The sequence below is a fragment of the Andrographis paniculata genome, unplaced genomic scaffold (assembly GCF_009805555.1).
Source record: "Andrographis paniculata isolate CXL003 unplaced genomic scaffold, ASM980555v1 Contig75END, whole genome shotgun sequence".
Classification (NCBI taxonomy): domain Eukaryota; kingdom Viridiplantae; phylum Streptophyta; class Magnoliopsida; order Lamiales; family Acanthaceae; genus Andrographis; species Andrographis paniculata.
In genome coordinates, this window is record NW_026137612.1 from 1761316 (window position 1) to 1833404 (window position 72089).

Here is a 72089-nt window from a genome sequence, read left to right on the forward strand (position 1 = left end):
CCATGGAGGGTAATTTTCATCAATAAGATAATATCTCATATTATATTAATAGTTGTTGATAACAAAATTAACCTCTGGAGCTCTGTCATTCAAAACGTAGTTAAATATCGAAGATTGATCAAGTACATTAATGTCATTGGATATACCTGGTGGGCCAAAAACTGCATGTCAAATTCACAAATTGTGTGACGCTACAGTTTCTAATATAGTTATAGGTTTGTTATAATCTCCACATTCAAATTTCCAAACAGTCGAACAATTTTTTCATTCCCAATGCATACAATCAATATTTCCTAACATGCCTGAAAAACCACGTATCTATGCAACAAATAATAGTCATAGTACATCAACAGAATTTGGTCGTCGTAGATATTCCTCACCAAATAAAGAGCATATCTCTTCAACAAAATTAAATTAGACATGCTCTTGCGGTGCTCTCTCCAAGACGAAGATATTCATCAACAATATCAGTAGTCGTTCTGTATGACAATAGACGTATCGCAACTATGTACTTTTATAATGCTAACAATCCATCTCTTCCTGTAGCATCACGTCATTGTTGAAAGAACTCCATTTTATTTGAAAGGCGATCTACGATGCGCAAAAATATGCATTTTCTCATTTGAAACCTACGACGGAAATAAGCACTTGGTACATGGAGTTATCAGAAAAATAATCATTGAATAATCGAGTGTGGCCATCTTCAAAATTCTCTCTATGTACGTTCTTCATCGACGTTGTCGTGAGCTTCCCTCATCTATATTATTGATACACTCAATTTCTTGATACGATTGAGCATATGTTTCTCCCAATTGACACATGTTTTCAAACTCTTTGTCATATAAATTGGACAAATATAGGGATAGCGTTGACATTTTTTTAAGAGAAAGTACGTTTCAAAATATGAGAGGTTGTGCTATTGTGTATATGAATTGTGTGCATAGGAAATGGATACATATATATAGATGAAAAAAACTAGCCGTTAGGAAATATATCCGTTGAAGAATATAACCATAGGAGAATATAGTCATTGAGGAATATAGCCATTAGAGAATATAACCGTTAGAGAATATAGCCGTTGAGGAATATAATTGTTGAAATGTTTATTATAAATACACTGCATTCTCACTCTATTTCTCCTCCACCATCTCTACATATTTTTCTCTCTACAATTGCTTTTAAATTTCACAATTCTACACTTATCTATATGTATGGATTTCAACTCTTAAGATCCCCAAAATCCTTTTTGATTTCTTAGTTTTATGACATTTTAGGAAATCAACTTATGTTTCCGACATCTAATGCCTCTTTTCAACCATTCAATCATTCATCATATTATCGAATTCCTTGAAACTTCTATTCTCCAAACTTTCAAGGATTCGAAAGTTCACCATCTCCTCAATTCGTGATGCAATCCACACAAATAGTGAACGTCCCTCAACATTACACACCTATCAATTTAGCATATTATGATGAGAATGACAACACAAAAAGTAATGATACAAGAAAAATGTGGAGCTGGAATGAAGACAAACTTTTGAACCGTGCTTAGTTGAACACTAGTAAGGATGTCGTCATCAATACGAGTAGAATTTTAACTCAATGTAAAAGTCATTGAGGTAAAATATGTAGGTGCGCACAAAAGTTTTTTAGGTATTTTGAGTAGGCTACTAGAAATATACGCAGTAGACAATCAAGTATGCATGTCTTCAATGCAACAAATAAAATATATACAAATGACAAAAATGACAAAGACTTCATTGATGAAGGTGCTTGGGTATACTCAGAAATGAGCCAAAATGGATGACAAGTTACTGTGAATCATCTAATAACAATGGTGGAAGTTCAAAACGGAAAAAAATAACTAAAAATGTTGGTTACTCGGTTTTGTGTCCGGTGACACCATACTTTGACGGGGATGACCCAACTCTTCATACTCATCCACCTGATATAAAAATAAGCAAGAAGAGAGGGGGGGGGGGGGGGGCATCATAAAAAAAAAAAACAAAAAGGCAAGAAGAGGGAGAAACAAGTGCTAAACGAGGGTTTCAATCAAGCCCTACTGAAAACTATGGAAAGTTTTATGAGAAAATCACTAAGAGCATATGACAACAGTAAGAGAAAAAAATTTGAAGCAACAATTTAAAAAAATAGAAATACTTCTGAAAGCTAAAAGGTTAGACTAAGTGACCAGAAAGATTGAAAGGGAAACTAAACAATTAGAATTCAATTCGGAATATATGAAACTTACCCAGAAGAAGATGGATATGCTCCTGATATTAATTGCCAAATGTAATAATCTTACTAAATTTGAAAAAGGTGATTAATCAAAGGTTGCACACGAATGTTTCCAGTAAGTTTATATTTAAATTATTAATATTTTGTGTGTTTTCAACTATTATCTGCAATATGTGTAATTTTAATTAAGTCACGTAGATATTATTATGAATATTTTCATGTATTTTTAATTATTTTATATATTGTGTGTAGTTTAATTAAGACACAGATTTGCATCTAGAAATACAAATATTTTTAATGTATTTTAAATTATTATTTGTATTATGTGTAATTTTAATTAAATCCCATGAGTAATAAAATTGTGATTATTTTAAGCAAGAATTAATTGAATTAATAGATATCAAATTAAATATTTTATAAAATATTCATAAAAAAAATTAGTACAAAAATAATATACCCCCTCCATCCAGTAAAAAAATATACAGTTGTTTTTGTGTCATTGTACTTAACATTAAAAATATCCTTATAATTTGTATAATTTATTTACAATTGTCATTATATTTGTATTATAAGATAGTAACATAAGTATTTTTGTCATTTTATCGTTATTTGTACTATATTTTAATATATAATAATTAATATTTAAAGATCAATACTAAAACACAACTGTATAATTTCTTATTGGACGTAAGGAGTTTATAAAAATTATAAATATTAAATAAAAAATTTGGGTGCTAAAATATGAAAATAATATTTTATTAAAATAAATTCTTATTAATATTAATATATTATATATAAATATTAATATTATTAAATAAAATAAAATAAGTATAAAAAAATATTTTGGGCTCATGAAGATAGAATAGAAGCCTTTCTTTAGTGTCAAGTGTATTTTTTTAATTTTTATTTTTCAAATCTAGCGTGGGTACTTGCCTTAGGTCATTCGCAACGCAGAAATCCACTCATAGTTTCTTTTCATTTTTTTTTTTTTGCCATGTCAGCTTCTCTTTCCTCTACGTTACAAAAAACTTTAATTATATTTTATATCTATATTAAAGAACCCTCTAAAATCTCTATTTTTTCGCACACCATTAAATATTTCATATATTTAGAAAATAGAATTATACCTTTTCATCATATTTTATTCTTATAATATTTAATAAAAATAAAATAATTATTTATCATAAATAAAAAATAAATGAAAATAATAATTTCACACTCACATAATAATTAAAAATTTAAATTTAGATTTAATAAAAAATACATAATATTAATATATATATTTTTTAAATAAATTAATTAGCCGATTGATCAAACTCCTCTCAAATGTGTTCAACTACATCCTCTTTGAGTTGTTGGTGTATTTTTCTAGTTCGGAGTCGCATTCTATTACGTATGTATTGATCCATAGTTGCATGTCTCGTATTATTCTATGACCAATTCGAATTGTCATTCTTCTCCACTTGATCATATTGAGATATATCGTAATAATGCATGTAAATATCTCTTTCATCTTCTACAATCATATTATGTAATATGATATATGCTCTCATTATTTTACCTAGTAAATTGGTATTCCAAATAATTGATAGAACTTTAATTAAGGCAAAGTGAACTTGTAATACACCAAAGACACGTTCCATATCTTTTTGAACTGCTTCTTGTTGTTGTGTAAATAATTGTGTTTTATAACCTGGAAGCAGACGAATTAATTGAACAAAGGTTGCCCATGGAGGATAAATTACTTCAGAAAGATAATATCCCATATAATATTTATGGTTGTTGATAACAAAATTAACCTCTGTAGCTTTATCATTCAAAACATCGTTAAATACCGGTGATCGATCAAGTACATTGATGTCAATACATAAGCCTGGTGTGCAAAAAAATGCATATCAAATCCACATATCGTATGACGCTACAACTTCCAATATAACTGTAGATTTGCCATGATCTCCATGTTCGAATTGTCATTTCCAAGTAGCCGGACAATTTTTCTATTCCTAATGCATACAATGAATACTTCCTAGCATGCTTGGAAAACTAAGTGTCTCTGCAATAAATAATAGTTATTGTACATCAAATAAAGATACGAGAAAGTTGTTGAGTTGGAACGAAGACCAACTTCTAATCAGTGCATCACTAAACACAAGTAAGGATGTTGTAACCAACATTGATCAACCAAATAGTGTTTTTGAAAAGCTATTGCATCATATTACATGGAGAACAATCCCGAAAGTGCAATAAGTAGAGGTGTTACTCAATGTAAAAATATTTTGAGTAGGATATATAAGTCCGAACAAAAGTTTGATGGCTATTATGAGGAGGCTAATTGAAACATATGTAATAGACAATCAAACACGGATGGCTTCAATGCAGCAAAGAAGATATTTAAATAACGGCAAGGACAAATACTTCATCCATGAAAGTGCTTGGTGTATACTCAAGAATGAGCCCAAATGGAAGACCGGTTACTCTTAATCATCTTATAATAGTGCTGGAAGTTCAAAGCGAACAAAAATAAATGAAATCGGTGGTTACTCAGGTTCGTGTCCAGCGACACCATATTTTGACGGGGTTGACCCAACTCTTCCTACTCATCCCCTGATATAAAATCCAGTAAAAAGAGGGGGAAACATATGCAAAACGAGACATTCGATTCAACCCCTACTGAAAATTATAGAAAATTTTACGTAAAAAGCAGTGAATTTAGCTCAAGTATGAAACATATGACAACAGTCAAGGAGCAAAGTTTGAAGTAACAACCCAAAAAAATAGAAGAACTTTTGAAAGCTAAAAGGTTGGAGAAAACAAAGTGGAAGATTGATCGGAAAACTAAACAAATAGAACTTACTTCAAAGAAGATATATGTGCTCACGATGTTAATGGCAAAATGTGATAATCTGACTGAATTTGAAGAAGAATTGAAACAAAGGTTGACACGCAAATGTTTTTCGTAAGTTTGTATTTAAATTTATTAGTATTTGTTATGTATTTTTATTTATTATATGTATTGTTTGTAATTTTAATAAAGTCGTGTTGGTTTGCATTTAAATTTATGAATATTTTCATGTATTTTCAATTAATATTTATATTGTGTGTAATTTTAATTAAGTAATGTAAATTTGCTTTTAAATTTATGAATGTTTTTATGTCTTTTTAATTATTATTTGTATTGTGTGTAATTTAATTAAATAAATTTTATGATTGAATTTGTTGGTTTTTTTTTGTACCAATACCCTGAAACCCAAACCCAAATATGTGTAAGCCGACCCGCAATCCATTTATCCAAAATAGATCTAGTCCGTCAATTTAATTAAAGTTAATCTGGGTCATTGATTTCTTTGATATATATATGTGTGTTGTGGGTTGAGAAGATTATTATCATTCATTCACGCAATACAACAGCCCTAATCTTTCTTCTTTTTCATCGCGATTTCTCACGAGCTCACCTGTGAATCGATTCTTGAGGTTTTCTGGCATGCCTCCATCGACCGGTGCCTTCCTAGTCCGACGAGCTTTCTTCGAAGCAGTGTAAGTTGTTTGCGGTAAGATTTAGTCGCGAATAAGCATTCGCGTGTTCTTTCTTTTGCCCCGTCGGTGAATATTTTGGATTTGTGGTGAGTGTGAGTTGTTGGTTGCCTAGTTTGGGTTTGGTTCCTTATTTCTTGGCTTGGTCACCGTTTTTGGTTGGGTTTGTGAAGGGCCTGAGCTTTATTTGTAATAAACTGGTTTTATTTGAGGTATATGATGTGCAATTCATTGAATCGTGTTGTTTATTTTTGATTCGGGTTAGAATTGTTAATTTCTTGGGCGAATCTTTGATTTTGGTTCTAGATTGTTTTCTAACAGTGGTATCAGAGCCATTCTTTAATCTTTTCTTGAACCACGTATACTTCAATCGCATAAAACAGTTTGGTTTTTGTTTTCTTATTGTTTTTTGGGGACTTCTAATCTTTGTTTTTTGATTTCTTGAGCGTTAAAGTCAAGTTTGCTATTTCTAAACATAAACTCGACAAGCTGGTAAGGCAGGTTAAGTATTCTTTTACTGATTATCTCTATTTCCTTGTGAGATATATTCTGCCTTGTGTGTTGCCGTAGTTGCCTTATATCTCTGTTTTTTTTATTTTTTTTATGTGCTTCTACCTTTAATCCTTTGTTTTATTTTTTGGGAAAATCTGTTTGAATCTTTTCCTTGAAAATGGCCTCCAGTTACTATAATATCCAGTCTTTTGATGGTAAAACCGATTTTGTTGTATGGAAACAAAAAATGAGAAGTGTTTTAATAACACAATGATTAATAAGAGCAATTGAGGATGAACACCCTACACATGTTCCTCTAGAAAAAAGGGTTGAAACTGATGAATAGCTTCTTCGTGTATAATTTTGAATCTAGCCGACTCTATAGTAAGAAAAGTAGGAAACAAGTAAGTGCAAAGGCTTTATGGAAAAATCTTGATTAATTATACACTAATACCTCTCTTCCAAGTAGGATTCACTTATTTGAAAAAAAATTCAGTTTCAAATTGGATTTTTCAAAATCTGTTGATGAAAATATTGATATCTTTACAAAGTTAATCCAAGATATAAAATTAACGGGAGATAAGAACATAGATGACTATAGTCCAATTATTTTGTTAAATTCAATTCCAAATTCTTATGCTGATGTAAAAGCATCAATAAAATTCGGAAGAGACTTTATAAATCTTGATGTGGTTATTAATGGATTAAAGAGTAAAGGATTGGATTTAAATGCTGGAAAATTAAATAAAAATCTTTCCGGAGATGTATGTATACTAGAGGTAGGTCTCCATATAGGTCTAACAAAAGGAACTTTTCTGGAAATAAAAATAATGGTAATTTTCAGAATAACAACAATAAGAAAGGATTTAAAAGTAGATCTCTGTCTAGGCCTAAAACTTCTTCTAAGAATGTTAAAAGATGTTTCAATGTGGTGATCCTAATCACTTTATTTGAGATTGTCCCCAAAAGAATCAAACTAATCAAAAATAAAATTCAAATGAGAGTGCAAACTTTATATATGTTGATCAGTGCTTAGGTGATGTTTGTGCTGTGAAAGCTGAATGTTTTAAAACTTCTGTTATTTTAGAGAATGAATGGTTATTAGATTCAGCTTGCACTTTTCATATGACACCCTTAAAATCTGTTTTTTTAGCCTACAAATTTTTAAATAACTATTCAGTTTCTATGGCTGACAATATGGTATGTAATGTACTAGGTATTGGTACTGTTTACTTGAAATTGAATTCAGGATATATTTTGAAGCTTAATGATGTAAGACATGTACCGATTTGTCTAATAATCTTTTATCATGTGTTGGGCTATCCTTTATGGGTTTAGAGGGCAAATGAGGGCTGATTGTATGAAAATATCTAAAGGTTCATTGGTTTTGTTTAAGGCAGAAATGAAAAATAATTTGTATATTGTTTAAGCTATTCCTATGGGTCAAAATGATAATTTTGCTAATGTTGTTCCTAATGATAAGACAAAAACTTTGACATAAAAGGTTAGGACACATTAGTAACAAAGGAATTGAAATTTTGAATAAAGCTGATTGTTTTGGCAATGATAAAGTTACTGTTGTACATTTTTGTGATGATTGTATATTTGGTAAACATCATAAGGTTCAATTTATTTGTACTCCTGCTTCTAAAGTGTCTAATTTGAATAAGAAGTTAGACTATCTACATGTTGATGTTTAGGGGCCATCTAGTGAACCAACTCAAGGAGGTAACAGGTATTTCTTGACTATTATTGATGGTTTTTCTAGGACAACATGGGTTTTCTTAATGAAAAATAAGTCTGATGTTTTTGGAATGTTTCAGAACTGGAAAAATTCAGATTGAAAATCAAACAGGTTTGAAAATTAAATACTTAAGAACTGATAATGGCTTAGAGTTCTATAATATTTGGTTTGACTCATTTTGTGTTGAACAAGACATAACTAGAGATAAAATAGTCTCACACACTCCCTAACAAAATGGGGTAGCTGAGAGAATGAATAGAACCCTTAGAAGCCTCTTGGCATCTTCTAGACTGTCTAAAAATTTTTGGGGGGAAGCCTTACTAACAGCTGCTTATTTGATTAACAGGTGTCCTTCCATTCCTTTGGGTGGAGGTTGTCCGGAAGCTAAATGGTCAGGTAAACAATTAGATTTATTTAATCTTAAATTGTTTGGGTGTAGTGCTTTTGTTCATGTTAAAGGGGATAAATTAGAACCTAGGGATGAGGAGTGTGTGTTTTTAGGTTATCCCGAGGGAGTCAAAGGTTATAAATTATGGTTAAGAAGTAGAACTGGTTTTAAAACCAATATCAGCAAGGATGTGACTTTCAATGAATTTGAATGTTTAAATCAAGAAAAACTTGTTTCTTTAGATAAAAAGACTTATACCCCAAATGAGGTGGAGTAAGGATATAGTTTAAACCCAACTGTTGAAACTATTGAAATTAATCAGAATTTTCAAAATGTTGAAAATGAATCTGAAACTGATTTTTCAAAACTTCTTCTAGCCCTGAACAACCTGTTTTTTAAACCTGAAAATACTCTTGAAAATGTTGAAAATGAATCCCCAAATTTAGAAGGTTATAGATTAACTAGGGATAGAACTAGAAGAGAAACTATACCTCATCCTAAGCTGAATGAATATGATCTTTCTTGTTATGCTTTCAATGTGTTTGAAAAATTAGATGGCAATGAACCTAAGTCTTTTGTAGAGGCAATTAAATCTGAAAATAAAAAAGAATGGGTTGAAGCCATGAATGACGAAATAGAATCTTTGTATGTGAATAATACTTGGACTTTAGTACCTAAACCTATGAATTGTTCTCTTATAGATTGTAAATGGGTTTATAAAGTAAAACAAGAAGCACAATGGGTTAGGTTTAAAGCAAGGTTAGTTGCAAAGGATTTTATTCAAAAAGAGGGGATTGATTATAATGAAATTTTCTCACCAGTGGTTAAGTTTATTATTGTTCGCATTATGTTGTCTCTTGTTGCTTATTTTAATTGGGAATTAAAAAAACTAGATATAAAAAAAAGCTTTCTTACATGGAGACTTGAAAGAGAAAATTTATATGAAGCAACCAGAGGGTTATGTTGATAAAAATAGGGTTGATCATGTGTGCCTACTTAATAAATCATTGTATGGTTTGAAGCAATCTCCCCGTCAATGGAATATTAAGTTTGATGAATGTATGATGTTACTAAAGTTTACTAGGAGCAAATATGATCATTGTCTTTACTATAAAAGAGCTGATAAATATCATGTGTTCTTGTTGATATATGTAGATGATATGTTGTTAATTAGCCCAAGTTTAGAAATCATAAATCATATAATAGGCAACTCATAAGAAAAGATTTAGGTGAAGCAAAAATGATTCTTGGAATGAATATCATAAGAAATAGAAAAAGACAACTCACTGTTCTTAAACCAAACAACATACATAGATAAAATTTTGCATAAATTTTCGATGTTTGATGCAAAATATGTTAGTGCTCCTTTGGCTTCTTATTTTTTTTTTGAGTAAACAGCAATGTCCCAAATTCGAAAGTGATGTTGAGCACATGAAGAATGTGCCATATGCTAATGTCATTGGCTCGGTAATGTATCTTATGGTAAGTACACGGCCCAACATTGCCTACGCAGTAAGTTGTTTGAGTAAGTACATGTCTAACTCTGACTTGGAACATTGGTATGCTTTAAAGTGGCTATTTAGATATCTTGCTGGTACACTTGATGTTGGACTATTTTATACTAAATCTGATTGTGGTTTAAATTTAAAGGGATATGTTGATTCCAATTATGCAAATGATAAAGATAGCATAAAATCAACCACTTATTATATGTTTACTTTTTGTGGGTCTTGTGTGAGTTGGAAGTCTCAATTACAGCAGGTTGTAGCTCTTTCTACTACTGAATCTGAGTATATTGCGATTACCGAGGCTTTAAAGGAAGCTATTTGGTTAAAGGGGCTGTTTTCTGAAATAGGTTATAGTTTATTCTGATAGCCAATTTGGAATCCAACTTTGTAAAAACCCGGTATTTCATGATAGAACTAAGCATATTGATGTTCGGTTTCATTTTATTAGAGATATAGTGTCTAAGAATTTGGTGAAGTTGGAAAATATTCCATCTCAATTTAATCCGTCGGATATGGGAACTAAAGTGTTATCTGTTTCAAAATTTTTATCTTGTTTAAAAACTTTAAATTGTAGGATATATGGTTGAGATGATATTACTTCCAGCTTCTATAATGTACAATATAAACTGATTTTGTGTTTTTATTTTTAATTTTTTTTTCAAATTTTATAAAGCAATAATGATCCTTTGTAGCCCTTTCGTGACTTTGGCCAAGAAACAAGGGGAGGATGTATTGGTTTTTTTGGGTACCCATACCCTGAAACCCAAACCCAAACATGTGTAATCCGACTCCCAACCCATTTATCCAAAATAGATCCAGTCCGTCTATCTAACTAGGGTTAATCTGGGTCATTGATTTCTTTGATATATATATATGTATTGTGCGTTGAGAAGATTATTATCATTCATTCACGCAATACAGTGGCCTTAATCTCTCTTCTCTTTCATCGCGATTTCTCACGAGCTCACTTGTGAATCGATTCTTGAGGTTTTCCGGCATGCCTCCGTCGACGGGTGCCTTCCTAGTCCGACGAGCTTTCTTCGAAGCAATGTAAGTTGTTTGCGGTAAGATTTAGTCGCGAATAAGCATTCGCATGTTCTTTCTTTTGCCCCGTCGGTGAATATTTTGGGTTTGTGGTAAGTGTGAGTTGTTGGTTGCCTAGTTTGGGTTTTGTTCCTTGTTTCTTGGCTTGGTCACCGTTTTTTGTTGGGTTTGTGAAGGACCTGAGCTTTATTTGTAATAAATTGGTTTTATCTGAGGTATATGATGTGCAATTCATAAAATCGTGTTGTTTGTTGTCGATTCAAGTTAGAATTGTTAATTTCTTGGGTGAATCTTTGATTTCGGTTCTAAATTGTTTTCTAACAGGATTAATAGATATCTAATTAAATCTTTTACAAACATATTCATTAAATAAATTATCTAAAATATAAAATTAATATATTTATAATTATAATTATTAAAATTATTTTGTTAATAAAAATAAAAATATTAAATAAAATTTCATATAAAAAAATTTAAATCTAGTATTTTAATCAAATCATGCATATAAATTATAATAGAATATAATATGATAAATATAATTTAATATACATTAAATTCAAAATGTAATAACAATGACCAACATTGTAATAAAAAAAGAAGGGGGGAAGAATCGTTGTAATAAAAAAAGAAGAAGGGAAGAATCGTTGTCTCGCAAACGACCGTTTCTTGTGTTGAAGTCATTTTTTCTTTTTCTTTCTCTTTTATTTTTTTTTAATCGCTGATGTAAGGGATGCTTCCCAAGTAGTAAAGAATGACCGATGATAGTTTAAAAACTACCCGACAATGATATACTATAATATAATTAGTACACATAATAAAAAGTAAATAAAGTAAATAAAATTAATAATTAAATTACAATAAACAAAATGTAACAAATATTTATATCTTAATATATACATATCTACTGTATACAATAGGACGTAAATTTAGATATTAACATTATTACATAAATCCAACTTTAATTGACTTTTTTTATTATTATTATTAAAAAGTTATACTATTATAAGCTAAATTAAGGGGATGTTGATTCCATGTTGGTAGGTCAAATTAGCATATATGATAAAAGTAAATAACATATTTTTTTATATAATATAATATATGTTGTGTGGTAAGATATGTATTATAATATAACATATACTCCCTCCGTCCTACGTACCATGTCCACGTTGTCGTTTCTGTCCGTCTCACATTCCATGTCACTTTCTTTTTTTTTAAGAAAATGATTACACACTTTAATCTCATTTTAAACTTTTTAATTAATTTTTTTAAAAAAATTTAAATAAACTAATTAGTTATTTTAATCTTAATTTATAATTATTTATATTATAGAATAATTATTTTCACTAATACATTCTTAATTATCTACTAATTACACCCTCCTAAAATACCGTGTCTACAGTGTAGCAGACACGGTATATAGGACGGAGGAAGTATTATGTGATATGTATAATGTGACCGGATCAATACGGAATCTATGCCCAAATTAAGGAGCGATTGAACAAAGGTATGTTTTTGTATTTATATTTTAGCTGATTCAATTAGCTGGTTTGACTAGCTGATTCGATTAGTTGTTTGTATTAAAATGTTTGGTAAAACAACTGTTTGATATTAACTGTTTGGCAAGGACTTCCCGATCATCATGCTTCTTACCATTTCAACAATGGTTCGGTTCTTTCTTTCTGCAACATTATTTTGTTGAGGGCTCTTTCAACGGTGAGTCCTTTGAATTCCATGTTCTTCATAACACTTCATAAAAGGAGTGTAGATAAAATCTCATCCACGATCAGTCCGAAGAGATTTAATTTTTCAATCACTTTGATTTTCCACTAACGCCTTGAATTTGAGAAATGCCGAGAAAGCTTCTGATTTTTCACTCAAAAAATAAACCCACATCATTCTGCTATAATAAAAAATGAACAAGAGAAAGTACATTTTTCCACCAAGAGAATGATTTCGAGAAGGTCCCCAAATGTCCTCGTGAATAAACTCCAATGGTTCTTTTGCTCGCCAAGTTGTCTTTGGAAATAGAAGTTGGTGCATCTTCTCGTAAACACACCATTCATATATCTCCTCATTCAGATTGATTTCTCTAGTAGACCAAGTACCATCTTCTTTTCTCGAAGAAGTTGTAGCCCCTTGTTGTGTAGATGTCCAAATTGCAAATGCCATAAACTGGATTGTTCAATGCCTTCTGATCTCCAGCATAAACTATTTTTTCTCCAAGAGGTATAGCCAAAGAAAAAACTTTGTTGGGACTCATTTGAATTATAGCAACTGAGCAATTATTTTTCTTGTAAAAAAATCTGCATTTTTGCTCATCAAACGATGCCGAATAACCTCTTTGAAGTTAGCCAATACTTAGTAAGTTGCTTGTTAAGTTTGGCACATAGAGAACATCTTCAATAAGCTTACGAGCGTCTCCTTTGGTTTTCACAACAATTGTTCCCTTTCCTTCACTTTTATGCAGTCGGTCACCGCCAAGTTTTACTTCTGATGTGAAGTTATGATCGAGATCAACAAAAAATTCTTTATTCCCGGTCATGTGGCTGCTACACCCGCTATCAATATACCACATATTGCTAAGAATCAGACTAAAAAATCATCACTGATCAGAGTCTGTGTGACGAGGAAGAAGAAAAAGAAGTTGGAGATGGATAATACTTTCTCAGTGTATATTTAGTGTATATTTTGTACTTGTTTGGGCCTATTTCTTTGTATGCCATCTTGTAGAATAAGCCCAGGCCCATGGTTTCTTTCCTCTAGCTAAGCCTAGATTCTCTCTTCTCCTTAGTCAGTTCGTTAGACCTGAATATATATATTGGAATGCTGCTACTAAGAGAAAGAGAATACCCAAAAAATTCCAAATCGTCTTCTTCATTCTTCTCATGGTATCAGAGCAAAATTATATGCTGCTGTGATTTTTCTATTGTTCTGATTTCTCCCTTGATATTTTCAGATTGCGGAATGGCTTCTGACTCAGCTAATCCATCATCTGTTTCATCGAGGTTCAGGTTTAGTGCCTTAAGCTCTAACCCAATGAATGTGCTTAATACTTCTATGGCACACCTGGAACTGCATCCGTCTGATCATCCCAGTATGAGTCTGATCTCCACCCAACTCATTGACATCAACTATCTCCTTTGGAGTAAGGGAATTATGAGAGCTCTCAGTGCAAAAGGAAAAGAAGGCTTCATCACTGGTGAAACAAGTAAGCCTGCAGATCCTTCGGCTGCCATTATATGGAAAAGAACAGATAGTATGATTGTTCAATGGGTCCTAAACTCTATTTCTCCTCACTTGACTGATGCTTTTGGATATGTTAACTCAAGCTGTGAGTTATGGGAAATGTTAAGGGAGAGATATGGCCAATGCAATGGCCCTCTGATGTACCAACTAAAAAGGGAAATCTCTTGTCTAGCCCAAGGAAACATGAGCATGGCGGCTTACTTCACCAAAATGAAGAAACTCAAAGATGAGTTACACTGCCTTGCTAATGTACTATAAGAAAAGAAAGAAATAGAGGAATATTTGAACAAGCAGAATATTATGGATTATCTCATGGGATTGAATGATGTGTATGACTCAATAAGAAGCCAAATATTGATGCATGATCCCTTACCTTCTTTGAACAGAATATATGGAATGCTATCAAGTGTTGAAAAACAACAAGAGATTCATGGTCTAATGGTTGATTCAAGTCCCACAATTCTGATGAGCAACCATAGAGCTACTACTAAGATATTTGACAAAAAGAAAATAGAGAAAAAGGGATTGGTCTGTGAGCACTGCAAGAGAACAGGTCATAGCAAGGGCACTTGCTTCAAACTCTATGGCACTCCAGAGTGGTTCAGAACCATTCATGATAAAAGGAAAAGAGAAGGCAATGGGACCTCTCAAATACTGAAGCAACCTTTCAAGTTGCTGCTGAAAATACTTCCACAGCTACAACCAGTGGATGGAACACTGATGCTCTCATAGAATTGATTCAAAAGGAAATTAAGAAACTTTTTGAGAATGTGAAAACACCACTTGATCATCTCAACATGTTGGAGATTGATCACCCAGGTAAAGAGTGCTTAAATATTTCGAATAACTCTAACAATCATAGTTCTTGGATCTTGGATTCAGGGGCAATATGTCATGTTAGCAATAATCCTGCTCACTTCAAATACTTGGAGCCCCTGAAACAACCAGCCAAGATACACCTACCAAATGGGACTACTCAACTTGCTACTCGTATAGGAAATATTGAGCTGAATGATATAATCACCTTACATAATGCTTACCTTATTCCTGGATTTAAGTATTGCTTGATATCTGTACATAAGTTGTGCTTTGATTCCAATGTATCAGATGAAATTTATGGCTAATAACTGCATCATCCAGGACCAAAGAAGTGAAGAAAGAGTAGGCAGAGGCAAGCTCAAGGGTGAACTATATCATCTTCTGTTAGATTCATCCTTGCAGATCATGGCAGCTAAGAAGAATTGTCCCTGGCATTATAGACTTGGACATCCATCTAATAAGGTTCTTGAACACATGGCTTGTGGCCAAAATACTGTTTTAGCTGATAGACCCTGTGATACTTGCCACTTTGCCAAACAAAAAAAAATGTTCATTTAATGAAAGTGGTTCTTATGCTCCTAGTTGCTTTGAGTTAATTCATCTTGATATCTGGGGTCCATATAGCATTGCTTCTTCAAATGGAAGTAAATACATCTTGAATATAGTTGATGATCACAGTAGGGCTACTTGGACATACTTGATGAAGCTAAAATCACAAACTTCTATTGTATTCTCTGTTTTCCTGAAAATGGTGGAAACACAATTTAACTTGAAAGTAAAGAGGGTAAGAACATACAATGGAACCGAATTCACCAGCTGGAATTTTCAGCATGTGCTGCAGGAATATGGAATACAACATCAGAAGTCATGTCCTTACAATCCTCAGCAAAATGGAAGGGCCGAAAGAAAACACCAGCATCTATTGGCGGTAATGCGAAGCTTACTGTTTCATTCGAATCTGCCCACATCATTTTGGGGGGAAAGCTTTACTTACAGCGACATATTTTATTAACTTGTTGCCAACACCGATTCTTGAATGGAAGTCTCCATATCAAATCTTGTACGGTGTTGAACCTTCATTGGAGCACTTGAGGGTATTTGGGTGCCTTTGCTTTGACTTAAATACAGACCCCCACAAGTCTGAACTTGGCAAAAGAGCAATAAAGGGAATATTTATAGGGTATAAATCAGGAAAAAAAGGCTACAAAATCCTGGATCTTGAAACAAATAAGGTTACACTATCGAGAGATGTGGTGTTTTATGAAGAGATGTTGCTTGGTGTATCTTCTGATTCTAATTTGACTGAAAGGCAGCCCTTAACTATAGTGGATGGAATGCAATACCGTCCTCAATTTCTTGAGGAAGCTATATCCCACAACAGTCATACTCAGCAGGAGATTTCAGATCTTGAGGAAGCTACATCCTACAACAGTCATACTCAACAGGAGATTTCAGATATTGATGTTTCGCAGAAATCTTCCAAATCTGAAGAGCTTTCTCCCAGTACTGAAAACTTGCATTATGATCCTAATAATGTAGCCCCAGAAAATACTCCTACAGAGATGGCCTTACGGCCCCAAAAGAGCAACAAAGAAACCTTGTTGGATGAATGAGTATTTGTGCTATAACATTAATCTTCTTGAGGATGAAGGTGGTGAACCACTTACATATGTTGAAGCTGTTAAGAAGCCTCATTGGGTAGCAGCCATGAAAGAAGAGATTATCGCACTGGAAGCCAATAGGACTTGGGAATTAACCCCCTTACCAAAAGAGAAGAAGACAATTGGATACAATTGGGTGTACAGAATCAAAAGGAACAAAGATGGTACTATAAACAGGTTCAAAGAAAGACTGGTGGCTAAGGGATATCTTCAAAAATATGGAACTGACTTCAATGAATGCTTTGCCCCTGTTACCAAAAGTGTAACAGTGAGGTTAGTCATCGCAGTAGCCATTACAAAGGGATGGAGCATTCAGCAAGTGGATGTTAATAACGCTTTCTTGCATGGAACATTGGAGGAAGAAATCTACCTTAAACCCCAACCTGGATATCTTGTTGGTTTTGGTCAAGTTTGTAGACTCAAGAATTCTCTTTATAGTCTTAAACAAGCCCCCCGAGTTTGGTACAAAACTCTCGCTGAAAAGGTAACTCAGTTCGGTTTTGAACAATCTCCTCATGATCACTGTTTGTTCATTAAATATCATAGAACAGAGGTGTTGATCTTAACGGTGTATGTAGATGATATTCTCTTGACAGGGTCATGCCTAAACCTTATACAAGAAGTCAAAGCCTATCTCCATGAAGCTTTTACAATAAAAGATCTTGGCGATGCTAATTTTTTCCTTGGAATAGAGATTATACAGCTGGCTAAAGGGATAGCCCTCTCCCAAAAGCAGTACATCTTTGACATACTAGATGACATGAAAATGTTGGATGCCAAATCCATCTCTACTCCTCTACCTGTTGGCTTAAAGCTTTCCATTACTGATGGTGAAATTCTTGCAGATCCAACACAGTATAGGAGACTGATTGGAAGGCTCTTGTACCTCAACTTTTCTAGACCTAACTTGGCATTTGCTACTCAACAACTAAGTCAGTTTATGGAAAGATCTTCCATTTCTCATTGGAAGGCAGCAACTCATACTTACAGTATCTAAAAGGTACTATGAATCTATGCATTCTATTCAGCTCAAATTCATTTCTACTCTTAAAGGCTTATTGTGATGCCGATTGGGGAACCTGTCCGGATACTAGAAAGTCAATCACTAGGTATTGCATCTTTCTTGGCTCAAATCTCATTTCTTGGAAATCGAAGAAACAAACAACCATTACTATGTCTTCGACAGAGGCTGAATGTAGAAGTATGAGCACGACTACTTGTGAACTTCTTTGGATCTCATACCTTTTGAAAGGACTTCAAGTGTATGAATCTCAAGTCATTCCCTTGTATTGTGATAACCAGTCAGCTTTCTACATAGCAAAGAATCCGATTTTCCATGAACGAACTAAGCACTTGGAAATTGCATGCCACCTTGTTCGACATCACTTTCTATAAGGCTTCCTCTCTCTGTCTCATATTCGGAGTAAGCTGCAAATTGCAAACATTTTCACGAAGGCACTGTGTGCTCCCATGTTCAAGAACCTTCGCTCTAAGCTGTGCATGTACACGCTTAGCTCGAGGGAGGGTGCCAAGAATCAGACTAAAAAATCATCACTGATCAGAGTCTGTGTGACGAGGAAGAAGAGAAAGAAGTTGAAGATGGATAATACTTTCTCAGTGTATATTTAGTGTATATTTTGTACTTGTTAAGGCCTATTTCTTTGCTTGCCATCTTGTAGAATAAGCCCATGCCCATGGTTTCTTTCCTCTAGCTAAGCCTAGATTCTCTCTTCTTCTTAGTCAGTTCATTAGACTTGAATGTATATATTAGAACGCTGCTGCTAAGAGAGAGAGAATACCCAGAAAATTCCAAATCGTCTTCTTCATTCTTCTCACATATGCTTGGAAGATTGTTTAACCGTCATGCATGAGAAAAGTTGTTTGCCTTCTTCCTTTGAGAAGTTAGCATTGTTCCTATGTGCCTTTTCTTGATACCAACAGTCCCAATGAGAATGGTTGGCATTTCGGCATCTTCTACATTTGAAACGGCAGTCCTTCGTGTCATGGTTTGTCTTTTTGCAAATTTTGCAACAAGTTTCAGAATTTGTAACTTGGATATTTGCACTTCTTTCTCCGGGTTTATGGTTCAGACCTCTTTCTCTTCCTCGTTTCTTAAAAATGCCTCATCTTCCTCTTTGATGCCACTTTGAATTTCTACTACCCGACACATTCACCTTTGATTCAAAAGCTTGCTCCAGTGGCTGCTATGATGATTAGCTTATTCTTTCTTCGTGAACTTGCAGTGAACTTGACAACTCATTAAATGTGAATGTTGACAAGTCCTTTGATTCCTCAATAGCCGCCACGACGTAGTCATATTTGGATGGTAGACTACACAAAACCTTTTGCACTACTTTCCTCTTATCGATTGTGTCACCGAGGCTTCTAACTTGGTTTATGATCTCTGCAACTCGAGTGAGACAGGCCTCCATACCTTCACTTTCTTTCTTTGTAAGATTATCGAAATCTCTCCAAAAAGATTACAACTTGATTGAGGTGACTTTATTATTCTCTTGTAAACTTCTTTCAAGATTTCTCAAGCTTGCTTTGCCCTTTTCACTTAATGGGTTCTTGGGTAGATGGTTTTATTCGGACCTTACTGGATGAATCTAAGCTGATATGTATCCCTCTTTACATTCTTCTTGTACTATGTTTGTTGAGCATCAGTCCACCTTTGGGTTGTTTTCAGGTATTCTTCCTCCACAACACCCCATAAACATTAAAAATAGTGTCTCCATTTGATTGCTCCAATAATCAAAATGTTCGGCTTCAAATATAAAAACTTGATTGGGAGTGAAAGCGAACATGGTGGATATATGTGTTAAGGACATATTCCGTGCTCTGATACCAAAATTTGTCAGTGATTCTGAAGATAAATTTAAATTAATGAAGAAATGATGATGCTTGTGTTATTACTCTGGAAGAAACTGATCTTCATCTCACTTATTTATTCAATTACAATATATGATAATTCACATAATCAATAATGAATGAATAACTGATAATACGTTCCAATGTAAATTAATTCATCAATTAATTATTTATTATTTGTGCAGTCTTTTAATTTCTTAAAATGCCTCTTCAAACCTCTTATCTGAAAATTGCAAATTATTAATTAACTCTGAAGCGGGTCGAATATTAACAGCATCTTCAAGAGATAAACAAATTGTTAATCCATGAAGAAGATCAAGACTCTTGCTGGATGATCAACGCAACAGTTCGAGCCCAATCCTTCAATTGTTTCTTCATGTCGGCAGCAGAAGCAGTTGCTGATCGAGGTATTCTCAAATTCCGCAATGGAGATTCGCGGGTTTTTGTGAACCAAGCTTCGGATAAGTATGGCCGAATTATTTGTTCTTCGACGTCGGAATTGTGAGTATTGTCGGTTAATTCGGAGATCTCTTGAGAGCTTTTCTCTTCAAGCTTATATGCGTCGATCCTCTGCAGTCCAGGGAGTAATTTCATCAAACGTTTGGTGAATTTTTCTCTGGGGAATATGAACCCTAAATCCATGAATCCTTTTACTTCTTCAAGTTCGAGGTCTGTTAAGCTCTTGCAGCTCCTGGTTCTCAGGAATTTTCGTTTGTAGTAGCTGGAGTGTTGCAGTTTTTTTGATTGATTTTTAGCTAATGGTGAAGATGATTGGCATCTAGTTCTGCCGGCGACTGCGTATGGATGTGGTAGTCTCTCTTCAGATCTGCTAGTTTCTTTTTCTTCTTCTTCTTCATTATCAGTCTCTTGGCTGCTGCTTTCATCCTTAATTATATCGTTATAATCACAAGCAGAAACATATTTCAGCAAAATCTGATGCAACAGACGCAGGCAGGGTAGGGTAAAATTGAACTAAAATAGATCTCAACCCTAATCATGCGAGTTTAACATATTTTTTGCTCGATTGAATTCTATTCATCAAATAGTTTGTTGAATCAGCTTGACTTAAATCTTCCGAAGCTTAGGTACTTAAATAGGTAATTACAACACACATTATATTCCAATTGAGAAGGAACTACATGTTCATGGTTGTGGATTCATTCTGAATTCAACAAAACATCCTGATATATACAAGAGAGTTAAATCCATAATTGTTTGTGTGTAGTCTACTTACAGAAATTGCTGGAGAATTTTCTTGCTGGGAAGTTACTGACATCTGGGAGGTGTTTCTTGATGAATCATCTGCAGTTTCAGAAGTCTCAGATTGGAGAAACAAAGAATTTTGTGAGAAAAGGATAATCTGTTGAAACCAGAGGCTATCCATGGCCCCTACCAGGCACATCTCACTAAAGGTATCTGCAGCCATGTGATAGATTGTGGTTTTGGTGATAGGCTTTTGGTATATAAATCTAACACTGAACCTCTGTTCTATCTAATCTGACAATGTGGCTGTGTTTGTAATGAAATAGGAAATGAATTCTTGAAATAAAACATGGAGGGCCCTCAAGAAAGTATGCAGATGTGGTCACAAGTTTTGGAGCCATGTTCCCCACATATTTCACATGCCTCATGACTGTGTATGGAAAGATTATCGCCACTGGTTCAATTGGTGTCCACACACTCACTGTATTGGGAATTTGTTCTTGTGTCAAAATCTGTGATAAAAGACAGCCATCTGGAAAGATAAGTTAATGATATGCTCTAATGTTTCCTTTTTGTTTGTTCTGGTGGTTATGGCTATCAATTTTGTGTTTGTTGTTGGTCACGAGCATTATTAACAGCTGACATTCTGCCCTTTTTTAACTGCAGAAAATATCTCTGTTCGAATGCAAAGATAGATGGACCTCGTCATCCCATTTTCAGCCGCGATTATGAGGTAAGAATTCGCACGTTTTCTTGATGCATAATAGTTTGAATTCGACATGTGGGCTGGTTGATGGATGGATATATTCCGGATTGAGCAGTGCAAGTAAAGTTCAGACAGGACAAATAGGTAAGTATATGAGAATACTGAGAATCTAATTTCCATTTCATATGGCGAATGCTCGCTCTTTCTTGAAAGCTTTATTACAGCAAGTGAAGGCCAAATAATGGTCTGAGTTAATAGTCATCTTTAACTGTTGGCTAAAGTTTAATTTTCAAACTTTACTTCAAATATTACTTTGTTGTGATATTAGTATAGGATTACTTAATAGAAATATTAATTATTTCTATGGGTAACAACTATTCCCTTCGTCAGCCTCTAAGGGTCACATTTATTTTTGTATTATTGTACTTGACATTAAAAATATATTATAAGAATCTACATTCTGATATAATAGTTAATATTCACAAAAAGTAAATTAGACACTTAGAATGGGACGCAAGTAGTATTTTATATATATTGTATATATATATATAATATTCTCTGGCCAATAACAATTGATATATTTTTTATTTTTAGTAAAATTTACTAATTTAAAACATCCTTTGCGAATCAATTTAATTAACAATTTGACATATAATATCATTAATCATACAAGACTCACTCAAAACCTCATTATTTCTATTTATATCCTAAAAAAATAAATAGTTTTATCTACTATTAAAATTTCACATCTTTTATTAAATTAATTTGTGTTAATTATAAATAAATAAAGTGTTTTTCTATTTACTTGTATTATAAAATATTTTATTTTTTATAAAATAATATTTATAGTGTATATATTTTTTATTGCGATATAACTTTTAAAATATTTAAATATATATTTTAATTTTTTTTAATATATATATGAAATTTATTTTAAAATTATTAATATTATTAATTATATAATATATAATAAAATAATATCATAATTCACTATTATTAATTAATTAAATACTAATACCTTCTCGCTTAGTTGGTGCAGTTATGTTGGAACTCTACTGTGTTGGAACGAATAAAGTATAATATATACTATAAGTTATGTGTGTGTGCATGTGTGATCGTATATGTTATTATTATTTATATATGTATATGTATGTATGGTATCTTTCTATATAGCAATTAATGTAATTAGATGGAGAAGAAGATAGTGACAGCGACGTGGCATAATATCTTTTAGACATCTGTTTGGTAAAAATGGTGTTCACAGTATTGTTGAAGAATCATGGTTCATATGCGTGTTTATAACACTCCCTTTGGACGCCATTATATAAATAAAGTGTCTCGATAAAATATTACTAAAAAAAAAAAAAAGTTATGGAAAAAAATCATAATAAAGGAAAAAGAGTACAATATTTTTGTATTGATTCGATCATCTTGATATGAGCATTATTTGAGACCGTTTAACCAGCGCATCCAAATTTTTCTTACCAATTTTTCAAATGTTGATGCCTTTGTTAATATATCCGTCAAATTATTATCTGATCGAATTTGTTGTATATCGATATTACTATTTTGTTGAAGATCATGAGTGAAAATTTTTTTTTGTAAACTATATTTCATTTTATCTTTTTTGATGTAAACTATTTTCAATTGGATTATACAAGTTGTATTATCTTCATACAATATAGTTAGAGAAATTTTATCATGAAGTGTTAACCCACAATTTTTCAAAATATGTTGAGTCATTGATTTTAACCAAACACATTCTCGAATAGCTTCATGTATTGCAAATATTTTAGCATGATTTGAAAATTTGGCTGTTAAAATTTGTTTAATCGATCTCCAAGAGATCATAGTTTCGTCACAAATGAATATGTAGTCAATTTGAGACTTGACTTTATTAGAATCAGATAAATATCTTAAAAACAAAGAAAAAGATTTCATGGGGGTAGCGCTGGATTCAGATCAATCCGACGCAAAAACTAATCAATTCATGTCAAGAATATTTTGAGTAAATCTGAAATCAGCTTGCTCGCGAGACAAAATTAGAAAATAAAAAAATACTCCCTCCGTCCCACATACCGTGTTGCTACACTGTAGACACGGTATTTTAAGAGGAATGTACTTAGTGGATAATTAAAAATGTATTAGTGAAAATAATTATCCTATAATATAAATAACTATAAATTAAGATTAAGATAACTAATTAGTTTAATTAAAATTAAAAAAAAAATTAATTAAAAAGTTTAAAATGAGATTAAAGTGTGTAATCATTTTCCAAAAAAGGAAAGTGACATGGAATGTGGGATGGACAGAAACGGCAACGTGAACATGGTATGTGGGACGGAGTGAGTAAAAAAAAAATTGTATTATTAAACTAAATAAAAATGTGAGAAAAGAATGTAGAAAATGAAGTGTTTATTTATTTATTTTTTTTATTTTTTGATTGGAACGAAAATGAAGTGTTTTGAGTGTATGAAATGATGTGTTGTGTGTTATGGTGCATAAAATGAGGGATGAGATGGGGTATTTATAGCGGAAGAGAGAGCTTCAGTTTGGCAATTATAATTAAAAAATTGCAAAAAATATCATTTACGTATATTTATTTATCATTTTTATTTTTTTTATTTATCTCGCTGGCAAAATATATTATATACATTTGTTAGGCATTAAAAATTAAATGTCTAAATTAAATTAAATATCATATATATTAGAATAAAATAAAATTCCGATATAATAAATATGTGATTTAATTATACACATATGTTAATTTTTGTACAATAAATATCAATCATTAATGCAAAAATTTGCTTAAAATGGAAGATATTGTACAAATATTACGTACATAAATAAAGTTATAATAAATTTGGCTGCAAAATAAATTAATTTTGTCAATATAATAAATTAATATCTTCAAAAAAAAAAGAAATAATATAAAGATCTTGACAAGATAGGAAGGCACGCAATCAAATCCTTCAAAAATGGAAAACAAGCAATCAGGACGTGTCACGTGGCATCATTCGAAAAAGAAGCCAAAGCCACCCCTCCCTTATAAATAGGAGTCTTGGCCAATTCATTACACACCGAAGTTCATTTAAAGACTCGCGCAAGTGTAAGTCTCTTTAGACTCTCTGCAATGTTCTTCATTGTTCTTCTTGTCATTCAAAATGTTCTTCGTCGAAAAGTCACCGATTTGGATAAATGATCCAATATTGGTTGACAAATCGATAGAGTTAACGTTTTTCGTCGTATGCCCAAGCCGGAGGAAAGATCAAAGCTCCCAAAGCCATCGAGGAATCCATCAAAGCCAAGGAAGAGCCTCCAAAGTCCCTCATAAAGCTTCAAAATGTCCGTCGCGTTCGTCATCAAAAGCATCAACTCGATCCTCTTGATCCAAAAGTCAAAGGGACACGCTGCCAAAAGCGTTATGAATGACCAAATCTACCTCCTCAAAGATCAAATTCCCTCGGATCATCCAAAGGATACATCAATCCAAATTCGATGATCAAAGTCGCCAACATGGATACCAAATCCCTCCAAAAGCCGACAAAGCCAAACCGAAGACCAAATTCCTTCGGATCAAAAGAAGCCATCCAAATCCAAGTTGGAAAATGAATCGAGCCGGAAAGAGAATCAAAAGATCCAAATAGAGAATACGACTCGCATGTATTTAAATTAAATGTAATTTGTACGATTTTGTGTTTATAAAAATATAACATAATTTTTTTGTCTACAGATTTGGCACGCCCAGTGGGATCACTCTACCTTTCATCTCTCTTCCCGTCGAATTCTCAACAATCAATGGGTTCCTACAAGATCAAGACTTCTAACACTGTGTCGAAAGCTGCTGCTCTAGCCGCTGCCGCCAGAGGAGTCGCTGCTACTACATCAAGAACCTCAAGTGCTTCAACGAATGCTGGAGTGATGACACGAAGCATAGCTAAAAGAGCACTGTCATTTTCCGATGACGCACATTCGAAAATCACAGAGCAAAACCCACTCTATGAGGAGGACGAAAGCTTCAAGAGTACCTCCGCACCGGTCACCCCTTAAGAAACTGCAACTCATTCGACTGCATCAAGTTATGCCCCGGTGATGACCACGAACACTTCAAACAAAGAATACCAACTCGCTACACTAGCCAAAGTCGTTGAAAGGATGTCTCAACACATGCAGCAACAAGACAATGTCATCGCAAAGCTGCTTGCAAAACTAGACAAGCCAGAACCAACCAACCAAAATGCTTCTGAGGCCCAAGATGAAGCGAAATATCCACGGATCAACGCTACGGTAAAGAAAAAATGGCGGGACCAATGCCGTTTCAAGCATCATCCGACTCATTTATCCATCTATCCCAACTTCACGAGTATATCAAATGAGCTCTCAAAAGGGAGTTTGAAGGAAGTTCAAGGCCAACAAATATTTATGCCAAGCCTTACACTTCAAGGATCGACACCCTCAAGATGCCGTTGGGATATCAACTGTCGAAGTTCCAACAATTCGATGGCAAAGGCAACCTAAAGTAGCATGTGGCACACTTCATGGAAACATGCAACAACACTAGGACGTACGGCGATCTCCTGGTGAAGCAGTTCATACGGTCATTAAAAGGCAACGTCTTCGACTGGTACATCGACCTGAAGGCTGGTTCCATCGACAGATGGGAGCAGTTAGAGTACGAGTTCTTGAACCAGTTCTACATCACAAAAAGAACCGTCAGTATGACAGAGCTCATCAAAACTCGTCAATGGAAAGATGAACCAGCAATCGACTATATCAATCGTTGGAGGAGTCTGAGCTTGAACTGAAAAGACCGGTTGTCCGAGGCCTCCGGTATAAAGATGTGCGTCCAAGGAATGCACTAGGGATTGAAATACAACCTGCAAGGGATCCGACCCCGCACTTTCGAAGAACTTTCTACCCGCACTCACGACATAGAGTTAAGTATGGCTTTAAGCGGGATGCACGGACCACCAGTTTAAGAATTTTCAAAAGCAAAAAGATACGAAATATATGGTGCCGCAAAGAAGGGGAACAATGCCCCTATCAAGTCTTCCGGCAAATAAGCCTTGGCCATAAAAGCGACTACCAAAGCGCTAGTGAAGATCCAAAGTAAAGAAAAGGAAGTTGCAAGGAAAAGACAGTCAACTTAGACAGACAGACCTCCAAGGCCAACCCTTAATGAGTTGCAATCCAAAACTTATCATTTCTTGGATTCTGACGTCTCGGGCATCTTTGACGATTTACTTAGAGAAAACCTCATCGAACTTCCGAATTCAAAAAGACCAGAGGAAGTTGGAAAGGTTGATGACCCAAGATACTGCAAATATCATTGTGTCGTAGGACATCCCATCCATAATTGTTTCATCTTTAAAGACAAAGTCATGAAATTGGTTCGTGAATGAAAGATCACCCTTAAAGACGATTCTGTTGTTGTTTATGTCACTTCAATCACGTTCGGGTCTCTCGAAGTTGACATAAAAGGTGAAGAATCATATTGCCTCACTACCGAGAAAGATGACAAGACGATCAGAGACGAATCAAGTGAATAATGTGCCATGATAACCTTCACTAATGAAGATTTGATGTTAGGATCTTAACCCCATAATCGGCCATTACTGGTCGTGTGTTATATCCATGAGCAAAAGATTAGCCAGATATTCTTAGACGGAGGAGCCACTGTCAACGTCCTTCATCTATACACATTGCAACAATTGGGAATACTAGTAGATCAATTGTTCAAGAGTCGTATGACAATACATGGATACAATCAAGATGGACAAAGAGCACTTGGCACCATAAGATTGAGACTGCTAATCGATGAAATGGAAACTAACCCTTTGTTCTACGTCATAGATGCAAAGACATCTTTCAACGTCCTTTTGGGAAGACCATGGATACATTAGAATGGTGTAGTTCCATCAACGTGGCACCAATGCTTCAAATACACTCAAAATGGAGCAAAAAAAAAGTTCTCGGCGACACAAAGCCATATACAAAAGCCGAGTCACACTTTGCTGATGCCAAATATTCTCTACAGAAGCAAAAGAATCAAAAGTACACGAAGATGTCAAAGCACCACAACCAAACTTGGGGACAAAGTCAAAAGCACCTGCAGCAGATTCTTCGGACTCATTAATTGAACCTCTGAAAGATTTGACTCTTCTGATAACCCCACTCAATCCGATCTCTCCATCACAGATAAGGAATGAGAAAAGAGAAAGAATGGAAGCTACACGGTTGCAAAAGGATACAAGCTTTGGCCCAAAACCCTACAAAATTCTCACAAAAGCTAGATATAACCCAAATGAAGAGTCACGGTTAGGAAAGTTACCACCACAGACAACTCAAGGTTTGAGGGCTGGTCTTGGATACATGCCATAAGCTCCAGTGCGCATCGCTATCAAAAGGGCTCATATCACTGAAAGCGAGAGCTCGTCTTCCATTTCACCTCAAAAGGGCAAAAATACAAGAGTATCGGTCTTCAAGAGGCTAAGACCTTCTGTCTTCACGAGGTTAGGACTAAAGATCAATAAAGAGAATAACAAGACGAACTCTACAGCAACAAAATATGTGGAGATAGATGGAGAAATCAAAAGCCGTTTTCCATCCTGCATGACGCGTCAAACAAAAATGACGATACATTGCGTAAAGTTTTAAAGACTAAATGTCAAACCATTGTCTTCACCAAGCCCAAAGAAGATAATAAAGAAAGTGTTGCATCATCTTGCTACATCACTGAAGGGGGTGAAGAGACAATGATTGAAGAAGATGCAGAAAATGCACCCGTCGCGCTTGAAGAATGGGTCAAAGCTGTAGTTGATGAGTTAGAAAAAATCGACTTGGGAATTGAAGATCACCCAAGACCCGTCTATGTCAGCAAAGAGCTGGGTGAGGATGATATGAATGCCTACACCCGACTTCTCAATCAGTTCCAAGATGTCTTTGCTTGGTTATATAAAGAAATGCTCGGCTTAGACCCAAAAGTTGCAGTCCACCATTTAGGTGTGAGGAAGGGAGCTCGCTCTGTGAAGCAAGCACAACGAAGATTTCGTCCTAAACCCATCCCTCAAATTGAAAATAAAGTCAACAAACTCATTGAAGTAGAATTCATCCGTGAAGTCAAATACCCCCAATGGATTTCCAACATCGTACCTGTAAAGAAGAAGAATGGACAAATCAGAGTTTGTGTGGATTTTCGGGACTTAAATGAAGCATGCCCAAAAGATGAATTTCCTTTACCCATAACTGAATTGATGATTGATGCGACAACAGGACATGAAACGTTTTCTTTCATGGATGGATCGTCTGGATATAACCAAATTCAAATGACACCTGAAGACGAAGAATTAACCGTCTTTGGTACACCAAAAGGTATCTACTGTTACAAAGTTATGCCTTTTAGATTGAAAAATGAGGGGGCAACCTATCAAAGTTCAATGCAAAATACCTTTGATGACATGCTACACAAAAATGTAAAGTGCTATGTCGATGACTTGGTTGTCAAATCCAAGAGAAAATAGGATAACCTGCGAGACTTAAGAAAGGTTTTTGAAAGGTTGAGGCGCTACCAACTAAAAATGAATCCTCTCAAGTGCTCTTTTGGAGTCACCTCTGGCAAATTTCTCAGATTCATTGTCCATAATCGTGGAATTGAGATTGAACAGGCAAAGATAGAACGCCATCACGAAAATGCCTAAACCTCGCAACATCCACAAACTAAAAAGCTTACAAGGGAAATTGGCATACATAAGAAGATTCATCTCTAACCTCACCGGACGATGTCAACCTTTCAGCCGAATTATGAAGAAATAAGTGACTTTCCATTGTGATGAAGCATGCAAGAAGGCATTCCAAAGTATCAAAGACTACTTCACGAAGCCACCAGTGCTGACAGCGCCAATTCTCAGACATCCGTTGACACTTTACATTGCTACACAAGAACGTTCAGTCGGAGCCTTGTTAGCACAGGAAGCCAATAAAGGGAAAGAAAATACCCTCTACTACCTCAGTAGAATGATGACACCAAATGAACTAAATTATTCACCGGTGAAAAAGATATGCTTGGCGCTCATCTTTGCCATAAAAAAGTTGAAGCATTACTTCCAAGCGCACACCATCTGGCTGGTGTCCAATGCAAAAATCCCTTAAAATATGTCATGTCAAAGCCTGTGTTTTCTAATCAACTCGCAAGGTGGTTTTTGCAGCTGCAATAATTTGAAATCATTTATGTACCACAGAAAGCTGTAAAAGGACAAATATTGGTTGACTTCCTTGTTGATCATCCCATCCCCGCGAGTGGGAGTTGTCTAACGACTTTCCTGATAAAGACGCATTTTTTCTCGAAATCAACCCACCGTGGAAAATGTATTTTGAAGGCTCATTACACAAAAATGGAGTTGAAGCAGGAGTAATATTCCTCACATCACAAAGAGAAGTCCTTCCATATTCTTTTGCCTTAAAAGAGAAGTGTTCAAATAATGTGGTTGAGTATCAAGCGCTCATCCTCGGCCTAAAAATGGCAGTCGACATCAAGTAACGCCAACTTCAAGTATATGGAGACTCAAAGCTGGTCATAAATCAAATCACCAGAGAGTTTGAAGTAAAGAAGTCAGAATTGTTGCCTTACTTAAAGTATGCTAAGGCACTCATCGGGTGGCTCGGGGATGTCTCTATTGAATATATTCCGAGGAAAGAGAATGGACAAGCTGACGCTCTGGCCAAATTAGCATAAACTCTATCCATCCCAGATCAACAGGTGTACATTCCGATACACAAAGTTTGGGTGGACTCTTGCAACTGTGAAGAAGAAGAATGTATTGAGAAATAAGTAAACCACCTCATCGAGGTGTTTGAAATTGAAGAAGATTGGTGACAACCGATGTTGGATTACTTAAAATATGATAAACTCCCCAACGACCCACGCAGACAAACAAACATTTGAAGAAGAGTTGCACGCTATATCTACTTCAGCGGCATACTCTATCGTAGGTCGTTCGAAAACATGTTCCTTCAATGCCTTGGCAATCATCAAGCCAAACAAGCTATGGAGGAAACTTATGCCGGAATTTATGAAGCTTATCAAGTTGCCCCAAAGCTACACTTTCAAATAAAAAGGATGGGGTATTGTTGCCCAACCATGGTTAAAGACTGCATAGAGTTTGCACAGAGATGTCAACCGTGTCAATTTCATGCTAACTTTATCAATCAACCACCGGAACCATTGCACCTAACTATTGTTTCATGTCCATCGATACCTGGGGCATGAACGTCGTAGGACCACTCACAAAGTCGTCCGTTGGACATCACTATATCTTGGTCGTAACAGACTATTTCTCCAAATGGGCAGAAGCAGTTCCTTTGAAAGAAGTCAAAAAGGAGACGGTAGTTGACTTCATACAAGTCAACATCATTTACCGTTATGGGGTTCCTCGATGTATCATAACCGATAATGGAAGATCTTTCGCCAATACTTATATCAACAAACTTTGCGAAAAATTTGGCTTCCAAAAAAGAAGTCCTCGATGTATTATGCACCGAAAAATGGACTCGCGGAAGCTTTTAATAAAACACTTTGTAACTTGCTTAAAAATGTCGTCTCCAAATCAAAAAGAGATTGCCATGATCACATCAGTGAAGTTTTGTGGGCCTATTGCACTATATTCAGAACTCCAACCCAAGCGACACCATACTCACTTGTATATGGGGTTGAAGCCATCCTCTCATTGGAAAGACATATTCCTTCACTAAGGATTGCTTCAGGAAGAATTGACGACTGAGACTCGAGGAGCTATAGGCTCTCGATGAGAAAAGACTACAAGCTCAACAAACACTAGAGTGTTATCAAACACGTTTGTCTCGAACTTACAATCAAAGGGTCAAATCGCGTCCTTTCAAATCGGGGACTTGGTTTCTTGCTGTGAGAAGACCTATTGTGATCAACTTTCGTTTGGAAAATAAGTTTTTATTCAAGTGGGATGGACCCTATGTCGTCACTGAGATCTACACAAATGGTGCATACAAGTTGACATCTCAAGACGGACTACGGATAGGGCCAATCAATGGGAGGTTTCTCAAAAGATATTATGTGAGACCTTCAAATCAAATCAAGACTCCTTAGCATGAGAATAAACTGCAAAATAATAATAAAAGCAAATTCAAGTTGCTTTGTACTACGTTATGACTTGATCTCTTTACCGGGTACGTAGGCAGCTTGAAATATACCTTCAAGTTCATTCAAATAAAAAAATAATAATAAATTATTTGGGTAAAAAAAATGCCTGAGAAAAAAAATTTACTTGTAAAAAAAAAGAGAGAGAGAATTTAAATTTATTGATTGGCAATTAAAATGAATAGTACAAATCAATATTAAACGTTAAGATTATACAACTTTTCTTTGCTAATATCCAACAACTCTTCTAAACTTTTTAAGTATTCTTCGTCTTGCACAGGGACATTCTCTACGGAGGCGAGTTCATCCTTGACTTCAGCAATTTGAGTGATGATATTCTCATTAACTCCCTGGCGTCGCTTAATGAGGGAAATATTCTCTCTTTTTTGCTCTTGTAAAGGGCGAAGTCTCACGTCAATACTCTCCATACACTTATCTAACTTTTTGATAGTTTCGCACTCCTCAATATGCCTCGTCTCAAGGTGCGAAGATCAATCTTTGATCTCTGAAATCTGCAGGTTGCGGGCCGCCAAGGATATGGCATCAATCGAGTCAGAACATGCCTCGTGAAAAGATGCAGCGTCATCAAAAAGAGCCTTGACTCGGTCTTTAATATGAGAAATGTCAGAGTACTTAAAGCTTTTCATTGATTGGAGCACTACGTCAACCTCGTCTTTAATCGAGGAAAGCGAACGAGCTGGTGTCCTCAAAAGCTTGCTCCGAAGATCCGACCATACTTTTCCTATATATTCGCGCTGGATCGCCTTCACAAAATCCGCGCCACAGAATTCTGAAACCGCGGGCACAACGGACTGAACGACTATGGGCTTGGTTGGAGCATCCTTTACTTGCTCATTACAAACACCTCTGTTTTCTCCAATCACCTCGACAATGGAATCTCGGCTCGCCATCTTTTCAACCATACACGGGATTATTTGCTTAAACTAAAAAGGGATAAAAAAAATGTGTCAAAAAAAAAAGGAAGAAAAGAAAGAAGTTACCTCTCTCGCGAAGTCGCTTGAAGAATGGTGTCAGCTCAAATGAGCACTTGACGGGTTGATGATATTAAGATCTCGACGAGCTCGCTTTCAATGGACATCATGCTCACTACTGCTTCGCTCGGAGACAAAAGGCCCGCCCGCTTTAAAGAACCGACATTGGGAGTACTTGAATTTTCATTGTTCTTCTCAGAAACACCCGGAATAAGTAGCGGCATCTTTCAAGCTTTATCAGATGGTTTGGTCTGATCGGCGGTCTTTTGTACCGGTGGAATATACTCATCCAAGAAGGACCCACAAACTTGAGTCCACCACTTCTTGTAGACGTCGGAAGAAAATCCCCTCGGAATCACAAGAATGCGTGCAAGTACAACTTCGGTTGAAGATTTCAAGTGAGTGCTTTGGTGCCAATGTTGATAGCATTTCTCAAAAGTGCAGCAACAGACGTCTTTCAAAAGAACTCCAGGAATCTCTTGGAAAAAACCGAATTGACGGTAAAAATAGTGGGGACTATACGGCTCCAAGAAGCATCGAAATCCATCCCGCAAAGTCAGAAAACAAGAGCGAATGGAGATGAATTATTCTTGCTCGTAGTCTTCACGTTTCCCATCATCAACGAACCGTACGTCGAAGTCTTTCGTGATCATGGTGCAAGCCCAACAAAAGTAGTCACCGCAAGAGATGTTTCGGCATGCAACATCTGCTATATACGCATGAGCACTAACAGCCCCAGAGTGCTTTACCATCCACGAACCGCGGATGCCCTTCCATACGCTGTAGTGGGTATGAAAATACTCAGCGATACATCCGGTCAAAAAGTGAAGAGGAAGTGTCTTCCGAACTTTCTAAGGACAAGATGAATCCATGATCAGGTTCAGCCCTCTATAAATACTGGTCAAGACTGGAATGGCCAAGCTTACTGAAAATCCCGATGCTAGGACACTTGCCATCTTGACAGTTGAAGGACGTATCAAACCAACATCGTCAACCGGAAACACAAAGATGTAAAGCCAACAAGCAAGGAATGCTGCGAGAAAAGTCTCCTCAAGGTGCTCCCCTCCAAGTTTGAGTTTGGCAAAAGATGACTCTTGCGCCTTTGACTATGGCTCGTGGGCACCAATCTCTCCGGAAGGATTGTAAGTCGCATCAGGCCGAGAAAAACGAGTAGACTCCTTGCCGCGACGGATTTGAGGATGCTTGTATTTGACGGTCTTCTTGCACCAAAAGAAAATCTAGTCGGTTGCGCTGACACCACGTCAACCTTTGTCACGGATGCGGAAAAGGTGGTAGGCCTGCAACAGTTATCGGAACAAACAGGGAACCAGCTTCCTATCTTCTTTACTTCCGTATAGCTCCTTTGCGTTTGGTCCCATCTCGTCGTAAAAAGAGCCAAGTATGGGGAGGCCCGCCAAGGACGCCAAGTCACGGAGAGAGATCGACACTTCACCGGTGGCAATCAAAAGGGTGTTGGTTCTAGGACACCACACCTCGCAAACAGCCTTGACGATCTCCGGATAATAGTTGTAGGAGAACAAAGAAGTATAGACCGCATCGTACATCCTCCACCCATTCCCAATAGCCAGCCACATAAGAAAAGTTGTCATCAAAATAAGGAAGACCATTCCAAGTGCACGCCCCCTCTATGATTCGGCGCCCCAAGGTTGGAAGTGGGAGAGTATCATTCGGCATGTGTTGATGGAGTGAGGATTGCAGGGTATGCTTTCCACCAGCAATATTCCGAGACCACGTCTTTGGAAAATTTGCAACCTCCAAGCGAGGGCGAGCAGCTCCGCATCCTACAAGTGATGGATGCACTAATAGACGAGTCGCCTTGTCCGATGGTTTACCTTCAAACTCACAAATCACTAACTCTACATTTCTAAAGGGGTACGAGACATCCTTGAAATAAGTCATTTTTCCTACAAAAAAAAAAAAAAACACAAACAAGGATTAAAAAATGAGAAAAAAAAAAAGAACACGAGAAAAAGAAGTCTACACTGGAATGAGAGAAATAAAGTTACGAGAATTTGAGAATGACAAAGTTCTCTCATTGTAGGAGTTTATATAGTGTCTAAAAATTGAGCCATATGGAAATACATGTGTAATGAAAGAAAAAGATAAAAAAATAAAGAAAAAAGAAAACAAAAAAAAAAGAAAAAATAATAATAAGGAAAGAATATATATATATACATATATGATATATGTGTATTAAAAAACAAGGAAAAAAAAAAGAAATAAGGAAAAAATATATATACATATACGATATATGTATATAAAAAATAAAAATAAAAACGGCAAAAAACTCCATTAAAAAAATTTGCAAAAAAAAAATGCAAAAAAATGGCAAAAACAAATAAATTGCAAAAGTGGAAAATGGAAAAAAAAATTGCAAAAAAATTGCTAAAAAAGAAAATGGCAAAAAAAACGAAAATGGCAAAAAACGCCATTAATTAAAAAAAATGGCAAAAAAAAAACGCCGTAAAAAAAGTTTCAGTAAAAGAAGAAGAGACTGACTTGATGTTTCGAGACTCGTTCACGTCTTAAAATGCTTTGCGTTAGCTTAAACAAATCTCGATGGGATATTTTGTAGGCATTAAAAGTTAAATGTCTAAATTAAATTAAATATCATATATATTAGAATAAAATAAAATTTTGATATAATAAATGTGTGATATTTAATTATACACATATGTTAATTTTTGTACAATAAATATTAACCATTTATGTCAAAATCTGCTTAATGGAAGATATCGTACAAATATTACATGCATGAATAGAGCCATAATAAATTTGACAGCAAAATAAATTAATCTTGTCAATAAATGAAGCATATAAATTAATATCTTCCGAAAAATGAAATAGTATAAAGGTCTTGACAAGATATAAAGACACGCAATCAAATCCTTCAAGAATGGAAAACAATATCCGATGAAAAAAAAAAGATTAAATCTTTATGTTGACCAATCAGGACGCGTCACGTGGCACCATCCGAAAAGGAAGCTAAGCCTATCCCTCCTTTATAAATAAGAGTCTTGGCCAATTCATTACACACCGAAGTTCATTTGAAGACTCGCGCAAAGGTAAGTTTCTCTAAACTCTCTGCAATGTTCTTCATTATTCTTCGTGTCCTTCGACGCGTTCTTCGTCGAAAAGTCATCGATTTGGACAAATGATCAAATATTGGTTGACGAATCGATAAAGTTAACGTTTTTCATCGTATGCCCGAGCCGGAGGAAGGATCAAAGCTCCCAAAGTCATCGATAAATCCATCAAAGCCAAGGAAGAGCCTCCAAAGTCCCTCCCAAAGCTTTAAGATGTTCATCGCGTTCGTCATCAAAAGCATCAACTTAGCCCTCTTCAATCCAAAAGTCAAAGGGACACGCCGCCAAAAGCGTTATGGAACACCAAATCTACCTCATCAAAGATCAAATTCCCTCGAATCATCCAAAGTCGACGATCAATGTCGCCAACACGGATACCAAAGCCCTCCAAAAGCCGGCAAACCCAAACCAAAGACCAAATTCCTTCGGATCAAAGAAGTCATCCAAATCCAAGTTGAAAAATGAATTGACTCGGGAAGATAATCAAATTATCCAAATAGAGAATAGAACTCGCATATATTTAAATTAAATGTAATTTGTACGATTTTGTATTTATAAAAATATAACATAATTTTTTTGTCTACAACATTTACAAAAATTGTCATTTTCGTCTGTTGGCCTCACGTGGCCGTGCGTGGGACAACCATTGTGTGACCATCAATCGCGGCCAAAGGACAGAACTGATGACTTTTGTAAACGTGTTAGATATATTTTGCCAACGAGATAAAAAAAAAAACTGATAATTAGTTATACATGGAGGATATTTTTTCAATTTTCTAATGGTTACAGCCACCCATAAGTAACTACATTTAAAATAACTACCAATAACTATCTCGAGCTTACTAATAACTATCTATCATTTACAAGGTTCTAAATAAATATACACAAAACAACCAAAATTTGACTAAGTATGGGTGCAGGAAGACGTCGAGTGTCACCGTCTACATCCGACATATATTCATGTGCAAGTCTCACATACATCCCTTTGCACCTGAAAAAGCGTGTCAGTTGACTCTTGTATGTTAGAAAAATAATTAATGACACGTATCCCTACAAGTTTAAATTTTTAGGTGAGACGATCATTTATATCATTATATGGATAAGAGCCTTACGTTACGTAAGATGTAAGATTTTTTTAAAAAAAAAAAAAATTGTTTGAATGTAATAAAATTTATAGTGTTTTTACACTGTTAAATTATTCAAAATGACATGTTATACTAGGTGAACCATGTACAGATGAATCTGGAGACGTCAGGATTTGAACCCTTGAACCCATAACCTTACGGTTACAAATTTACTCTCCATATCACCAGACCATAATTTACATAACCATTTTTTTGGATGAGTGGAGGAGAGAAGAGTGTGTTTCCATTGCAGTGTTTGAGCATTTCCAATGTCCGATACTATGCAAAGGGAAAATGACGCCAAGCTACCCATGCCATCAGTTTAGCCAATAAGGAAGTTGCACTAAGCAGCCTTTGGTAGTATATTTTCTTTTAAAATTTAAAACATAAAAAAGGGACACGGTTGTGCAAAAACTCAAACATTCATTGATATTTGTAATAGTTATAATTTAATAAAATACATGCAATATGTATGTTATTTTGTAGAAAATATTTTTCATAATACAAAAATTTTTTTTAAAAATAATATATATAAATATAATATAAATTTATATTCAAATCATACCATTATGAATTTTAAAAATTTAAATTTAATACATATTTATATTATTATAGTATTTATTATTTATCAAATCAATACATATCAAAACCCCTCAAATTCAAATCAAATCTACACATAAATTCAACCTTATCTTAAAATTTAAATCCAAATCCAAATTCAAATTCAAATTCAAACTCAATTTTTTCGGGAACCCTTCTAACACAAACACATCCTAAGTTTCAAATACTTCAGCTTATATGAATAGGGTCGGGTCGGGTCGTCAATGTAATTGGGCGGACAACTACGAGCCCACATAAATTAGCGGGCCCTCTGGCAGGCTAATTTAACTTCCACGTGGTATGGATTCATTGGTTAAATCCACGACCTTGAGGAACAGGTGGAAGTCATTTATAGGTTAGTGTAACGTGGGATGACACGCAAGCAGACAGGCGGTCTCTTGATCCTCCCTCCATGGAGAATTCTTTCTGGGGAACCCTCCACGAATGCTTATCAGGGAAGTGATCCAACACTTGGTTTGAATATCCACGCCGTTGTAATCCTTGAGCTCTCCAGCGTTCCCGAGTGCGTCTGTGACGTGCATCGATGATTGTTTGTTGTTTGTAGAAGTTGTTAACGAGTATTCACGGTTTTGAGATGGAGACGAGCATGAAACTGTTTGGCTTCGATTTTTTGGCTTGGAGAGGATTCATATATTCGGTGTTTATCCTCAATTTCGTTATTTTTTGTCAGCTTATCCTCCTTCAACCGCTCGTCGCTGATGTTGGTAGTATTGAATCTTCAATTTTATTTATTTGTGTTCCAATGGGTGACTGTGTTGGAGTGCTAATTGTCTTTGATCCGTTTTCATTGCTTGTCACTTGGTTTTAGTGCTTGAATTCTTTGAACAAGCTGAAAACTTCAATTTGAGCCCTAGCTAGGTTAAAATTAGTTTAGTCCATTTCTGAAAAGTTGAAGGGTATGCTAATTGTAGCTTACAAATAATCAGCTGAACTCTGAATGTAGGTCTTAAATTGTATTGACTAGAGGTCCTGGACATGATATTGAATGTATTTTTAGGAATAGTCAACTGCAGTGTGAATCAAGGCTTTTTTTTTTTGGCTATGAATTCGGAATATAAAAGAGAGCATGTTTTAGGTGTAATGTACTTTGTTCATAATATACACCGAATATTCTCTGTTGATTCTGGTTTATCTGTCAATATTTAGCCACCCTTGAGTGTTATCTTCTTGAATTCGTTCCCAATTTAATGATTAATGCAAGATATATTGCTTGGTAACAACATAGACAGCATTCACTTTGGCTGTAAGTAAAAGTAGTTTTGTTTTTTCATTCTTTGTTCAAAGTGCAGATGGAAAACCTGGTGATGCTGCCGCACTATTTGATAGAGTTTCACAAAGTATAAAGGTGAAGAAATATAGTGAGGCACTTGCTGAACTTAATACTGCTATAGAGGCTGATCCTGCACTTTCAGAAGCATATTTACGTCGAGCATCAATTCTTCGTCAATTGTGCAGGTTTCTCTCAACATATTTAGATTAATATATATATATATGGGGGTGGGGAATGCATATAGATCATTGATTCATTATGTGACTGAACATTAAATATGCATTATTACTATTTTGGAATCAAGTGATAGATATCAAACTCACAAGGACAACATATTGCTTGAGTGAGGTCACTGAGGTGTTTGTGATAAATCAGTGGAAGTAATAGAAAGCAACCATGTATTCCTTCTGCTTTAACTGTATTTATAATTTTGGTGTCAATAGAAGTAAGTAGGTACATGTAATGCTATGTTCAGATGGGTTCTTTTATCAAATTTCTACTTATTTACAAAAAAAATTCCCTTAAAAATATCAAATCAAACATATATTTCTCATTTTCTATATCATACTAAACATCAATTTTATATATAAAACATCACATCACCATCCATTTATATTACATCATACAATTATTCAAATTCCAAATCCAAAGTCCAAGCCCCCAAACAAACACACCCATAACACCTATTTTAGATTTTTCTATGGTACTTGTAGATTTAATGGTTTCAGGTGTGTTCTTTTACTAAAAACAAACCAACACATTTCCCTAAAAAATCAATATATTACACACATTTATTATTGTAGAGAAATATGAGGATAATAAAGTTATATTATACCAACAAGAAGAAAAGGGAAGAGTACATATATATAGCAAATAAGAACATCTATCATAACTAACTAAATCATAGATATGGATATGAATATGGATATAAATATAGATATGAATATGAATTTAATAAATCTAACACTCTCCTCAAGTTGAAGCGTACAAATCATACGATCCAAGCTTGTTGCAGATACATTGGGATCTAAGTCCTCTAAGAGCTTTCGTAAATAAGTCTAAAAGTTGATCATCTGGGGGTACATATTTAGCATCTATATATCCAGATAATACTTTCTCTTTGATGAAGTGATAATCTATTTCGATATACTTCGTTCGTTCATGAAATACTATATTTGATGCAATGTGTAGTGTTGCTTGGTTATCACACCATAACTTAATCTTCGTCACATCATAGAACTTGAGTTCACAAAGTAATTGTTTAATCCAGAGAAGCTCACATGTAGCTAAAGTCATAGCAAGATATTCAGCCTCAGCACTAGGGCGCGCAACCACATCTTGTTTCTTATTTTTCCAAGATATCAAATTGCCTCCAATAAACACGCAATAACCAAAGGTTGAAGGCCTATTGATTGGAGACCCCGCCCAAACAACATCTGAATATCCAACGATTTCAGAATGGCCATGATTTGTATAAAGTAATCCTTTTTCGGGAAACTCTCTAATATAATGCAAAATACGCATTAGTGTCTTTCAATGAAAGTCACATGGAGATTGCATTAATTGACTCAGTACACTTACGGCAAATGATATATATTTGGTCGGGTGATAGGGAGATAATTAGATGCTTGATACTAAAGGAATGCAACATAATCTACTCTACGTAAGGTAATACTGTTGTCAGATGAATTTCCAAGTGAATTAGTAGCAACAACATTGGTCGAGCGAGGGGGTTGTCCGTGTAATTTGAAGCAACGTTCTTGTGTATGGCCCATCTTGTGACAATAACTACATTGTGGACGACGTCCACTACGATCTTAACTTCCTCTCCCATCACGATTTTTATCAAGATTACCGGAGTTAGGATTTTGAGACACCAAGGCTGAACTATCAAGAGATGGGGTAGCCACAAGGGTGTCGCTGCTAGAGGAGAGTCATACTAGTTGAACAAGAACATCATCCAACATGGGTACAGTGGCACCTCCTAGTGTCTGGTCTCGAACATGATCAAGTTCAGGCTTAAGGTGAACAAGTGCTAATACAACAAAGAATTTGTCCCAAGCAACCTCTAGATTTGCAGAACCGGTAGAAATTAGGGAACGGAACTCCTGTCGAATAGCTTCCAATTTACTCGCATAAGTGGGAAGATCAAGCGTGTGATCTTTAAGTAAAACGAGACTAGAAACTACATCATAGTAGCGCTGAATATCATTGTTGTAAATGGAAGTAGCCTTATTCCAAACTTCATAGCATGTCTCAAATGACTGATGCGTGGGAAGTATGGTTGGATTTAAGGAATTCTACAGTAAGGCACATAATTGAGCCTTTGTCCTTTAAACCAAAGTTGTATAGATGCAGCCTATGACTTCTAATTAGATGCACCTCGTAATTTATCGGTAGTAATAAGTTGAAATTTTTGAATTTTAAATAGATCAGCCTTAGAAACAACACTGAAAAATCTCCATGAGAAAAAATCCGGTGGACAATTGGCGGCGCGTGGCGGCGGCGGTGGCGCGTGTGTCTCACGCGCAACGGCGGCTGCAGAAGGCGACGCATTTTGTGGAGAGGAACGCGCCATTGAGGCGCGTGTCTGAAAAACAAATCGTCGGAAAGAAGTCAAAAATGGCTGAAATCAAACCTAGGTCGTCCTCTGATGACGGCATGTGGGGGCGCGTGCGCGGCATACGGAAACTAAGCTCTGATTTTACCTAACCCTAGTTGGCTCGGATACCATGTAAAAAAATAAGAATAAAATAAAATTATACTATACCAAAAAAAAAAATGAAAAATGAAGAGTATATATATATAGCAAATTAGAAAATCTATCATAACTAACTAAATTATGGATATGGATATGGATATAGATATGGATGTGAATTTAATAAATATAACAATTATTTTTATATTACATGTACAATTTTCTATACTTCACATAAAAAAATATTTTTTCAAATTATTTGACAAAACAAACACACCCTAATTCCATATGAAAAGTATAATATTGAACACCGAGGAGAGTATTTCCTTCTATATTGAAACAGATCTATGAACTTTCAAAGTTAAATTCTCAAACTCTGTAATATCAAATATTCCAATTGCTCCTAATTGAAAATCTTAAAAAATCTGTGTTGGTATGTGTTCTCTTATACATGCACAAATGTCTCTTCTTTTGAGTCTTCATCTTAACTTACTACAGTGATGGAACAGTAAATTCAACTATATAGCAAATTTCATTTGGTCACATATTCTGTCCAAATATTTTTAAAATTTCTGTTAAATGGATTCAAATATATTTTGTTCGGTGAACTATATCAATTTGACTTTTCTATCAACTTGGTGATTTTGTTTAATATCCTAATGTGACCCTTTTCACATGAGTAACAAGTCTCGGCCCAAATGTTATATTGTCACTGTTGATTATATGTATTGGATATGGTTCGTAGGTTTGCACCATTGTTAATTACTGAATGATGGATCATAAAATTCAGGAAGTTTTTGGCTAATGTAGATATGAAGAATCTGAAGAAGGCTACAGAAAGTTTCTGGAGATGAAACCTCGAAATTCTGCTGCAGAGAAGGAGCTATCTCAGTTACATCAAGCCAAGGAGTCGTTAGATACAGCAAGCAATCTTTTTGATTCGGGAGACTTTACGAAAGCACTGGAACATATTGAAAAAGTTGTTCTTGTTTTTTCTCCAGCGTGCTCCAAGGTCTGTATCTAAATATTTTATTCTCTAATGATTAAAATAATGATTCTTCTGTTATAATTCTGATTAAAGTTCCTATCTTCTTACTCCACCTGATTGTCATTTGTCGCTGTGCTGTCCTGTTTTGTAGGCGAAACTCCTTAAAGTGAGATTACTAATTGCAACAAAAGACTATTCAAGTGCCATATCTGAGTCAGGATTCTTTCTCAAGGAAGATGAGGATAATTTAGATGCTTTGCTCTTACGAGGGCGTGCTTACTATTATTTAGGCGATCATGATGTTGCCATCAGGTGTGTTTGGAAATGCACACTTTTTTTATTTTTTCATTAAAGATCCACTGAGATAACAAGATTTAGGTAAGCTGATTGATGTTGATGGTGCTATCATTTTTGTTCTTGTTTCTTCCTCAGACATTACCAGAAGGGTCTTCGTCTAGACCCTGAGCATGGAGAATTGAAGAAAACATATTTTGGATTGAAAAATCTCCTCAAGAAGACTAAAAGTGTAAGTCTCGTCCACTTTTACTCCCTATGCTAATTCTTTGTTTCATGGATCTCATCTCAAAATTTGCTATACGTACGGTGCAGGCTGAAGACAATGCAAACAAGGGTAAGCTTCGGTTGGCTGTTGAGGAATACAAAGCAGCTCTTGCCATGGATCCAAACCATTTGGCCCACAATGTACACCTTCATCTTGGATTATGTAAGGTCCTTGTTAAACTCGGGAGGGGAAAGGATGCAGTAACAAGTTGCACGGATGTACTCGATATTGATGGTGATGTAGTTGACGCCCTGGTTCAGGTATGTCATTCTGTCATCTTAATGTCTTTCTGAAAAATTGACTCTCGAAAAATCATGCATCTGAACTTTGCCTTTTTATTTTTTGACTAATTTTTTAGAGGGGTGAAGCTAAGCTTATTATAGAAGATTGGGAAGGAGCTGTAGCAGATATAAAAGCAGCAGCCGAAAAGTTGCCTCAGGTTGGTTTGCCAAGATAGAATTACTTATTAATAACCAGTAGTTTTTCTGGCTAGAATTACAAATACACACATTCAACTGATTCTTACCGAGAGATTGTGCTGTAAGATTGCAGATGTGCAACGCTTACTCTGTTCTTATATTTCTTATCCGTATCATTAGCTTTTGAAAATGAAAATGCCGGAGCTATGAGTCACATTACACTCTTGAATTTACCCGACTTTAGGATTACCTTTACCTTGTCAAAGTTATTCTGATGATTGCACTTTGACAGGACATGAATATTCGAGAAGCTCTAACAAGAGCTGAGAAGGCATTGAAGATGAGCCAACGGAAGGACTGGTACAAGATTCTTGGAATTTCAAAAACTGCATCCATGTCGGAGATCAAGAAAGCTTACAAGAAGCTAGCCTTGCAGTGGCACCCTGACAAGAATGTCGACAATAGAGAAGAAGCAGAAGCCAAATTCCGAGAAATAGCCGCTGCATATGAGGTCTGATTGCTGCTCACTGCTCCCTCCTACGACATTGTGTCCATAAATTTATGGTAACCATCAAACCCAACATTGTGTCCTACATTTCATCATCTTTTCGTTGTCTGCAGGTTCTCGGCGATGAAGATAAGCGCACGAGATACGACAGGGGCGAAGACATCGAAGAGGGAATGGGAATGGGCGGGGGAGGGGGAGGGTTCAATCCCTTCGGCGCTGGTGGCCAACAATTCACATTCCACTTTGAAGGAGGTTTTCCGGGAGGAGGATTCGGAGGCTTTCATTTTTAAGTTGTTCGGAGTGTGTCCTGTTTTTGCTATGGGCTTTAAGTGAGTGAGGATAAAGCAGGTAGGCATTCATAGACTGTTTTTTCCAGCAACATTCATTCAGGTTTCTAACTGATCTTCAACAAGTTCTTCATCTTTAAATTTTCCACATTTTTAGAGTCGAAGAACACAATTTGGAGGTTGTTGATTTAAAGGGTAAAAAGGCAATCACTTGGTTTCATTTTTAGACGTTATGGTTCGCTCATGTACAAATAACTAAGTTTTTTTTTTTATAATTTGAATTTGAATTTTTATTTTTGTGGTCGATCATCCAAATCGAAAATGATGCTTTTTTTCTTTTCTTATTGGTTTGGTTGATGAAATTTTGATGATTTGTGTGTTAGATCATATATATATATTAGTTAGCTTCTTATGTGGGATGTGGCCTAGTTAGTACGTTTCCGCCGTCGACTGCCGCCCGTTGCCAGAACAGGCCGCCTGTATGGTCTGTCTGTTTGTACGTGTGGGTTACACGTTCTGTCTTTATTACTATCGTCTGACCGGGTCGTCTGCCACCGGCCTGCTCGTTGCCGCCATCCTCCGCTGTTGCCGTCACCGTCGCGGGTGGTTCTTGGATAAAAAGGTTTAGGATATTTGGATGAAACAATCTTGTCCCTGTTAGTTTTTCTTTGTCGATTTGGAGCAGTGCTTGATAAATATCAAATGGGAGATAAACTCTTATTGGATGGTGTTTCTATTATTCCTAAAATCACAGAGTATAAATTAAATGGGTCTAAGACCCTCAGGATGTATCTTCGAAACATTGGTAAAATAACTCATTTAGATAAGGATCCTCATTTGGTCATTGATGTTGTTTATGATGATTGATTGAGAGACGACTTTCGATTATTTCTCTATATTAAAAACGCAATTGAAAATGACATTGTGAGTTTAATCACTCACTGTGACACTGTCAAAGTATTTGATCTTTTTATACTCTGGTGAATGCAATGTCTCTCGTGTTTATGATGTATGCCAAAGTCTTCATCGAGCTTAACAAAATGATCAATACTTCAAGCATACTTTATAAACTTTAAAATGAGGAGTTGAACATGCTAATGTAAGATTTCAATTACCTGCTTCTTCATATGTTCCTCAATTATCCGTAGTTGTCCAACGTTTGAGTCGTATGGATATTGGGACTTCTCTTTCTTTTCCATTGCATGCATTGGTGGGTCAGCGTGATGGTACCTCTTCTCGTCAATCTAGAGGCAATCTTCAGGATACTCGTGGTACCTTTATTAGTGGGGTCATTATCTGCTACTATTGTCGTAAGTCTGGGCATACTAAACGATTTTGTAAGAAGCTAAGGAATCGAAATCAGAAAGCTCGTACTGCAAATGTAACCACAAATCGATAACAGACCTCAGATGATTATGATTATTGCATGTGAGTATGTTCGGCTCATTGTGTCCCAAGGATAGTTTGGTGAATTCATCTCCCTCAAGTTATGCAGCTGAATCAGGTAATGTCGATAAATCCCTCATTTCCTTTGCTTTCAAGTGGGTCATTGACGCTGGAGCAACTGATCATATGATAGGTAACCCGAGTCTTTTATCCTCCCATTGTTCTAGTGTACAAGTTACTGGGGTTGGGGTTGCTAATCCTACATCATTTATTACATTGCATTATGTGCTTCATATTCTTGGTCTTGAGTTTAATTTAATTTCTATTAGCAAAATAACACATGCTTTAAACTATTACGCCTCATTCTTCCTTGATCGTTATTTGTTTCAGGACCGTATGACAAAGAGGATTATTAGTAGCAGACACACATTAGGGGGGATCTATATCATCGATATCCCCACCTCTATTGAGTCAGCCTCCCATGTTGCATGTTCGGGTACCAACAATCCCTTTGAAGTTCATTGTCGTCCCGTTCATCCATCTTTGCCCTTGCTATAACAGTTACATCCCGAGTTTCATTATGTTAAGTCTTTAGATTATGAGTCGTGTCAGTTTGCTAAGCTTTATCGAATAGTGTATGTTCTCACGTCAAATAAAAGGTCATGTAGTCATTTTGAATTATTTCATTATGATGTTTAGGGTCCGTGTCCTGTAGTGTCCAAACTGGGTTTTCAGTATTTTGTCACTTTCGTGGATGATTTTTTCAAGCGATATAGATCTATTTTATGAAATCTCGTTCTGACGTATTCACTCATTTCTCTAACTTTTATGTTAAAATTAGAACTCAATTTAATGTTCAAGTTCGTTGTCTTCATAGTGATACTGTCAAATAATACTTCTTTGATCAGCTAAATCAATATATGTTAACATATGGTATGCTTCATCAGTCATTTTGTGTTGATACATCGTCTCAAAATGAGGTAACTGAGCGCAAGAACCGACATCTCCTTGAGACTGCCCGTGCTTTGTTGTTTCAATTGAAAGTCCCTAAGATATTTTGGGTAGATGTTTTTACAGCGTGCTTCTTAGTTAATCATTTGTCATTTTCCGTTTTGATGAGCGCAACACCTTTTCAAACCTTTTTTTCCATCAAAGCCTTTATTTCTTCTTTCTCCTAAAGTCTTTGGGTGTTTATGTTATGTGCCGGATAGTCAGCCACATATTACTAAACTTGACCCTAAGTCTCTTAAATGTCTCTTTCTTGGGTATACTCTCGGGTTCAGAAGGGTTATCAATGTTACTGTCTGGACCTTAACCGCTACTTTGTCTCTTCGGATGTCATGTTCTTTGAGTCTACTCGTTTTCCCTTTGATTTTAGTGCTCCCACTCATTTCTCAAATGACAATTGGTTAATTTATATTGGACTATTCATACTAGACTATTCATTTTTCACATGTTTACTCCCGTCGTCTCAGACAGATCCCCTCTGCAATGTCGCCTATGGCTTCTGCTCCTCCTCGCCTACGGCTTCTGCTCCTCCTCGCCTACTCCGCCTATGGAGTCTCTGTCTTTGCCTTTTGTCGCTCCTGAAGATCTCCCTATTGCCCTTCATAAAGGTAAACGCCAATGCACTTACCTTATTGCATATGTTGTGTCTAGTGATCGTTTATCACATCCCCTTTTTTGTTTATTTATATTTTTGACTCAATATCTCTTCCTAAGTCTATCTTTGAAGCCTATTTCATTCTAGTTGGTCCGCTGCTATGATTGAGGAGATGAATGCACTGTATTCTAATGGTACATGGTTGTTGGTTCCGTTGCCGGTAGAAAAGTAGTCGATTGGTTGTCAGTGGATTTTTGCTATTAAGTTTCACTTTGATGACTCTATTGCTCGCCTCAATGCATGACTTGTTGCTAAAGGGTTATGCTCAAACGTATGGTGTGGACTATGTTGAGATGTTCTCGCCGGTAGCGAAGCTGAATTACATTCGTATATTGATTTCATTGGCTACTTGTCATGATTGGTCATTATGGCAATTTGATGTGAAGAATGTTTTTCTTCGTGGAGACCTCATTGAAGAAGTGTATAGCAGCCTCAGGGATTTGTTGCTCAATAAGAGCGGGGAAAGTGTGTCGCTTGCGGAAGTCTTTATATAGCCTGAAACAGAGCCCTAGGGTATGGTTTGACAAATTTAGCCATGCAATTGAGACTTTGAGATGATGAAGTGCAGATCGGATTATTCTGTGTTTTATCGTCATACAAATTCTGGCATTACTCCCCTAATGGTATTTGTGGATAACATTATTATCATCGGAAACGATATGGATAGGGTCTTAACCTTAAAGGAATTTATTCATTCATAATTTCAGACTAAATATATTGGTGAACTACGATACTTTCTAGGAATTGAAGTGTTTCGGAAAAAGAATGGTATTTTTCTTTCTCAGCGAAAATAAATGCTTGATTTATTAACTGAGGCTGGAATGATTGAAGCTAAACCATCCAGTGCCCATATGACACCAAACTAGGTGTTTATGAAGGAAAGAAAAACTTTAACGGAGCCTAAAAGATATCAACAATTAGTTGGTAAGTTAAATTGCCTCATCCTAACTCGATCGGACATTGATTATCCGATTAGTGTGGTAAGTCAGTTTATGAGTGCACCTACAGTCCAAAATTGGGAGGCTCTAGAACAAATTTTAATGTATTTAAAAGGTACTACATGACGAGCGTTGTTGTACAAGAACTATGACCATAATTGGATTGATTGGTTCTCTAATGGTGATTGGGTTGGATCTAAAGTTGATCGTAGATCAACATCTGGATATTGTGTATTCATGGGTGGTAACTTGATTTTCTTGGAAAAATAAGAAACAAAACGTGGTATCTAGATCTAGTGATGAATCAGAGTGTCGGGCAATGACACATTTTATTTGTGAGATCATTTGGATTCGACAATTCTTGACAAAATTGGGTTTCTGAATCTCAACTCCAACACAACTATGGTGTGTTAATCAGACAGCTCGCCACATTGCATAGAATATTATATTTCGTGAGCATACTAAATATATTGAAGTGGACTATCATTTTATTTCGGGAGAAGATCCAACAATAAGTGGTGGTTACACATTATGTAAGAACATGAGATCAAGTTAGTGATCTATTGACCAAGACTTTACCTAGCACTCGACTAAATGTCTTTGTGACAAGATGAGCATGGTTGATATTTATGCTCCAATTTGAGAGTGTTATACATATTGTTATATGTATCTATGTGTGTATATATAGTCTTGTAGAGTGTGGGCACAGACCCAAGTTAAATATAAGTATTGTAGAGTACGGGCCTACCAAACCTATATTAGAGTAAGAAGTTGTATATTGTATTTTTTGAAATAATGAGAAATAGAATAGCGTTTATAATTTGGATCATTTAAATATGAGAAATATTTTAAGAATGAGAGCGTTTTCTTAATAATTCAATATTAACTATTGGTTTTGTTCTTCCAAAATTTTTTTTTCAATTATATATTCTTACAAAAAGTTAATATTAAGTATAAAATATTATTTTTTGTATTACCAACACAATTTCCTATACCTCAAACCGAAAAAAAAAATTTAAAATTAAAATACTAAACAAACAAACCCAATTTATATTTTATATTATTGATATATTTTTTTTGTACCTAATGTTAGAGTTAGCAAAAATAGGCACGGTCCGTAAACTCGATCCAAACCCGACACAAAAAACTTTTTCTTAGGCCTAAAAATATAGGTCCGAAATTTCCGGGCTGTGTCCGAGCCTTTGAAGGTTGGGGCGTGTTTGGCCCGGTCCAATTTATTAAAGTTAATATGTAAAATTCAGGGGTTCAAATCCCGACGTCTTCAGGTCCACCTGCTACGCATAGTTCGCCTAGTGTTACTTATTTTGTCGGACCTAGTTTGCAGGGTATTAGGCTCGGCCGAGAGTTTACTCAGTGCGCACTTTTGAGTAGCGGCTGCCGATTTCTACGTTATAAAAAAATGGTAAAATTCTTATTTTATCTACATATGGTTATGAGTTTGATTTCTATTTTGTTTTAAATTTGGAAAATATTAAAAAAAAAAAAAACTTAGGATTTTTTAAGTTTTTAAATATTATTTGTTAATAATGAAAATTTTAATTTTTTATTATTAATCAATAATACAAAGCTTTTAAAATTTGGATCCGCAATATTTTGAAATTTAAATACTATGACTTTTGAAGAAAATATTTACATAAATTATATTCCCTTCATTCTACTCACTTATTCATGTTACTATAAAAAAAAAAAAAAGAGATTTTATAATAGATATAATTAGTAAATAATTAAGAAATGTATTAATAAAAACAATAATTGTATAATAAAAATAATTATAAATTAAAATTAAGATAATTAAATAATTTAATAAAAATTAAGAAAATTATAAATTATAAAATTTTTAAAATGTAATTAAAGTATATAATTGTAGACAAAAAATTGTGTTATTTTTAATAAACACAAAATTTGTACAAATTATATTTGATTCGGATTTAAAGCGGATCATATTCTCTAAATGGGTCATTTAATTCTCCTTTCAGATCGATTTGTTTTCCAATTTGGTTTTCTATGGCTTCTTTGATCCGAAGAGATTTGGTCTTCGGTTTGATTTTGTCAGACTTTGGAGGGCTTTGGTCTCCGTGCAGGCGATTTGATCGTCGGCTTTGGATTTGATATCTTCTTTAGACAATCCGAGGCTTTGATCTTTGCTTTTGCTTTGCCGCTTTTGGAGGACTTTGGTCTCCGTGTGGGCGATTCGCTTGTCAGGTTTGGATTTGATGTCTTCTTTGGACGATCCACAACTTTGATTTTTGGTTTGGCTTTGCTGCCTTTTGGAGAGCTTTGGCCTCCGTATGGGCGACTTGATCGTCAACTTTGGATTTGATGTCTTCTTTGGACGATCTTTCCGCCTTTTGAAGAGTTTTGGTCTCCGTGTGGACGATTCGCTCATCAGCTTTGGATTGATATCTTCTTTAGACGATCCGCAGCTTTGATCTTTGGTTTGGCCTTACTGCCTTTTGGAGAGCTTTGGTCTCCGTATGGGCGACTTGATCGTCGGCTTTGGATTTGATGTCTTCTTTGGACGATCCGCAGCTTTGATCTTTGGTTTGGCCTTGCTGCCTTTTGGAGAGCTTTGGTCTCCATGTGGGCGACTTGATTGTCGGTTTTGGATTTGATGTCTTCTTTGGATGATCCGCGGCTTTGATCTTTGATTTGTCTTTTCCATCTTTTGGAGAGATTCGGTCTCCGTGTGGGCGATTTGAACCGTCGGCTTTGGATTTGATGTCTTATTTGGATGATCCACGATTTTAATTTTTGGCTTGCCTTATCCCCCTTTTAGAGAGCTTCGGTCTCCGTGTGGGCAATTTGATCGTCGGCTTTGGATTTGATGTCTTCTTTGGACGATCCGCGGCTTTGATCTTTGGCTTGCCTTTTTCGCCTTTTAGAGAGCTTCGGTCTCCGTGTGAGCGACTTGATCGTTGGCTTTGGATTTGATGTCTTCTTTAGACAATCCGCAGCTTTGATCTTTTGTTTGGCTTTTGCCGCTTTTTGAGGGTTTTGGTCTCCGTGCGGGCAATTTGATCCTCAGCTTTGGATTTAATGTCATCTTTGGACAATCCGCAGCTTTGATCTTTGAGGAGGTGGATTTGGTGCTCCATAACGCTTTTGGCGGCATGTCCCTTTGACTTTTGGATCGAAGAGGGGCGAGTTGATGCTTTGGTGAAGAACGCAATGAACACCTTGAAGCTTTAGGATGAACTTTGGATGCTCTTCCTTGGCTTTGATGGATTCTTCAACGGCTTTTGGAGCTTTGATCCTTGAAGAGGTGGATTTGGTGCTCCATAACACTTTTGGTGGCGTGTCCCTTTAACTTTTGGATCGAAGAGGGCCTCGTTGATGCTTTGTTGAAGAACGCGATGAACATCTGGAAGCTTTGAGAGGAACTTTGAAGACCTTCCCTTGGCTTTGACAAATTCCTCAACGGCTTTGAAAGCTTTGATCATTCCTCCGGCTTGGGCATACGACGAAGAACATTAACTCCATCGATTCGTCAACCAATATTGGATCATTTGTCCAAATCAGTGACTTTCGATGAAGAACGCTTCGAATGACACGAAAAATATGAAGAACAATATAAAGAGATTCTAGAAATTTATCCATTTGCTTGAATCCTCGATGCAACTTTGGTGTCTCAAATGAAATGGCCATGACTCCTATTTATAGATGAGGACTGGCCTGGGCTTCCTTTTTTAATTATGCCTTGTGGCATATCCTAATTGGTCAATATGAAGATTTTATAATCTTTCCTTTTCCATAAGATGTCATTTTTCATTCTTGACGGATTTGATTGTGTATCCTTTCTCGCCAAGATCTTTATATCATTGCCATTTTTCGGAAGATATTAATTTATATATTTCTTTTATTGACAAGATTAATTTATTTTGTTGTCAAATTTATTATGGTTCTATTTATGCATGTAATATTTGTACGATATCTTCCATTTTAAGCAGATTTTTTTGTATTAATGGTTGATATGTATTGTACAAAAATTAACATATGTGCATAATTAAATATCATATATTTATTTAATTAGAATTTTATTTTCTTCCAAAATACATGATATTAAATTTAATTTAGACATATTTTTAGTGTCTACAATAATTATTTTTCAAAAAATAAAATAACAAATTATGGGGTAGACGGAAATGAAATAAAAAATGAACATTTTATGTAAAATATAGAGAATATATACTTTTTTCTCTTACATTCCCAAAATTTTAAAATTTCAAATTTTAGACATTATGAGTTTGTTCACCCAATATATTTCTTGGTGTCACAATTCTCAAATAAATATTATCAAAAATATATTTACACATACCTACACAATATATATAATATATAATTTATCACTCACAAAAAGTCATTATTTAATTCAAAATATTATTATTTTTATATTATCAATACGATTTTTCATACCTAAAATAAAAAATACACACAAACAAACACAAAGTGAACAGATTTGAACTTTTGCTATTGTAACTTTTATAAAACTATCATGTATATCGAATCATTATCTCTTAGAGCAAACACAATGAGGTCAATATCGACGTCTTCTTCACCTGTCACAAGGCTGTTTTGGCAAAGTGAGAAAATCAAGTCAAACAACAAGGGAAAGATTGAGGCGACCCGCCTCTTTGACCTGGCCTAGAGCAGTGGAGGAACTGTAGATGGTGCTTTTTTTTCTCTCTTTCCTCATTCTCTTTCTTCATTTCTCAACGTTTCTCTCCCAAATTGTTCACTTTGTATCTTTTTCATTATCAACACGAACCCTTAGGGTGGTTGCCGCAATTGTTATCGTCGGATCAACAATTAGGCCAACAATCATCATTGTCGCCAGGTCTCTTGTCATCGCCGTTGGTTGAAAGGAAAAGCGGTATATTTTTTACACTTCAAGAACTCAAAGTTATGTTGAGGGTTTTTGGTTTCTTTGTATTTGTTTTGGTGGTGAATTAACATTATGATTTCAGTGTATATTCAATTAATGAAACATCTCCCAAATTCTGAAAGTCCATTTCTAGGGCAGCGCTCAATTTAATTGTGTTTGTTTTGGAGTTTTCGATTTTATGACTGATGACAAGGTGAGGTAGGGATTGAAGACATTCTTAAGGTGGCCACATTTCCACTTATACTAAAAGGTAGAGTTCATCGATCCTCCCCTCTCAACCAAGTCATTTCATCGGTATAGTCGGTTGTATCACATTCGCTAGGTATTTAGACTGCAATAAGGCAAAATCATGCATAGATGATCCTCCCCTGATTTGTTCCCTGATGCTTCCCTCATAAATAAGTAAGGCTGCTGCCAAAGGCTAATGTGTTCCCGGTATTAGAATTGTTGTCACCAAGTGCGTTTTCCTAACCCCACTACCAACGGTGGTGATTCTTAGCGGCATGGTCGGTGGCAATTGTCGATTCCGCAACTGCATTCACAAAAAGTAAGACACAAAATGATCGTGTTTCCACTAAGCGTGCCAATTTGTTGTATGCAGAAATCAGTAAATTTGAGTCTCTCGACGGCTCAATAGCCGGTCGGAGTGCTATCAAATGTTTTCTAAGGTACTCCAAAAAGCCTTTAGGTGATAGTTTTCTCTCTGCGGAATTTAAGATCGGAAGAAAATCCGTCGATTGAAATTAGAAGAAAAAGACTTAAAAATGAATTTTTATTAAAAAAATTGAAAAAAAATACAAGTGGAATCAGAAGAAGAAAAAAAAAAAAAAAAAAAACAATAAAGAAAGTTGGTAAAGTGTCAAAAAGGTAAAATATTGAAAAGGTAAAAATACTAAAAAATAAAATATAAAAGCTGAAAATTGTGTTGATCAGGGACCTCTTTTCTGTCATCACTTTTCTCCTTTTATATCTTTTCCCTTTAGCAGTTTCTCCTTACTTCGTTAAAATTCTCCATTAATCTCCGTCATAACTTTCTAAAACCGTCATTTATAACCCCATCCTTTGATAACTTATAAGTAAAGAATCATAATTTGATGATTACTACCTAAACCTCCAAAAGGTTTCAATTTGTTATTACTTCACCTCGTACCTTCTTTAATAGTTAATTACATTGTATTATGAGTTATGGAACTCGTAAATACAATCAATGCATTCACCCTTTTCAACCATTTTCTAGCAGCTCTTTTCCGGAGTTCATTGTCCGTTCCAATTACTATTTCCGGCCCATTATGCATGCTGCTTTTTCTCTGTCTAGATTATTCATCCTCTGTGCATTTTCCCTTAGGTTGGACATCTACTTCTCTTGGATTAATTACCAAATTACCTTGCAAGCTCAACAATATCATTATACTTTATATTCAAATTCAAATTTTAAAATTTAAAATTAGATTTTAAATTGAAATAAGTATTTAATGTAATATAAGTATAAAAATAAAAAATAAAAAATCAATTTTGATTCAAATATAATTAGATCTAATCAATTTTGGTCCTAATATATATATATATATATTTTTTTTTATCAATTTTAGTCTCAATATAAATAATTTTCATCAATTGTAGTTTTACCGATAAAAACTAACGGCAATTGCTAACGTTGATGTAATGGAGTTGACGTGACAGCTGACCTGAAAAGTACACGGCTATATAGAATTATACACGGCCATGTTGTCACACGACCATGTATATTTCAGTGTATAATTATACACGACTATGTTATTATAAGGCCAGGTATAATTCTACACGCCCGTGTACCTTTCTGTTTTGATCTAAAATTTAGTTATTTTGTTATATATTTTTAAAAAATAATATTTTTAAATTTAGAATAATTGATATAGTTAAAATGGAAAAAACCAATAGTAATCCTAATATAATTAAAATATATTAATTTTAGTTCAAATATAAAACTTATAGATTTTGTTTAAAATTCTACTATTTACTAACAATATTTCTCTTAAAAAATTCAATTACTGCTATTTTTTATTTTTATATATTATAGTATTAAAAATTAAAAATTAAATTTATATTTCAGTACAATTATATATGTTTAGGATTAGTATTAATTTTTTTTTTTATTTTAACTATATCAACTATTCTAAATTCAAAATATTTCTTTTAAAATAATATATATAACAAAAAAAATACAAAATTTAGACCAAAACGGAAAAGTACACGGCCGTATAGAATTAAACATGATCGTGTATAATTATACACTGAAATATATATGGCCGTGTAACAACATGATCGTGTATAAATCGTACATGGTCATGTACTTTCCAGGTCAACTGCCACATAAACTTCGTTACGTCCATGTCAATAATTTCCGTTAATTTTTTAAAAGTGAGACCAAAAATTGATTGAAATTGTATAATGAGACTAAAAGTGATTGAAATGGTTTATAATAGAACTAAAATTGATGATTTTTTTATATTGAGATTGAAAACAAAATTGATTTTTTCCCTATAAATATATATTGATATAATATTTTTTAAAGTAAATAAAAATAAATATTTAATTTAATAATTTCTAAATAATTTTTTTTAAAAAAATAATAAACCTAACAATTAACATAAAAAATCCTGGATATATTTTATTTTGTAAAATAATTTGAAATTTTATTTTTATTTATATAAAAAATAGAAAATTACGTAATTAATATAAAAATAATAAATATATATAATATATAATTTTAATAGATATATATATATATATATATATATCTACTACATATATATTTACGCTAGAAATTGATCGGCCACGTCGCCCCTTTGCTTTTTTTCATTATTTTTTTTCCATTTTTTGTCATGTGGGCCCTACTTTTTAATTTAATAAAAAAATAGAAAAACAAAATAAGGGGAGGGAAGGTTGGGTTCTTTTTAATTTTTTGTGTGGGCTCTCCCATTTAATTTAAAATATAAAAATAAAGAAATAAAATAGGGGGGAAGAGAAAGTATTTTGGTTTGATATAATATATATATATTTTACGTCAAATATAAAAATTTGTGTAAGTAATATAATAATAAAATTTTACTGTGGATGTCAATTTTTTGTGAAAAAGATAAAATATAATATATTTCTTCGGTTTAAGATTAAATTTTTCGTTTATTTTTTGTATATTGATATTTGAATATTAATTATTATATTAAAATATAATACAAATTAAAAAAAAAATGACAAAAATACTTATATTAGTATTTATAAGAGCATCTGTTATCGTCACCTCCTTCATTGCCTTTGTGATTATTTTTTCGATTTTTACTATAACAATACTCGTTACTTTTAATAAAAAAATACAATTATTTTAAATTTGTTACCTTTCTCAAGAACAGGTTACATTCAATAAAAATAATAAAAATTAATTAAGTATTTTTTTTTTTTTTAAATCTTAAAATTTCATATTTTAAATTCAATAAGAAAAAATATCTATAATATATTTAAAATTCATAACCAATTATAACGTTTTATCTATCATATTTTAAATTTTTTTTTTTTTTTTTGTCTCTAGTTTTTCCAATTCAAATTTTAAATTAGTAAATTATATGCTTCAAATTATTAAAATTTATATATATTAATATTTAAAAATTAAAATATATTAGTATTATATAAAAATATTATTAGACAATAAAAATATAAGACTATGTATAAATAAATAAATTATTTTTATTATATTATTACATAATAAAAATATATATAAAAAAATAAGTTATTGTGGGTATTGTAAAATAGTAAAGATAATGAGTTGAAGATAATTAAAGATGATAACTAAAATAATTTGAATATTGAAATAAATATGACTGTGGATAAGAAAGATAAAGAAAATAATAGCTTAGAGGTAACTACAGATGCTTTAATACTAATATAATAAAATTTAGCAAATAATAATAAAAAACTTAATACTCCCTCCGTCCCATTGAAAGGTTGTCATTTTTTATTTTCGTCCGTTCCAAAACAAGGTTACTATTTCCTAATTTCGTAATTGTATTACTTATCTAACATAACAAGTACTCTTCCAACTTACACTATATTACATAAATGTCATTATTTTTATATTAGACAATACTAATAAGAGTATTTTTGTCATTTTCATTACAACTCATTATAATACTAATATTCAAAAATTTACGTGCAAAAAGTAAATTGCAACCTTGCACCGGGACGGAGGGAGTATAATTTTAACAAACAAAAAATAATACTCCCTCCGTCCCACATAATTTGTCCCTATTTTCTATTTTCGTCCGTCCCACATAACTTGTTCTTTCTATTTTTGGAAATATAATTATGCACTTTAATCGCATTTTAAATTTTAAATTTTATAATTTTCTTAATTTTAATTAAACTATTTACTTATTTTAATCTTAATCTATAATTATTTTTACTAAATAATAATTATTTTTACTAATACACTTCTTAATTACTTACTAATTATACTTTACCTAAATTCTCGTGTTTACAGTAATACGCTCATATTATATGGGACGGATGGAGTATTATTAAAAATGATAGTGCATATATTAAATTAAATCAACATAGACATATATTATACATAATATAATATATTTATAATAGTTTGATCGGATAAAATTTGTAATTCAATCAACAATAAAAAGGATTAAAAGAATATGTAATTAATAATAATAATAATAATAATAATAATAATAATAATAATATGCTAATAAAATTTGGCTTCATAATAAAGAGCAAATCAATTAATTTATTTATCCAATCAAATTTTTATATATGAATATGACACGAGCTATTAACAAAATTACTTGATTAAAACAACCTTAAACTCATAAATATTTATTGAAGAAATATTATTGACAATATTAAAAAAAATACTACAAACTTTGTGAATTGTTCTAAGACAATTAAATTTATTTTTCAATTACATTTTTTAATGTATTAATTTATTTATACTATTTTTTATACTCCCTTTGTCCCATAACAAAGTATTATTTTTTCATTTTAGTCCGTCCGATAACAAAGTATCTATTTCTTTTTTTTTTTTTTTTTTTTTAGTAACTGTACTATCTACCTAACATTACAAATACCCTTACAACTTACAATATATTACAAAAATGTCGTTACCTTTATATCACACATAAAAATAAGGTTATTATAGTCGTTTCTATTTTATTCTTAGTGTATCCCAATATAATACTAATATTTCTAAAACTATATGAAAAAAACAAATGGATATTTAGTTCTGAGAAGATGGGAGTATTTATTATTTTGAATAACAATAATTAATTTTTAACAATTTAATAATTATAAAATATTTTATAAATATATATTAATATAAAAAAAAAATATATCAACAAAATAATTAATTTATCACTTTTTTTTCCTCTGGTGTATATATATATATCTATATATAGGGAGAGGGTTTTTTCACACCTTGAATGTTTGTTCGAAGTTTATCCGTGAAAAAGAATATGTGCGGATTTCAACGTTATTTAATGGAAAAAAATTTAAATTTAAAAAATTGAGAATTTGAGCTCATCCGTAAATTAAACTGAACTGATAATTGATTGATAAACCAGCCCAAAATCAAATCCAAATCTAGAACCCCAAAATCGATATCAGACACGGTACCTAAACTCACTCGAGATCGGAATCAAGATGGAAATCGGCACCACAACGCTTTGAATCCAGTTTGAAAATGGAACAGTAGCCTCCTCCATTCATTTCCAACAAGAGCCCTAGTTACTACAACACTTCCCCTTCCCCTCCAAATCAACCCTGCTAATCGGTCAACTACACAGTTTCAATCTCCATTCTCCATTACCAAACCTTCGGTGTTGAAGTACATAATCGATCTCTAGATAAATTTGATCTACATGGTTCGAATAGGCGTTTAGTGGAGCTGTATTCTCTGTTTTGGTAAGTAGAGGAGATTCCGATGAATGCGGCGGCGACTGGCAATATGAGCCCCTCTGCACCGGCGGCAGGCGGCGGCGCTCAGCCACCTGGTTTGAAGACTTATTTCAAGACTCCTGAAGGTAAATATAAGCTTCAGTACGAGAAGACTTATCCTCCGGGCGCTGTTCATTATTCCCACGGTAAAACTGTTACCCAGGTTCGTCTATTGCTCCGTTTTATCTTCTAGGTTTACTTGACCCCCACAAATTTGTTGTTTTCTGGGTATCTGTAAATTTCTGCCCGTGTAATTACTGAAGTAATTCTTAATTTTCAGGCGCGGAGTTTGGTCTAATTTAGCTTCCGTAAGAATGCCAGTTTTATTAGTTATAGTTCTCTGCGGCCTCAGGAATAAGTTTGGGTATTTGGAATGATCAATTGAATAAATGATTCTGTGTATGTTGGAAATAAAGGTTTGATTTGTTGGCTTTTTATGTGTATTTGAAAATACATGCATTTAATGTGGATGTTGTCGACAAAGGTTGAACTAGCTTACAATGTGCTTTGCACACTTTTCGTCGTTGTCCAAGATTCGATTTTGGTAGATATACATTGTCTAAGGTGGACTTGAGTGAGGAAAATGGGATAAGCAGAAATGCTGTGCCCTTTAGTTACTGTCCTTGATTCTTGATTTAAGCTTTACTGGAAGCTCGATATCTAAAACCATTTGGTTGAGTGTTAAAAAGTTAATGAAACTGCAATTCCAAATCCCTTTTATTGTAATAACAAATTTGTTTTCGTGCTTTTCTCCTTGGAGGGGCAATTAAAGACGAAATAACTGAAAAAATGACAGTTGTTGATTTATTTTTCATTTTGTTGTCAGATGACGATTGCCCATCTCAAAGATAAGCAAATACAAGCACCTGGACAGTCATCATCAAGTTACGGTGTAAGTGGTGGAGTGAAGTCAGCAGCAGCAAGGTTTTTGGGTGGTGGAAATGGTAGCCGGGCACTAAGTTTTGTTGGAGGTAGTAATGGCGGAAGTAAGATTGCGAATGGCAACAGTAGTAGAATAGGATCTGTAGGAGGTCCAATTTCAAATAATGTTGTCAGCAGTTCAAATTTCGATGGTGAAGGAACTTACTTGGTGTTCAATGTTGGTGATGCAATTTTCATTGGGGACTTAAATTCTCAGGATAAGGTAACTTTGGCTGTTATTTTCGATTTAAAGTTGATTAATTCAATGGAATTGTTTACAGGAGGTGGTTTATTGTCTATCTAGGATCCTATCAAGTCCATACAATTTAGCAATTCTAATCCTGTCTGCCATTCATTTGACCCTGATGCAAAAGATGGACATGATTTACTTATTGGGCTGAGCTCTGGAGATGGTATGTGTCCCCTCTTGACCTTCAGCTGGATTAGTACATCTATTTTACATTTTTATTAAGTCAAGTGCGCTACTTAATTTTGTAGTTTATTCAATGTCGCTGAGACAACAATTACTGGATACGGGGAAGAAGGCTGTTGGGGCACAACATTATAATAAAGATGGATCTGTCAATAATAGGCAAGAGTTTCGTCATTTTTTCTTCTTTTTGGAGCTTTTATCTTTCTTCCTTTATTTTTTTTTCGAACTATTCATATGCGACTTGATCTTTAATTACATGTAGCTTTTGCCGCTATAAGAGTTGTCTTGAGTTGTCTTTTATAAATTCTTTTCCTACCATAAGAGCACATATTTTTAATTTTATTTACTTTGTTTAGGATTCATAAACATGATAATCCTTGTTATCCAATAGTTGTTGAAATATTGAGCAATTATTATAAATTTTAGCATGGATTTTGTGGGTCGATCGAGACCAGTACGATGCCTCATTCATTCCTTGAATTTCTCTTCAAGTACCTTCACATATAAGCCTTTGCACTGAATACCCAACATGACCCTACAAATGGGAGGTCACCAAATGATACCAGGCTTAAAGGAATCGGGGACAATAATTTTCTGAAACCCGACCTATGCCAGACTGCAAGTCATATAGAGACATGATATTGTAATAACTGCAACCCATTGACTGAACATATACCTCATTAACTAATTGTATATCTTCATGTAGAATATTATATTATGTTAACCACAATAAAACATGGATTTCAACTGGGAAAAATGATGACCAGTCCCCCTCGGCCACCGTAAAAAGATTACTTTATTGAAATCTGTCGCATTCATTGAACATGAAATCAGGGCTTTTATTATGTCTCCGGAACAATTTTAATACTAACAGAATTCTAAAGGCATGCCATTTGGCGAGGCATGCATAACTCATATTTTTGTTTATTAGGGTTAATTATGGTTAATTTAGTTTGTTTTTGCATGCCATTAAGATTCAAGAGCTTGACAAAGATAACAATGATAAGCAAAGAGAGATTATTTTGAGTTTGATTAATAAGATTTTTATGTTTTGAAATAGGCCTATTTGCTATTACTTCAAACTCTTATGCCTTTTGGTTTATTTTTTACGTTGGGATTCTTCAACGGTTATATTTTGTTTGTTGATAGAGTCATATTTAATTGCATATGTAAGTATTATGTATCTTAAAATAAATTAAAACTTACAGTGCCGAAAAATGGGACGACACAAGTCTTGCATGCGCCATACCTTCCATTTACAGTATGAATCCTAGCAAGTGTTTTACAAATCCATTTTATTTTAATATATTCTTCATGATTCTGTCAAGGAGTTTGAGAGGCTTTACGTACTATTTACTTATATGTTAATTGCGCATGGGGATATATATGGAACTGTATGAAACCTGCATCTTTATCCTTTCTGTTATTAAATCTATATAGCAGCCACTCAATCACAACTGTTCCTTTCTTCTCTGATTCTTTTGCTTGCTTACAGTCGCTGCACTTGCATTGCATGGATCCCCAGCGGTGATGGAACATTCATAGTTGCACATGCTGATGGAAATATGTATGTATATGATAAGGCAAGTTCTTGACTTTATTTTGGATGAATTATTTGTTTCTTGTAATGAAGACTTCTGACAGAACTTATAATTAGAATTCTTTCCTATTTTCCAGAAAAAAGATGGTTCTGGTGACCCTTCATTCCCTTTGATAAAGGATCCAACTCAGTTTTCTGTAATACATGCACGAAATAGTAAGGTAGTCATTGTCTGTTTCTTTTCTTCATGTTATTGTTTCGCCGTTCTAAAAATATCTCTGTTGATTTATTTATTTATCTATGAAATGATGTGTTTTTCAGTTGTTGAGGAAAAGAAAATTTAAAGTTAGTTGATTTGGGCTGATTCTTAGTTCTCATCATTTGCTAAAAGTTACCATGGTCTGAAGCACCTCCATTTTTATTTTATTTTATTTTATTTTCCGGCTATTTGTAGAATCCAATTGCTAGATGGCATATAGGCCAAGGGTCAATAAATGGAATTGCTCTTTCAACCGATGGATCTTATATGGCAACAGTAGGAAGGGATGGTACTGCCATCATCTTACCCCATTCTATATATTTGTGTTTCCATAGTTGCAATTGGCTTTCCCGTCTCCCTTATATGCAAGGAAATTTATTGATGGATGCAGGTTATCTCCGAGTGTTTGACTACAAAAATGAACAGCTTATATGCGGTGGAAAAAGCTATTATGGTGCTCTTTTGTGTTGTGCTTGGAGGTGAGTAAAAGTGATTGCATGCTAAGAAAATCATAGCTTAATTATTACCTCTTTCTACATCCAAAGCAGACAGTTCCTAATATATGTGTAAATAGGAAGAAAATGCTCGAAGTAGTGTTATTGTTTGGATTTCGAAGAAAAGATATTATTGATTTTTATAGAACATGCTTTTAAAATCTTTTTTGTATGCAAATGTTTTCTTGTTTCCCCTCTCAGTATGTCAATAATATATACTTTATTTTTTCTTCTGTGTTTTTTAGTTTGTTTTTAAGAAGTAAAAGATATTCGATAGTGTTCTCACATGTAACGACTGATAGTCTTTAAAACAACAGCATGGATGGAAAGTACATATTGGCTGGAGGAGAAGATGACCTGGTTCAAGTATGGAGTATGGAGGATCGAAAGATTGTAGCATGGGGTGAGGGACACAACTCTTGGGTGAGTTCTCGGCTCTTTCTTTCTTTCTTTCTTTCCTTTCGGCATTGTGATTTCTTACAGAGAGAGGCTGGCAGGTTAGTGGTGTGGCGTTCGATTCATACTGGGCGGCTCCAAATGCAGATGATGCCGGGGAGAATATTGTATACCGTTTCGGATCTGTTGGCCAGGTATGTACCTAAAAAGCATTTTATTTTCAGTTCATTTAAGTTGAAGCAAGGAAATACTTGAATCTGCGAATCCTACCGGTGTTTCTGGCTTTCTGTGGCATTAGTACAAACATGTTTGTTGTGAGAAGAAACTTTTTAGTAAAGATGTAGTTTATATGAGGAACACCCTCGAATACAACGTGACACGCCTGATATCATGCAGGATGCGCGGCTGCTTTTATGGGATCTGGAAATGGATGAGCTCGTGGTGCCGGTTCGTCGCCCCCCTGGAGGATCTCCCACTTTTAGCGCGGGAAGTCAGTCGCCGCATTGGGACAATGCTTGTCCTTTGGGCACACTGCAACCTGCTCCGAGAACACGTGACGTTCCAAAGCTGTCCCCTCTAATCGCTCATCGCATCCACACGGAACCCCTCTCCGGTTTGATATTCACTCAAGAATCTGTTCTCACAGTCTGCCGGGAGGGACACACAAAGGTTTGGATCAGGCCCGGTTTGACTGAAAGTCAGTCGAGCAACCCCGAGCCGGCTATCTGTTCCAACTCCAAGGACAAACTTAGTAGGTAAATAAAGTTGTCAATTTTGGGATGAAGGTTTGTAGAGTAGATGGGATGCTGTGTTGGTTTCTACAAATTAAGCAACAATCGCAATCGACGTCGACAGGCTGAAAGTGTCTTGGTGTTGCAATGAGCCTCAGAGATGGGAGTTTTTGCACCATTGCTACTACTGAGGGAGAGCTGAGCTGCCCAAGGAATTATTTATGAAATTCCAAGACCTGATTTTTAACTCTTTTTTCTTTTTGCCAATGTTGGTTAATTTATTATTACAGTAGTAGATGTGTTTCTTTCTATTAAGCCAATTTTGCCAAAAGAAACTATCTCCTAAATCTGCACAAAAAAGACTGCCCTAAATATCCACACAAAGAAGACAGTACCAACTACCAAGTCGAGGGTGTAGTTTATGCAAAGGATATAAGAACACAGGCCATTCAAGCATCACAATCGAATTTAAAAACAAGAACAACACAGACTTCATAAAAAAGACTCATTTGCCTTTTAAGACTTTTCGGCCTGGTTATTCAAGCAAGTATTATGTGAGTTTCGGAGGCAATGAGGCGGATAAATAGGAGAGTAAAAGAAAGCCCGGAAGAGTAAATAAAAACATGTTGAACATACTGAAAAACTTTACAGAATCGGTGCAGCAGCAGCTAGTTTTCATCGTTCATCAGCCCCATTGTTGACCTTGATCTCTAGCAGACGTTCAACTGGCTGTCGGCATATTGGACACCTGTTTGTTTGGAACCTCAAGACTTTTGCGCACTCGCTGCACATACACTGAAATGGAATGGAGAGGTTAAAAGTTAGTAGTATCACTTGCAAACTACCAAAATGAAGCGAGCCGAGGATGAGGATGAGGATGGTTTACCATATGTCGACAGGGAAGAACAGCAGTGTCTCGGGGTTCAGAAAGGCAGATGACACATTCTTTTCCAGGATCATTCCCATCAAATTCACCCTCCACGGAATTCCCAATCCCATATATCTCTTGTAGCTCGTATCTCTTGCAATCTACCCACAAGATTTGCTTCACCACTCTAACATGATATTCACCCTTATCTTTCTCGAACACAGCCTGTGTGATCTGAGAGTTTGTGGATCCTCCTTTATCAGCAGCAGGGTTTCCAGCTCGACTATCTTGAGTTGTCTCCGCCTTAACGGCCAAAGGGTAAACTTCCATGTCCCCATCTCTTGACAATTCTCCCTCCTCGAATTGTGAGAAATCTATCCCAGTTCCTAGAGGCTGCCTGAACTTTTGTGCCAAACCCTTTTCGAAATGGACAGTGATGGGTGGATGTAAGCTTTCCTTTGTTGGAGTCAAGGAACAGCCTTCACCTTCCTTGGCAAAGAAAATTATAGTGATGCTGCATCATGTAGAAAGGAAAACAGAAATCAGAGTTACCACCACCCAAAACAGCATATCTTATATATATATATATATATATATATATAACAATGGCATAAACTGGAAATAAATGGATAAATAAGAGAATGAAAACAAAATCTGACAATTCAATTCTACTTCCATTTGATTTTTGAATGAAAGGCAGGGAAATTGGAAAATCAGTGATGGAAATCTCCACAAACTCGAATTAACACGCGAGCTTTTTGCAATCAGATCACATGAAACTCTCTCTTGCAAATATATATATATTGATAATCTACGGAACAGAGCTTAAAGAGAAAAGGTTGCTATCTATATACCTTCCGGCGACAGTGGCGTCGAACGTAAACGCGACGAGGTGTTTCCCAGGATTCTCTTCATCAGGTTCGATCCTCAATGTTTCCTTCTTCAAATTAACATCATTCCGGATCGTAACCGCCTTCTGGTGCTCCACATAAGGGGGCGGAGGAGGCGGAGCTTGCATCATCGGACCATACGTATATCGACCGTTCACCCAATTAACCGCGTGTTGCTGATCGTACGGAGCCGGCGGAGGCAGCGGCATCGCTCCCGGCGGAGGAGGGGCATAATACCCAGGGTGCTGATAATAGGGGTGATAATTAGGGTTGGGGTATTGCGACGGAGGGTACGGTGTCGCCGCCGCGAAGACGTACCTATTGGCGGTGATCTCCGGCTGCGGAGCCTGCGGCGGAGGCGGAGGAGGGTGGTTCCGCCGGCTGGAACTCCTCCTCCGGCCGTGCACGCCGCTGCTCCCGATATTACCCATGGAATCCGCAGAATTCTCCTCGCTCCGTCAACGAATCGGCAAGACCGATCGAATTCTTGGGAGATTGGATAATGAGGGTGGTGGGGAAAGGAAAATCGATGGAAGGGAAGTGGAAGAAGGAATCTGATAGTGGTGGAGATTGAAGAATTGGGTAAGAATGGTGAATGCGGTTGCGTAAAGCTCACCTGAATCACCTCCGCCTCCAAATTTGGGTTCCTTGGTCTGTTTACATGTCGGCACCCGGGACCTTAGCACCCGTGAAATCTACGCCGTCCGTAGTGGACTACACCGCGACTCCATAAATTTAACGGTGTGGATCTACTTGGCGTCCGAGTCCTAAAGTGGAAAGGCAACGGCGCTGTGTAAAGTTCGTATTTTTAAAAAAATTTGGGCCGTTTTCTGTAACTTACAATTGAGATAAAGTTTTCGTTGGTGGAGATACTATTTCAGACATTAAAAATATTTTAATTTTTCTGTTATAAAAAAATACGTCTGTTTTTCTAATATAAAATTTATAATATTTCTATTTTATTTTAAAGTAATTTTTTTTTCATTTTTTTTTAAGTATATTAAAAAAATAATACTCCCTCCGTTCCAGATACCATATCTGCTACACTGGTAGAAGGGGTGTAATTAGTAGATAATTAAGAATATATTAGTGAAAATAATTATCCTATAATATAAATAATTATAAATTAAGATTAAAATAACTAATTAATTTAATTAAAATTAAAAAAATAAAATTTAAAAATTTAAAATGAAATTAAAGTGTGTAATCATTTTTCAAAAAAGGAAAGTGACATTGTATATGGGACGGACAGAAACGGCAACGTGGACATGGTATTTGGGACGGAGGGAGTAACATCTTATTGATTAGTAAAAAAATATAATATTTTTTTGATATTTTTATCCTTTTGCTTTTATATATAAATTAATTATATATATAATGATATATTTGTAATATAGGTAAAAAAAATTATATTAATATATAATTATTTTTACTAAAATAAAAATTAAAGTGTTACAAAAATTCCGAGGAAATCAAGATAAGATAACAAAGACAAAAGAACACAAGAATTTGGTAACCTAGTATCGATCACGATAATCTACGGTCTGGGGGCTACCAAGCCATGAATTTTACTATATAATACACAGACACATGTTAAAGTGAGAATACATGAATATTTATAGGCTAAGTCTATGTCAATAATATTCAAATCATATCTCTAAAATCTATATATAATATCTAAATCATATCCCTAGATTTTAGGATATAATCAGGCTTCATATCCCTATAATCTCTCACTTGGAGACTGATTTCATCTTCCACCTCAACATTTTACTTCTTCCGCAATGACAACGCCAAGCCTTCTTCTTCACTCATCGAGGCCCATTGAGGTTGAACACAACCTCAATTCATCTAAGGTCACCATCTTAGATTGTCTTTGAGAATTGCTCATAAATCAGCTCACTACTCCCACTGCACGTGTTTTCCACCTCCTAAATGTATCAAAAGCATCGTAATTACACTTAAGAAAATAAACCCATATCTCCCTTGTAACGTCGTCAATGACCACGGGGTAGTCCTGTGAGCCTCCAAGGGTCAATACAAAAGCTAGTTCCCGCAAGTCCGTATGAACCAACTCCAACTTTTCCTTTTCCAGGTCTCTTCCACCCTTTGAGAACGCCATCTTTCGTTGCTTCCTAAAGATACAGTCCTCGCATACTCCAATATCGACGGACTTGAGACTTGACAATCTTCCATTTTACATGAGCTCCCATATCCCCTTCTCGCTCATGTGTCCGAGACGAGAATGCGATAAATTTGTGTCATTATTTATAGCCACAGAACTGATTCCTTCTTGCATGGTTTTCGTCATGTAGACATTTCTATCTCTTTTTCCTTGGGCCACCTCAATGAATCCTTGAGTTACCTTTCACGACTTAGTTTCAAAAACTGTCGAGTAACCTACCTTATCCAATTGTCCCACGGAAATCAGATTCCGTTTTAGACCCATGATATGTCTCACGTCATTCAGTCTCCACTCCCCACCATTCGGTGTTATTCGAACCATCCATTTACCTACAACTTTTAGTGTCTCATCATCTGCAAGATAAACAACACCAAAATTACCTGCGGTATAGGATTCAATGATTCCCGAATCACTGCATGAGTGGAATGACGCTGCTGAAACCAAAATCCATGACTCCATTGGACTGCTGACGCTCAAAATCAGTGTATTGGATATCTCCTCCGCTGTGTTTGTTGAAACCCTTATCCTTCCCTGCCAACCTTGCACCGCCTATCACAAAGGGACCCGCTGCCTGACCTACCAGTCGGGACCGACCCAACACCGCCAAGAGACTTTCGACCCAACACCGCCAGGAGACTTTCGACACAAGACATTTCCGCAGGTCACAAGGGATTCCCACAGCGACCCAATGTCTGATTCCTCTCAATTCACCTTACCAACGAACCAGACTCTGATACCACTTGTTACAGAAATTTCAGGAAATTAAGAAGAGACAAACAAGGACACAAGAATATAAGAATTTGGTAACCCAGTTCGATCACAATAATCTACGTCTGGGGCGCTGCCAAGTTAGAAATTTTACTATAAAATACGCAGACACATGTTAAAGTGAGAATACATGGATATTTATAGGCTAAGTCTATGCCAATAATATCCAAATCATATCTCTAAAATCTATATGTAATATCTAAATCATATCCAGACTTCATATCTTAACATAAAATTCTTTTAGTATGACAACAAAAATAATAAAAATTATACTTTGAATTAAAAACCTATGGAAATATATATTTTTATTATTTTTAACTATTTTTTGTTACTATATAAAAGATAAAATTACATATTATATAAAAGTTATATTTTTACATTTGACGAAAGGGCATTATATAGCGTTCAGACAATCATTTTTAATCTACCTAAATATACAATATACTAATATATATTTTATTTCATCCATGACAAATTATACATTTTCTATTTTACTTTACAAATAATAAATGATATACTTTTATAATTTGTAAAATTTATTAATTCAAAACAAATTTAACAAATACAAATCAACTTAAAAGCCTTTATTATATTATTATTTTTACTCTATTATTTCTCTTGTTCACATCATATTTATCTCAATATTCAAATTATTTTATTTATATCAATTATAGTAAATTACCTCTAACACAACCTTTACTATTCTATAAATCCACAATAATTTATTTATTACTATATATTTTTATTATGTAATAATATATATAAATAATTTATTTATTATAAATATTTCTATATATTTTTATTATCTAATAATATTTTTATATAATATTATATTTAAACTTTTAAATATTGATCTATATAAATTTTAATTTTAAAATTCTTCGAAATAAATTAACATATATATATATTAATTAAAAATAACATAAAAAGAATCATAATATAATATAAATGTATAAAATAAATATATTAATAATATAACTTAAGAATTATTATTTTTATTGTAAAATCGAATCTAACAATTTAATTTAAGAATTGATTGAAAAAATCAGTATTTTCACTAGTCATTTATTTAATTTAATTTAATATGAAAAGATAGAGAATTAGTTAATGAACTTTAAATTTATTTATAGATAATTTACGTTAAATTTAAACTTTAAAATTTTGTAATTTCAAAAAAATTTGGATATTTTTTAATTTATTTTTATTTTAATTTCTTTTTGTTGAAGGTAATTTTTTCTTGACAAAAGTAATGAGTTATGTTATAGTAAAAACTGAAAAACTAATGATAAATATAATAAAAAAGTAATTGATGCTTTAATTAATTTGATATAATATAATATTAACAATTCAAAATTTTTTTATTTTTAAATCTTTTTTCAATAAATAAATATATTTATCTATATATAAAACATCATTTTTATTAAATTAGTTTATAATAATTATAAATAAATGAATATTTTTTTATTTATTTGTGTTATATAAAATTTATTATTTACAAAACGATATTCATATTGCCTAAATATTTTATTAAAATATAATTTTTTAAATTTTTAAATATATATTCTAAATCTTTTTAAAATATATACTCCCTCCGTCCAATTTCTATTGTCCTAAAGTATATTTGCACGATTTTTTAGGTGATTGTTTTTTTTTTGTTATAAATTGACAAATTTGCCCTTAATTGTATGGTAGAGATGAAAAGTAATAAACGAATAAAGGGTAAAAATATAAAATTTGTGTTTAAAAAATGAAATAAGACAATAGTTGTTGGACGTCCCAAATAGAAAAGTAGGACATTAGTTTGTGGACGGAAGAAGTATATTATTTTTTATTTTACAATTATTAACAACAATATTTATATAAATAATAATAAAATAATATCATAGTTCTCTATTATTAACTAATTATATTCGTTACTTTAAAGTATTATATTACAAATCAAATGGGTCATTACAAAAAGTTAGAATTTGTTTGCTAAATGTTTTAGTTTGAAGTATTTTTTATTTTGTATAAGAAGTAAGAAAAATTAAATCAGTAATATAAAAATAATATATTTTTATTAAATACTAATTTTTTTTGTTAAAAAATATAATATATATTGATAATTGTGTCAAAAAGTGTTTTGTTAGAAGAACAAAGCTTTAATAATACTTACATAAAAAAACAAAAAAAACAAAAAAAAAAAAACTAACACACACAAAACAAGCACATTTAATCTGATATTTTAACTTAGATGTTAATTATCAAATTATAATCTGAGCAAATCTGGTTTACCGTATTATATTTATTTGATTATCTTTGCAAAAAATATTTATATAATCTATAAAGCAAAAAATAACTCGTTGATTATTTTATAATAAATTTTCAAATATAAGAGAAGCAACTTCTATATTAAAAAATATTATATATATTATAAAAGTGTGTATATTTAATATTTAAATTTTAAATTTTGATTTAAATATTGTTTCTATTTAAAATATTTTTATGTATAAATTTTTTAAGAATTAGTAATAACACGTGAAAATTTAACCCTTTCATATCACTGGGGCATATTAGCATTCATTAAATGCGTTGTAGCAGTAGTAATAATAATAATAATAATAATATATGGTTGATTCTATAGGTTAGCATATATAACAGCCAAATTTTTATTTTATTTTATTTTTGTCGGATAACAGCCAATTTTCTTAAGTTTACATTGAGGGTGTTGTTGCATAAATAAAATTCAATGTATTTTTTCCTTCAATATTACTTCCATGTCCCATAAAAAATTATCTATTTTTCTATTTTTGGTCATTAACACAACAAAGTATTTATTTTCTTTTAGCTAAATTGCACAAAATCTACATATGGTTTCACGAAATTGCGTCAAATCTCTCGTACTTTTAAAATTGCGTCAAACTTCATCGTAGTTTCATAAACTCTGCGTCTAACTCCTCGCCGGTTTTTATTCAACGGTATTTGACCTAAAAGCGCCCAAGCTGCAAATAAATTTTAGAATATCAATTTCTAAACTCCTCAAATTATAAATATATTTATCTATTTTATATTCAACCTAAAAAGAAAATAAAAATAAACTCTTAAAACGGGAGAAAAATAACTATTTTTTAGTATATTTATAATTTTTGAAGCAAAATATAAGAAAAATGAATATATTTATAATTTTAGAGATTTAGAAATTGAGATTCTAAAATTTATTCACAATTTGTATGCATTTAAGTCAAATACCGTTAGATAAAGACCACCGAGGGGGTTAGACGCATAGTTTATGAAACCACGAAAGAGTTTGACGCAGTTTTTTAAGTATAGGGAATTTGGGGCAATTTCATGAAACAACAGGTAGATTTTGTACAATTTAGCCTTTTCTTTTTTAATAACCGTACTATTTGTCTAACATTACAAATACTCTTACAACTTACAATATATTACACAAATGTCATTTCCTTTATATCATACAATACTAATAAAGTTATTTTAGTTATTTCTATTTTATTTCTACTACATCTCAATATAATATTAATACTTCTAAAGCTCCGTACAAAAAAC

At 34.2% G+C, this 72089-nt stretch overlaps 4 protein-coding genes across 5 annotated transcripts; 2 read left to right on the forward strand and 2 right to left on the reverse strand.

Moving 5' to 3' along the window:
- Positions 1 to 19688: 19688 nt before the first annotated feature.
- On the reverse strand, positions 19689 to 21054 carry LOC127266245 (uncharacterized). Its single transcript, XM_051296428.1, has 2 exons — positions 20777 to 21054; positions 19689 to 20427 (listed from the first exon to the last, which is right to left on the reverse strand). The coding sequence occupies exons 1-2, from the start codon at positions 20966 to 20968 to the stop codon at positions 19858 to 19860; spliced, it is 762 nt and encodes a 253-aa protein (XP_051152385.1). The 5' UTR covers positions 20969 to 21054; the 3' UTR covers positions 19689 to 19857.
- Positions 20840 to 44504, forward strand: LOC127266244 (dnaJ protein P58IPK homolog). Of its 2 annotated transcripts, XM_051296426.1 has the most exons (10): positions 20840 to 20954; positions 21072 to 21478; positions 38748 to 38918; positions 42242 to 42443; positions 42571 to 42731; positions 42852 to 42945; positions 43029 to 43241; positions 43340 to 43420; positions 43693 to 43911; positions 44022 to 44504. In XM_051296426.1, the coding sequence occupies exons 2-10, from the start codon at positions 21441 to 21443 to the stop codon at positions 44196 to 44198; spliced, it is 1356 nt and encodes a 451-aa protein (XP_051152383.1). In that variant the 5' UTR covers positions 20840 to 20954; positions 21072 to 21440; the 3' UTR covers positions 44199 to 44504. The 2 variants fall into 2 exon arrangements, with proteins under 2 accessions (XP_051152383.1, XP_051152382.1); XM_051296425.1 differs by lacking the exons at positions 20840 to 20954; positions 21072 to 21478 and adding an exon at positions 37813 to 38167 and having other exon boundaries at positions 38753 to 38918.
- A 14166-nt stretch (positions 44505 to 58670) lies between these two features.
- Positions 58671 to 64172, forward strand: LOC127266284 (uncharacterized). Its single transcript, XM_051296474.1, has 11 exons — positions 58671 to 59221; positions 59885 to 60202; positions 60284 to 60392; positions 60478 to 60571; positions 61908 to 61995; positions 62090 to 62173; positions 62407 to 62500; positions 62603 to 62690; positions 63023 to 63128; positions 63203 to 63295; positions 63498 to 64172. The coding sequence occupies exons 1-11, from the start codon at positions 59045 to 59047 to the stop codon at positions 63858 to 63860; spliced, it is 1614 nt and encodes a 537-aa protein (XP_051152431.1). The 5' UTR covers positions 58671 to 59044; the 3' UTR covers positions 63861 to 64172.
- Positions 64173 to 64323: 151 nt separating this feature from the next.
- LOC127266285 (probable E3 ubiquitin-protein ligase LOG2) lies at positions 64324 to 66207 on the reverse strand. The gene is made up of 3 exons (XM_051296475.1): positions 65555 to 66207; positions 64719 to 65214; positions 64324 to 64627 (listed from the first exon to the last, which is right to left on the reverse strand). Exons 1-3 carry the CDS (start codon positions 66019 to 66021, stop codon positions 64508 to 64510), a joined length of 1083 nt encoding a protein of 360 aa, XP_051152432.1. The 5' UTR covers positions 66022 to 66207; the 3' UTR covers positions 64324 to 64507.
- Between the last annotated feature and the right edge of the window lie 5882 nt (positions 66208 to 72089).

Coding starts and splice junctions, on each gene's coding strand:
- LOC127266285 (XM_051296475.1), bottom strand. CDS start 66,021: ATGGGTAATATCGGGAGCAGCGGCGTGCACGGCCGGAGGAGGAGTTCC. Junction 65,215..65,554: donor GACGCCACTGTCGCCGGAAG/GTATATAGATAG, acceptor TACATGATGCAG/CATCACTATAATTTTCTTTG. Junction 64,628..64,718: donor TTCTTCCCTGTCGACATATG/GTAAACCATCCT, acceptor ATTCCATTTCAG/TGTATGTGCAGCGAGTGCGC.
- LOC127266245 (XM_051296428.1), bottom strand. CDS start 20,968: ATGGCTGCAGATACCTTTAGTGAGATGTGCCTGGTAGGGGCCATGGAT. Junction 20,428..20,776: donor AAAATTCTCCAGCAATTTCT/GTAAGTAGACTA, acceptor GATATAATTAAG/GATGAAAGCAGCAGCCAAGA.
- LOC127266244 (XM_051296425.1), top strand. CDS start 38,038: ATGGAGACGAGCATGAAACTGTTTGGCTTCGATTTTTTGGCTTGGAGA. Junction 38,168..38,752: donor ACCGCTCGTCGCTGATGTTG/GTAGTATTGAAT, acceptor TTCAAAGTGCAG/ATGGAAAACCTGGTGATGCT. Junction 42,444..42,570: donor TTTCTCCAGCGTGCTCCAAG/GTCTGTATCTAA, acceptor CCTGTTTTGTAG/GCGAAACTCCTTAAAGTGAG.
- LOC127266284 (XM_051296474.1), top strand. CDS start 59,045: ATGAATGCGGCGGCGACTGGCAATATGAGCCCCTCTGCACCGGCGGCA. Junction 60,572..61,907: donor GATGGATCTGTCAATAATAG/GCAAGAGTTTCG, acceptor GCTTGCTTACAG/TCGCTGCACTTGCATTGCAT. Junction 62,501..62,602: donor GGCAACAGTAGGAAGGGATG/GTACTGCCATCA, acceptor TGATGGATGCAG/GTTATCTCCGAGTGTTTGAC.